Source organism: Rhipicephalus microplus, chromosome 3, assembly GCF_043290135.1.
Source record: "Rhipicephalus microplus isolate Deutch F79 chromosome 3, USDA_Rmic, whole genome shotgun sequence".
Classification (NCBI taxonomy): domain Eukaryota; kingdom Metazoa; phylum Arthropoda; class Arachnida; order Ixodida; family Ixodidae; genus Rhipicephalus; species Rhipicephalus microplus.
The window spans coordinates 124,108,636-124,180,724 of record NC_134702.1 but is presented as its reverse complement, the minus strand read 5'-3'; the positions used below and the strand labels follow the sequence as shown (position 1 = coordinate 124,180,724).

Genomic DNA, 72,089 nt, shown 5'->3' with positions numbered 1-72,089 from the left:
GCCGTGCGCATGGAGCGAGAAAGCAAATCTTCCTGACGTCATGAGAGCAAATGTGCCATATCAGTTGAAGCAATGACAAAAACAATTGACGAAAGTGATCGGTCAAAGGTGGGCCTGTTTCTACTGGCCCTGCAATATCAGTGCAGGTGCAGAAATCTAAAGCAAGGTGGACAGCCGGGCTTGTTGGTATGATTCCATATTATTCAAATTAACGCAAACTAGAGAAAAAAAAAGTAGACACTTATGTTGTTACTCGAAACTGACAAGTTTATTAGGAGACACATGAAAAAAACATACTAAATTGACTGAGATGACTAAGCGAGTGTCCGTTGTCAGTGACCGAAACGAGTTTGAGTTGCCAATAAGCGTTGTGTCTAGTTGTCGTCCTCTATCTTGCGCTTCTCTGAATAATGCAGAAAGCTACAGTTTAGAAGGCAAAGAACATTGAAACCGATGGAGGGAAGTATAGAAAATGTGCCAAAAAACCCAAAACAGAGAGAATTGATGAGAACCAGTTTGTCCTATACTTCATACTGAGCTTTTTAAATATAAAAAACTGCACATGAACTCGTCCAGCTGTCATTGCAAGTTCTTCTAACTTGCTTCTTACTTTCACTGCAGCACAATATAGTATAAAGAAAGTATCACTCCCGACTGTAGAAGCACATTAATAAGTGTACAAACCCTTTTTGCCTTCAAATGCTACGAAAAAGTGCTCCTACATTTTTTTGTCTCTATCGATATACACCTGGAAACCTGCATATGGCATGCCACCCCACCGCATCTTCCCCTCTTGTAATGCAACTAAAGTTAGTTTCTGAAACTTCCGTACATATTTTCTTGCGGCTTCGTGCTACAAATGGTTAGTTGTCTTCTTTCACTTTATTAACCTCTTCTTTTATTGTGACAGTCAATCAACGGACTTATTAGCTGGAATCTCGTCTTCCATGCTATTCCGCATAACTGATAAGACTGCCCTGCACGTCACCGGTTCTATACGCGAGTGAAAGCAACGGTCCAATTACTGTCGATGATCACTGCTAAACCAGAGGGGGAACGCACTGGCCATCGGTCGTAGTGCGAAAGCTACATGAAGTAAGGAGCCGAAGGGCGCCTGCCATCCTCCGTAAACAAATTCGTAAGATATGTGAAGGTGTGGAGCAAAATAATGAAGGAGTGAGTGATGTAGAACAATAAAATTGAGAAAAAAGAAATGAAGATGATGAGCAAAATACAGGAAAAGAAACAGGAAAAGGGGGAAAACTCTCAAAGTGAGACAAAGAAGGAAGAAATGAGAACGTTGTATACATGAAAAGGAGAACTGAAAGAAAGAAATACATAGAAACAGAGAAGCAAAAGAAAATGATGACAAAAAAACTTGTTCGGCCAGTAATAATAAAGATTAAAATGAAACTCTACCTCATCTACGTGGAAATACTGGCAAACAGACAAATATGTCGCGCAGTGGGTGGCGACGGGCCTGCGTTTCTTCGCCTCAAGTGGTACGCGAATTAATGAAAACTTGTCACATTTTCGTTGACTTTTTTTTTGTGGGTTAAAGCAGTATCAGCATTCCTTCAGTGCTTTTGCAATTGAAGTAGTGCCAAGAGTACCTATTTTTCTTATGATCTGGCATGTTCTTTTTTCTTCATATTGTTACGCACAAGGAGGACCAGGACGTATACGGCTGAAGGGGGCCGTTTATTTTGGTCGCGAAGAGAAGCGCCGGAGCAGCCAACAGGTTGATGATCGCAGTCTCGTCGTCTTCTTTCTTCCTCCAGCTTGGGGCAGTCAGCATGTTCACCCATCGCCCCGCCGCGGTGGTCTAGTGGCTAAGGTACTCGGCTGCTGACCCGCAGGTCGCGGGTTCGATTCCCGGCTGCGGCGGCTGCATTTCCGATGGAGGCGGAAATGTTGTAGGCCCGTGTACTCAGATTTGGGTGCACGTTAAAGAACCCCAGGTGGTCAAAATTTCCGGAGCCCTCCACTACGGCGTCTCTCATAATCAAATGGTGGTTTTGGGACGTTAAACCCCACAAATCAATCAATCAATCAATGTTCACCCATCTTCGTTTTCTTCCAAGGCATGCGTAACATTCCTTCCCTCGCAGACGAAGCCCGCCGGGCGAGGTAACCGATTCACCTTGGTGTGTACAACTTCAGTCGAGCGACATGGACTGCTTGGGTTTTAGCGGCTCTTCTACCACTTCTCGTGAGGCGAGCTATTGTGTATGTGACTTCCGTGATTTTGTCGAGAACGACAAACGGTCCGTCGTATGTGGCCAAGAACTTTTGGCATAACCCGCGTCTTCGTACCGGAGTCCACAGCCACACTAAGTCGCCTGGGTGGTAAGTTACAGGCCGGTGGCGGACGTCATAGCGTACTTTCGATTTTTCCTGTGATGCCAAAGTGCACAGACGAGCAACACGACGCGCTTCTTCTGCAAGGCAGAGGATTTCGGTGACTGAGAGGTTCTCGTGCGCCGAGAATGGCAAAACTGTGTCGAGTGTGTGCCGCGGCGGTCGTGCGTACATCAAGAAAAAGGGGCTATAGCCTGTTGTCTCGTGCTTAGCGGTATTGAACGCGTACGTTATAAATGGTAGCACGTCATCCCAGTTCTTGTGGTTGGATGCCACATACATAGAGAGCATGTTTACAATTGTTCGGTTGGTACGCTCCGTGAGCCCATTTGTTTGCGGATGGTATGGCGACGAGTGACGAAGGCGGGACTCACTCAATCGAAGCAGCTCTTCTACTATGTCTGCCGTAAATTGTCGCCCGCGATCACTGATGATCACCTGAGGTGGGCCATGTCGGAGGATAACGTGCTGCAGCAGGAACACAGAGACGTCGCTGGCAGTTGCGGTTGGTATGGCCGCCGTCTCGCAGTAGCGCGGGAGGTAATCGACACATACAATTATCCAGCGATTGCCCTTAGCCGACTTTGAAAAAGGGCCCATGAGGTCAATGCCCACCTGTTGGAAAGGTGTGCTTGGAGGTGGCAAGGGCTGTAGAAAACCAGCCGGAGCAGTAGACGGGCGTTTGTGGCGTTGACACTGTGTGCAGCTGGCCACATACGCCTCGACTGACTGTCGCATTCCTGGCCAATAAAAGCGTTCCTTAGCACGGTAAAGCGTCCGCGCAGAACCTAAATGTCCGGATGTAGGATCATCGTGCATCACACTAAAATCGCTGTCCGAAGGGTTTCTGGCACTACCAGGAGGAAACGTGCACCAGTGCTGGAAAAGTTCTTCTTATATAGGAGTCCGTTGCGTACACAGAAATGGCATGCCGTAGGAGCTGTGCAAAGCGATGATAGCCTGGTGTCCTTTCGCTGTTCATCTTTGAAAGTACTGAGGTCGGGAAACTTCGGTGACACAGAAGCTACGAGGAGATCGAGGTCATTGGCGTCACACTCTGTAGTGCTCAGTGGCATGCGCGAAAGGCAATCTGCGTCGGCGTGTCGTTGACCACTTTTGTACGAGACTATGAAGTTATACTCTTGGAGCCGAAGTGCCCAGCGCGCTAGACGGCCGCAAGGATCCCGAAGGTTGACGAGCCAACACAATGAGTGGTGGTCGGTGACAACTGTAAAAGGGCGTCCGTATAAGTAAGACCGAAACCGCTGAATCGCAAATACTACCGCGAGGCATTCTTGTTCTGTGACAGTGTAATTCTGTTCGGGCCTACTCAAGGAGCGACTTGCGTATGCAATCACGTGCTCGCGGTTACCATAGCGTTGAACTAGGACGGCACCAATTCCTATGCCGCTGGCATCTGTGTGCAGTTCGGTTGGAGCTGATGGGTTGAAGTGTTGAAGAACAGGCTGCGACGTCAGGAGGAACTTCAGTTGACGAAAAGAGGAGTCGCACTCCGGAGTCCACTCGAAGGGAGTATTCTTCCGTAGCAAACATGTCAGCGGATACGCGACATCGGCAAATTTGGGTATAAAGCGGCGAAAATAGGAGCAAAGCCCCAAGAAAACTGCGGAGCTCCTTCACAGAGCGCGGCACATTGAATGCTTCAACGGCTGCTGTCTTCTGGGGATCTGGACGGATGCCCTCCTGATCGACTAGGTGCCCGAGAATAAGGGTTTGTCGGTCTCCGAAGTGGCATTTCTTTGAGTTAAGAACAAGGCCAGCGTTTCTTATGCAAGTCAGTACAGTATCCAGACGTGAATTGTGTTCGCTGAAGGTGCGGCCAAAGATGACGACGTCGTCGAGATAGCACATGCAAATGCTCCACTTCAAGCCACGAAGAACAGTGTCCATAAATCGCTCGAACGTCGCCGGCGCGTTGCACAGTCCAAATGGCATCATCAATACGTGGAAGTGGGTACACGTCTTTTTTGTTACAGCATTCAATCGGCGATAATCGACGCAAAATTTCCAGGATCCGTCTTTTTTTTTAACGAGAATTACTGGAGCTGCCCATGGACTTACCGACTCTTGAATGATACCGTTTTCAATCATTTCGTTCACCTGCCAATTAATAATCCGCCGCTCGGATGGCAAAACACGGTATGGCTTTTGTCTAATCGGATTGGCCAAACCCGTGTTGATAGTGTGACATGTCCGAGAAGCAGGGATTAGGAGCACTTTGTCTTTCTGCGTTGAATTGCTCCCACAACGCGTGCGCCGATTTCTCTGGCGTTGCCTTCAAGAACCCTAACGGGAGAGAGCATGTAGTGCCGAGAGATGGGGAAAAAACGCGGCTGATCGCCCTATATAGAAATTGGTTGAACACGAAAGTGAAACGTGTATTTACAGAAGTAGTTGATCGTTTATCGCGCACTGTTTCAGCTACAGCAACAAATGACGAAGTCACAGTAGGAACGGCCATCAGCTAGAAACTTGCAGCGCACATCTCAAGCAGACAGCACGCACAAAATTAGACCACCGCGGCAGGGAGACACTCTAAATGAGCGCTCAAGTATGTACAGGGCAAGCGCGAGCAACTGTCAAAATTCTTCCTGCATCATGTGTCAGCAGCGGGCTGCTTTCGGGAACGTGGCCGCGGGATCATGCGAAGTGGTCTACGTCCTCTACCGAAATACCAGTCTGATAAGCATGCGCACAGGAGACACCAGCTTCGTGGAGGCGACGACCGCTAGAAGCCCACAACGCGAGTCTCTCGCGCCATCTTGACACTGATAATGAAAACGCGCTAAAGTTGCGGAGCCCTGAGGACTGCCAAACGGTGTATGGTGTGCAGAAATTGCTTGCCTTTAGCTTTCGAGACAACGTACTCTTTGTGAAGTAGAGGTTAGCACCGCGCGCTGAGAATAGAGAGGTCGCTGTTTCGCTTCCAAGCGACAAATGCTTGCTACCTGTTCTTTTTTTTGCAATCTGCAAGTTTATATTTTTGAATGTCACTTTCATGACGGAAGTGCGTTAGTGGAGTCGCGGTGGACCTCGGCATAAAATACTGTCACGTTAGAAGAAAGAGAGGATATATATATATATATATATATATATATATATATATATAGATAAAAAAATTGGCCCCGTATCTGCATATAATCTGCCAATGTCGTCGAAAGACGAAAGCCTTGCGTGTGGAGAGAGTGAACAAAACATTTTTTCGATGCACTGCGCAAGAAAATCGGTGAATAGGTATTGCGGAGGCCCTGCAATGGAGTGCCTCGAGCGTGCAGCGGAGGTGAACAAGCGCATCAAGTGACGTCACACGTGAGAAATGAGCGCGAACTGGCAGTTTCTTTTTGAAAACAAAGCACGTGTTTATGCGCGCCCGTCTCAGAGGTAATAAGGTGTAGAACACGAGGCGACGGGTAGGTGCCAGAACCATCTCGTCTTAGCAAAGCGTTGGAAACACTCCCCGTTCCGTGCAAGCGTTGGATGGTAAGCGCAGCATGATAAGTGCAACGGTCCTTAAAAAACTTATGTACGCGTTTTCTAGTAAGAGATGCATATGCAGAATATATGCGTGTTGCTATGACACCTCATACATGCGCAATAATTGCTTTTTAATTGAAGATTGCACAAGCACGAACGCTCAATCTTGAGCAACATTGGTGGTTGCTGCGGATGGGGTCGGCCGTTTCAAATACCCGATGCCGGTAAGAGTGGACAGACAGACAGACAGACAGACAGACAGACAGACAGACAGACAGACAGAGCAAACTTTTTGCATGGAAGGTCCCCAAGAAAGACTTCTGACTTTAAAAAGAGTAGACAGGAAATTGCTCTATCTACAGCTAAAGGAAACCATGTGCTTATTCGAAGCAGTAGGGGGATCGTGAAAAAAACCCACGGAAACTCGTCTGCATCTCCTTTAGCGGGTACACCAACGAAATCTTCCTCCTTCATTTCACAGAGTTTCTTCACCCGACATAAAGCTTGGAGGGCGCTCGATTTTCACGTTGAAGAGTAGAACGCCGTAGCGTAATCAGGTCCTGTTAACATCGCCCTCCCCACTACTAGCCTCGTTTGTCAGTAAAAATAAACTGTATTCGACCATTCTAGCGACTATAGGTGGCGCAACGGTAGGTCAAAATGGCGGACGCGATGGCGATGAGGCGATCTCGCAAGCGCGCGCCTGTGAACTAGAAAAGAACGCCATGCCAACGAATTACCAACCAGACCATACTTTTTCTCGCGAAAGAGACGCAGACATGTCTGAATGAAGGAAAAGAAACCGGTCACATCATTTGCCTCGCCACTGGATAAAAAAAAAACAGAAGGTGTGGCGTGTTGCGTGCCGCTGATGCGGTGTCTCGGGCCAATATTTCACCTCGGGTCCACTCTGTATCACACAAGCATGCTTACTCGGCAGGTATGAATGACAAATTACAACAGAATTTACAGGGTATTCAAGAGAACGCGAACGAACTAACCGCGCTACATATACAATCACAAGTATTACAGAGCGCACAGGCTGTAAAAACTGAACACACGCAGGTTCAGTTTTTTCAAGCTGCTAGTTATTTTTTTCGCCAGCATTTACTTTTTCACACCTACATTACTACTAATGATATCCGCTATACTTTCTTTTGACATGATTGTCTGTTAGTTCTTAATATATTAGGTAATGATATAGGCGCTGAGCTATTAACTCCAAATCGCCACATTTTGGTGGGGGTGATATGCAACAACACATGTGTAATCATATCTAGGTGCACTATAAAGAACACATCGAGGCCTCAAATACTCACCAAGTGTAAGTAGCCCACAATGCTGCTAGATTTGATTGATTGGTATGTGGGGCTTAGCGTCCCAAAACCACCATATGATTATGATTAAGATTAACCACCATATGATTAAGACGTCGTAGTGGAAGACGCCGGAAAATTCGGCCACCTGTGGTTCTTGAACGTGCACCCAAATCTGAGCGCACAGGCTACAGCATTTTCGCCTCCATCAAAAATGCAGCCAGCGCTTACGAGATTCAATCCCGTGACCTTCGGGTCAGCAGCCGAGTACCTTAGCCAGTAGACCAACGCGGAAGCAGCGCACAATTATCCGAACGTTTCTCAAGTGTTTCTGTTCCAGGATACGCTCAAACGAAAGCCAGCACTGATCGTCGTCCCGGCGACTTTCTTGAAAGCAGTGCATGGACGATGTCATCACTGGATTCTTCAAGATCGACTAACCACACTACACGGCGCATTCGAACCGCTCGACACATCAAAACTTCTTGGTCGAGATTACCCCTCGCTTTACCCTCCGTCACCTCCCATTTGAATTCTTCCCAGTATCACGATCATAATAAATTATTGTTCTGTGCTTAGTTCGTACCACAGCAACAGGTGTAAAGAGAAAAAAATTTTTCTTGGCGTTTTGTCGGGAAAAAAAGGTCGGCCCACCCAAGCATACGATGTCTCGAATTCTCCCGATCAGCGCGGGAGTTTGTCTGTTGTATGTGTAGAAGGCGTGGTGTAAGATATAAACTATTGTTTGTATCTTACACGGTGGTAAGTGTAAGGGCACGCCCTGGGCGCCTTTTCATACTTTTGTTTTTTGTCGTTGCGAGCGCCCATTCGGAGGAATGGTCACCGCGATGGCTTGATCCTACCGTCTGGATGCGGCGGAGCTCGCCTGTATTAGCGCTTGATTGTGAGGAGGGGAAAAGGCTTTAATATGAATTATACGATTCCCGATAATGTACGTCGCAGAAGAATACGTAGTCATGGGTCCGCCACAATGCGTCAGCGTCTCACTGCGAGAGCCAACCTCGAACCACACTGAACTGCGTTGCAGAGTGTTATCGCCGTGTGGGAGCTTCGGAGGCAGGCAGCGTGGCGCTGCCTTGGTCACTGGAATGACCGGATATTTATGCTATGCAATAAATGGAGCCTGCTTAATGCGTAACATGTTGCGCGGCAGTAGCGTAGAGTTGTGCTAGTCATGAAAACATGTAAATTGAGCAACGAGTGCGTGTTTTAAAGGTCATGCCATAACGAAGCACTGACATATTCAACCATCATTAGCAGCACAACGATCAACAAAGTTTACGGTTGAATAGGCTCACGTGTTGGACTACGGGCGTGTAGTGTACCCTTCACTGATTCGAAATGGGAAAAATAATGGTGTAGTGGCCCCTTAACAGTGCTTAATGTAAGCATACAATGATACGTTGAAACGGCCAGTGTTACGCCCATAGTTTTTAGGTTTGTTACAGCATGGCTGAGGCATGTACCGGGAACCGAAGGAGGAAATAAGTTCAGAAGGCGGGGGACAAGAGCCACGATTACGATATCGCGATCTGCACTCGAAGGCGGAGCTCAAGCGTCATTATATTTTCAAGAGCGCATCTTGGAAACGATTTGAGTAGCTGTGCATAAGATGACGTTTAGCAGAATAATGAAATTTCAATTTATTTGCAAAACTGACCCTTATTGTTTGTTATAGAGGGACGAAATTCAACAACTGCACCCGTTCGTTACAAAAAGCTTGGTTGTGTGACGGAAGTCCACCACAGGGCGATGAAAAAACTCATCGAGGGAACTAATGAAGCGAATAAAAAGAAGCTACACATTCAGAGCAACGATCACCTTAAGCACAATCGTCGTTCGCCGGTGATCTGATTCACTGCAAAGCGCGTCGGCATTCTTACACGGGGTGACTGAAGTTCCACCATTGTTGTCGGTGGCCTCTTTCTTCTAAAACAAACCTGTTTATTCACGCTGAGATGAATGATTTGAAACTATCTGGAAGGGTCTCGGATATTCGGCTTGGTTCCCGCAGTGCAGTGGTTACACGCACAACGACCCAGTTAGAGAAAAATAGATTAGGGTCCTGTGGAACTACCTCCAGAGAACGAGCTTCCTCCCCATGCTAAAATTACAATATGGAAGAGGAAAAAAAACATGCCTACACAAAGAAGGAAAAATGATGCAGAAATGTAAATAAAAGAACTAATACCACGAAATGGATTAAATGAAGGCAGCGCCATTGAAACTTTTTTATGCAAAACGAGAGTACTTTGTACATTAGAGCGCCAGGACATCGAAGCGCCTATCGTATGGCCTTAAGTGTCGCCGGAAAAGTTGTTCACTGATTTAAATTAAATAACTCGGGTGGGCAGCAACGGCACTATTTTCTTCAGCTGCAATATTTGGCAGCTTAACGACCACTGTCGTAGCCGGGTTTTATAAAAAATCCTGTCTTGATTGGTTTATGGCGTATTTTACTTGACGGCCACGTACAGAACAGCTTGACGTTGGTGGTTCAGTGAGGGTCTGGTGCAATTTCGTCTGGCTGCTTGACGAGATCGTATGTGTTGGTTTGGCAGTTAAAACCGAACCATTGATGTTGATAATGAAATATGTGGTGCCATCAAGCAAGACTATGTTCTAAACGAAAAACTCGACGACTTCAGCGACCCTGTCCTTGAGCAGGGCCCTTGTTTCGGTGGAGCAGGTGAGGTTGTCAGTAGCTTAGATGATCCACTAACTTCCGAAGGTCGATCTTTCAAACGGTCTGAGGAAATACCTCTCAATTTGCGGCAGCAGTAGGTTAGATGATTCACTAAAGTGGCACTGGTCCAGCTGGCGTCGCCAGTGATGCATCAAATGGCGACTTTTGCAGTCAGGCTGCGTTAGCAGTATTTTCCTCGTATATCCTCGCCAGTGTACCGGAAAATCTAACGTTTCCAATCATCTGTACTAAAGGAAACAATTCAGAATCCCTGGGCGTAGTGCGGAAGGTATTACAAAGAGTTAGTGGTTCAAAGTGAGATCTCTTTTGTAGGAGAACGTTGTTTCGCCAGAAAAAGGATGCGAGCGTTCGCTTGAATACCTTCGGAAGAACGGGGTCATTGCCTCGAGATATCTTCTAAAGACCCCTGAGTGCCCGGTCGGCTTGCTGTCATTCGTTCAACATATTGCGACTTGTGGTTTCCAAGAATCAGTCACTGACTTGTCGGGTAGCGCTTGTCGAGAAGGATACCAGGTAGGCATTCGGCGCAAAAGCGCTTTTTCCCGCAGTTCACTGGTTTAGTCAGGCGTGGTTTTCTCTTTTAAATGTGAAGCATTTCTCAGCGAACTTCGGCGACATTGAGCGTAACTATCTATCTATCTATCTATCTATCTATCTATCTATCTATCTATCTATCTATCTATCTATCTATCTATCTATCTATCTATCTATCTATCTATCTATCTATCTATCTATCTATCTATCTATCTATCTATCTATCTATCTATCTATCTATCTATCTATCTATCTATCTATCTATTACGACGTCTGGGTTGAGACGGCGTTTATTCAGCCCAAGGGCTCAGCAACGAACGGGCAGTCTGAGACCGAGCATGCACACCCGATGATGGTTGAGGTGACCCCCAAAGAAGATGAAGACAAGGACCCAGACGGATGATGATGATTGTAATAATGCATAAGTTAGAAGCGCATAATGAATGCCCACACTAATTCCCCCCACATCGAAGCGGCCAACCTGGCCTTAGCAAAGCAATGTGGCAAAGAACGTCCCCTGAAAGGCTTCAAGCGAGACACGTGCACGAACTCTGTGAAGCAGTGACGGCGGTCTGTTGGGACGACAAGTAGGGTCACACGATAATTAACGGGCGAAGTCTGTTCGATAACTATGAAAGTACCAATGAAGTGTGGCTGGAACTTGTCGCACAGACCAAGTGTACAAATAGGTGTGAACAGGAGCACCTCGTCACCAGGTCAGAAGGGTACAGGGCGATGGGATGTGTCATAAATGACTTTTCGTTCTTGCTGTCGCGCTTCCCTGTTGATGTGAGCACGATCGCGACACCGAGCTAGTCTTGAAATGTATTACTCGCTGGAAGACGGAGACGAGTTGACGTCACTGTTGAAAAAGGAAGCGTCGAGGAAGAAAGTTGGGGAACGTCCATAAACGAGGTAGAACGGCGAATAACCGGTTGTGCGCTGAACGGCCGTGTTGTGGGCAAAGGTGAGGAATGGTAGGAGAGTATCCCAGTTTTTGTGATCTGGACTGATGTAGACGGCTATCATATCAGCAAGAGTACGGTGAAACCTCTCAGTGAGACCATTGGACTGAGGGTGGTAGCTTGTAGCTGTCTTGTGTGTTATTCCAGTGGCGCCCAATACTTCCTTTAGTACTTCTAACAGGAACACCCTTCCACGGTCACTCAACAATACACGAGGGGCACCATGGCGCAGAATGATTGCGTGCAGAACGAAGTCAGCAACTTCCGAAGCAGAGGCAGTTGATACAGACATTGTCTCCGCGTAACGTGTGATGTGGTCTACGGCGGTCACTGTCCATCGTTTGCCAGTGGATGTGACGGAAAGAGGGCCGTAAAGGTCGATACCTACAACCTCAAATGGCGTTGTGGGGCACGGAATTGGCTTTAAAGGCCCAGCCGGTGCAGTTGTCTGGATTTTACGACGCTTGCACGGGACACAGGAACTGACGTAGCGCGTGATGCTAGTAGAAATACCAGGCCAGTAGAAGTGACTTCGAATGTGATCATGAGTTTTTTGGATACCAAAATGTCCGGCAGTCAAGTCATCATGGAAGGCTTTCAGCACGTCAAGTCGAAGAGAGTGTGGTAACACGGGGACCCAGCGTTGCCCATCAGGGTGGTAGATGTGACGGTACAAGACTCCATTCTCCAGCTTAAATCGCAAGAGTTGACGACGATGCCGCGCGTTAGGTGGATGGCAGCTCCTGAGAGCTTGTCCATAATACGTCTACAGTACGGATCAGACAACTGGCAGGAGTGAAGTGTGTGCTTCTCGTCCAATAATGGCTGGTCTATTGAGGCGAGCGCGGGCGCTACAGTAGAAGTGATGGCCGAACTTCGGCCGATGCTGAGCTGGGTATTTGGGAGTGGGCAGCGCGAAGGGGGTCGGCGTCTTGGTGTTTTCTACCTGACTTGTAAATGATATCGAAGTCATACTCTTGTAAACGTAGAATCCACCAACCCAAGCGTCCAGACAATTTCTTCAACGTGGAAAGCCAGCATAGGGCATGGTGGTCCGCAACGATCGTGAAATGACGGCCGTGGAGATAAGGACGGAACTTTTGCACTGCCCAGACTACAGCCAAGCACTCCTGCTCAGTTATGGTATAGTTCTTCTCGCTTGCGGTAAGTACTCTACCGGCATACGCGACTACTCTCTCTTGTGAAGAGGTGTCGCGTGGGAGCGGAACGGCACCTCTACCACGGCCGCTAGCGTCCGTATGTAGGATGGTCGGTGCGGCATCATCAAAGTGGCGGAGTGCAGGTTCGGACGTGAAGGCACACTTTAACAGGTCGAATGCCATTTGAAATTCTTCGAACCACAGAAAGGGCACGTCGGAAGCTAGAAGCTGGTGCAGTGGAGCCGCTATAGATGTGAAGTTTCGTATGAAACGGCGAAAATAGGAGGCGAGACCAAGAAAACTTCGCAACTCCTTCGACCTTTCGGGGCGCGGAAAGCGAAGTACTGCAGCAATTTTGTCCGGATCCGGCTGAATTCCGTCTTTGGTCACGACGCGGCCCAAAACCTTGATAGCTTTTGTGGCGAAACGGCATTTTTTGTGTTGAGTTGGAGACCAGCGGCGGCAAGGTACGTCTGGACGTCATTCAAACGTTGCAGGTGCTGAGGAAACGTTGACGAAAAAATGACGATGTCGTCCAAGTAGCAGAGTCAGGTCTCTCATTTCAGACCGCGTAGCACGGTATCGATCATGCGTTCAAATGTAGCGGGCGCGTTGCACAGCCCGAAAGGCATAACGTGGAATTGGTATAGCCCGTCGGGGGTTGCGAAAGCCGTTTTCGCTTTATCGTCTTCGTGCATAGGAATTTTCCAATATCCGGAACGCAGGTCGAGGCTGGAAAAGTATTTCGTGCCTTGTAGAGAATCAAGGGCGTCGTCAATGCGAGGCATCGGGTACAGATCCTTGCGAGTGATCTTGTTGAGCGCCCTATAATCGACGCAAAAGCGCACGGAGCCATTCTTCTTGCGAACCAGAACCACAGGCGACGACCAAGGGCTAGATGAAGCGGAAATTACCTCTCGTTTGAGAATGGCATCTACGTTTTCTTCGATTATTTTTCTCTCAGAAGAAGACACGCGGTAGGGTCGGTGGTCTACAACAGATGTTCAGACTGTGTGGATTCGATGCGTTATAGTAGTAGTGCGGCCCAACGTCGAGGAGTAAACATCGAAGGAACTTGCGTGTTTCTTTAACAAAGCAAGTAGCTGTTGCGTCTGTGAAGGTGTGAAGTCGTCGTTAATGGCTGCAGTAAAGGCAGAAGAAGATGCAGGCTCACCCCTAGGGCTGTCATTGGAGGAGACGGCTTGAAGTGTCACGACGCACGCTGGCTCGGGATCCGTCACGCAGGCCACCGTGGTGTTCTGGGGAAGTAGAATTTTTTCGGATGTCGTATTCACAGTGGTGATAAGTGCGGAACCGTTGAGAAACTGAACTACGCTGGAAGCGAGAATGATGCCTTTACCGACGCATCTAAATGATGGTGAGACCAAGACATCGCCATGGTCCATGTCCTTGGAGGTTATAGTTACAATTCGCTCTCGACCTGGTGGTAACTCGGTATCTTCCACAGCTGTCAAACGAAGTGGCCTCTGGGGGTCGTCACTGAGCGTGCAGTCCGTGTCGGTGAGGTGTACGACGTGTTACCCACAGCAAATAGCCGCGGATGCAGAAAAAAGAAATTCCATCCTAAAATTAGTCGGTGAAAGCAGCGGGGCAGGACAGCCAACTGAATATGATGGCGGATGCCGTCGATGAAAACACGCACAGTACAAAACGCGGAAGGGCGAATGACGTTTCCCTGGGCAGCGACTAACGTGGAACCATCGTAAGGCGTCGTTACTTTCTTTAAATGTTCAAAGAAATCAGCACGTATAACAGACAATGTCGCACCCGTGTACACCAAAGCATCGACTCGCACTCCTTCTACTTCCACAGAGGTTGCACGGGCCTGATGGAGGGAATTCAGTTCTAATTGCGAATGCAGTTTTTCCTCCACAAACTGCATTGTTTCGTTTTCCGAATGAATGTCAGAGGACATTGAGGCGGGCCGAAGTGGAGAAGTGGAATGGTGGAAGGGCGAAGGCGAGCGGCGTCTCGTGTTTCGGCTGTTCCGTGGTGCAGTCGATGCCGGAGGAAATGGAGACCGGTGCGGCGGCGACGAATAACGCCGACATTGATAAGAGGCCCCACTCTACAAATCCCGTTCACGCATGTTGTTCCGACGCTCATCTTGCTGGCACTTTCGGCAGAAACGCGATATGTGGTCGCGAGAGCCACCGTAGTATGAGACAGGGCGGGACGAGCGCCAGAAGGCGAGTAGAAGACGTTCGGGGCCACTGAAGATAGCGCAGTCAGGTGGGCCGAAGACCGGTCAGGGGGCATCAAACGGTAGTTCACAGGGGGAACGGCAGTGACTGACGCGTACTATTCTAGCGGCAACGTCGTGTTTACCTCGCTGGGAGGTATAGCAGCGACCTGCGCGTAGGTTCGTATGGGCGACTGGACGTGAGCCGGAGAGTTCAGAGATGTCAGTTCCTCCCAGATAATTTCGCGTAATGTCGCTCCCGTAGACTGTTGAGAACACGGTGGAGAAGGTGGGAAACCCATGTTCTGCAACTCTTCCCGTATTATGTCTCTTATGAGGTCACAGAGAGGTCTGTTAGATTGTTCGCCTATGTCTGGTTTTAGACGAACAAAGTCCATAGTATTGAGGCGCTGACATTTCGTGACGACGTCGGCTATGGTAGCCGGTTTCTGAGCAACCAGGGCATTAATGGCAACAGGGTCTATACCCTTCATAATGTGACGTACATTGTCGGACTCCGGCATAGATGAATTGGCCCGCCGGCAGAGCGCAAGAACTTCATCAATGTGCGACGTGTACGACTCACCGGAATGTTGTTGGCGAGTGTCGAGGGTTCTCTTCGCGACTGCGGATCGAATGGCCGGTGTGCCAAGAACGTGACGTAGCTGCTGCTCGAAGGTAGCCCAGTCGGCAATGTCGATTATGTGGTTAAAGTACCACGTCTCCGCCCTACCGGTCAAGTAGAGAGATACGTAACGGAGCTTGGCGCTATCGTCCCAGCGATTAGCAACACTCGCGCGGCTGTACTCATCGAGCCAGTCTTCCACGTCTTCCCCGCGACGTCCGGCGAAGAGAGGGGGATCACGCTGGTGGCTGTGTACGTACACAGGAGGCACGGCTGAAGATGGCGGGGAAGAGATGGCAGCAGTGATGGTAGCAGCGCAGGCAGGCTCATTCTGTGACATGCTGCCAGGCAGTGTGGGCAATCGGCGGCCTGAACGCAGTTCCAGGGAGTCGAGCGAAGTGGGAGAGGACCGAGGACCGGAAATCCACTTTCACCACGTATGCCGTCAGGGATGAGACAGCGTTTATTCAGCCCAAGGGCTCAGCAACGATCGGGCAGTCTGAGACCAAGCGTGCACACACCCGACGATGATGGTGGTGACCCCCAGTGAAGATGAGGACAGGGACACAGACGGATGATGATGATTATGATAATGCATATATGAAAAGCACATAATGAATGCCCACACTATCTATCTATCTATCTATCTATCTATCTATCTATCTATCTATCTATCTATCTATCTATCTATCTATCTATCTATCTATCTATCTATCTACCTATCTATCTATCTATCTATCTATCTATCTATCTATCTATCTATCTATCTATCTATCTATCTATCTATCTATCTATCTATCTATCTATCTATCTATCTTTTTGTCCAAGGCAGTGGCTACAAGAGTATCGGACCGAGTTTTTAAAACAGAAAAGAAGGACGTGTCGCAGTATCTGTACACAGTCGAAATATTGTAGTATTTTTGTCTGAATAAATAAATGTGGGTACAAATGCGTCGCATTGAGTCGAGCTTAAGACTCATTATCAACGCATGTTCACCGTGAAATTTGATTGTCTGTGTGAAAAACTTGTGATAGAGAAAAAACACCGACAATGGCAATATCGCACATCAAACGATTTACTACCAAAATTTGCACTTATTCTGTGGATTCATTGGTGTGCCTGCTGCGCAGCTGAAAACACGGGAAAACTCTGGCATGTTCATGAGCGGCACTATGCATCTTGACCGAAACGGGGCATAGAGTCTGAAGTTTGGGCTGCGCTGAGCACACAACTTCAAACAATGATTGATGAAGAACAGCTGCTCTGATGTTGCGTTAAAACCAACTAGTGTTTCACTCTTGTGATTCTCCGGCAAGGAAGAGTACGCAGCATAAGCTATCATGGTCCCCACAAGGTCAGCCAGGTTCTCCGAGTCCGTTGTATCGTCCAATTCATTTGCTTGGTTTATAGAGAGCTGAAAATGATGGTTGCGCAATTATTAACATTGTTTAACGAAGTGATCAGTTGAAACGAGACGATATGAGACTATACAAGTTGTTTCAAAGCTACCTTCGAAAACTGATGCCGTCGTTGCTCACTGACTCATTTTACTGCCTTCCTTTTGCTTGTCGTACAACGAAGATTAAAAACGATCACGTAACGACTCTTAAATTTCTTTTAGGAGTCGTTTTAGGAGACGTTTAAGAGCTGTAGAACTCAGTACTGCAGCAAACATTGAAGGGGCCTCCAAGACATGATTACTGTGGGCTCTTGGCACCGCTTCTTGTAATAAATTTTCTGCATATTAACTTGCGCACATCTACGAAGATATTTCTTGCCTCTCAAAGGTTGAATTTTACGCTACGAATGAGTGTTCAAGAACTAGTTTCGTAGAAATTGCTGATTGATATGCGGGGTTTAACGTCCCGAAAGCATCACAGTAGAAATTGCCGTGCTGCCGAATTTATATATGGCAATGATGAAGAAGGATGAAGCGAAGAGTGATGATGGATATATATATATATATATATATATATATATATATATTGCGTTTTAACACATTAATAATGAGATCTAAGAGACAGTAATGCCAAGGAATGTACAGGGAAGTTATTAGAACCAATGGAATGTAAATAAGAAGAAAGAAAAGTGGATGAAAAAGTAACCAGCCGTGAGCAGGAATATATATATATATATATATATATATATATGATTCAAAAAAGAAATTCTGTGGGTCCAGTGCAAATATAGTGAAGAATAAAGGAGCACACTTACGAAAATTTGATAATTGTTTACTCTACGTTTCGGCCGTGGCACGGCCTTTGTCAGGATACAACATCCTGACAAAGGCCGTGCCACGGCCGAAACCTAGAGTAAACAATTATCAAATTTTCGTAAGTGTGCTCCTTTATTCTTCACTATATATATATAATATATATATAAATATATATATATATATATATATATATATATATATATATATATATATGGTTTTGATGAAGAGAATGGTTACTCACAACGGATCTATGCGATCTCCGCAAGCAGAGTGCCCTCTTAGTGTATTCGTCTGTGAAGTTGTTCACCTTCCAGAAGTCGCGATTGGTACTTCGTACGTCAAATGCGTGCATAATTTCATGACCGATTACCTGCAAACAGAAATGAAATATAAGAGCTAAGCAAGAAAGTTTCACTTGGGCCACGGTGTTGAAACAGTTATTGCAATGTTAACAAATTTTAACGTTGTGCGGTGTAAGTGTATCAGCTACTCTCATGGTTCAGTGAAATCTTGTAAGCCCCTCTAACTGGAAAGATCAGAATGTGGTTTCTTTCTCGCCTTCCCTACCTTTCTTCAGGTCCTATCTTCTCCTTCTCACTCAATTCTTCATTAAACCAACTGAGAATATCAGCACTATTGAACGCTTGAGCCTATGAGAATTTCGGACTTATCAGTTACCCACAGTTATCTTCACTTACTCAATTGAATAACTGCAAAATGAAGTGAGAAAGCAGCTTGATTGCACGCAATAGTGCTGCTAGAAAAGACATAACGGGCGTGCGACGTCGTGGAAAGGCTAAAAAAAGAAGGCATCCGACAATCAATAGTCTTCCTAAACCGTAAAATTGGCCACCTAACTTCATCATAACATGGAAGCAGGCATCTGGCATTACGTATTACGACGAGAATAGCGCCCTAATTTGGTTTTGTATATTAGGAGAGATTTTAAGAGCCCTGTAGAAGTGGAACTCGGTAGCCTTATCGCATCCTGTACGCATTCCCTTCTAATGTACTTGCTATGGTTCACTTCTTGTTGAACAGCTCGACCTTGCTGTTATTCAGGGGGTGTACTTGTCGTTATTTTGCGTTTACTCCCCAACCGTTAGAAGTCCACTGCCATAACATTTCCACGAAGCAAGGCTGATTGTTATGATCCTAAAATTTTTCCCTCAGTCGAAGCCTACATCCTCATCCCAAGATATGACGGCACAGCAAGATGGATGACTTAAAAAGCCATATGTGAATAATCATTGTGTGATGACAGCTACCATCAAGATTGTGTAAGAGAGAGTGGTGTGAATTTCATTCGTGATGACACCTTGGGAACAGCGTGAAAAAAAAAGAAGTGTAAATTTAAGAGCTTGTTTTGTTGTAGACACAATATTCATGAGAACTAACAGACCATGACATCAGGGGAAGAATAAGGGGTGTTAATACATGTAAAGGTACTGAAAATGTGAAAAAAAAATAAAAGTGGATCTTGCCACCAGTGGGATCCGAATGCGCGAGCTTCGAATGACGGGCCCGATGCTCTACCACTGAGCCAGAGCTGCGCACATTCGTTCGTAGATTTAGGAGGGTGTACATGTAGGATAAGCTTGCTCTCCGTTGTATACAAGCAACAGAACTAAAACGACGTTAGAATACAACCAACCATAAGATCATGCATGTTGTTCTACAGACTACTCAACAATTGACCACAATAATACTAACAAAAAATAAGATGAAAAAATAAAAAATTGCCAATCATACATACACTGCGGAATCAGGGCGTTGACGAAGAATATATAAATATCCTGGAAGAGAGCGACAGCGGATGAACTGCCACCATAGTGCTCCTTAAAGAAAGCGACACAATACTAATAAAAAGGGTGGAAGGCAAGGGGATACGATCTTCCTAATGCAATTTACCATGTGCTTACATGAGGTTTTGAGATGACTAGAATGGAAAGAATTAGTGAAACGAGTTAATGGAGAGTAACCTGCTGTTCGCCGATGATATTGCATTGCTCAGTAACTAAGCGGACTAATTGCAATCGATCATTAATGCTTAAGACAAGGAGAGCACAAATGTAGGTTTTAAAATATTCTGCAAAAAACGAAAGTAATGTAAAGCAGCTATCGAAGAGAAGAGAGGTTCGAGCTGGGTAGCAGTGCACTTGAAGTTGTAAAAAAGTAGATCTGCGTAGGACAAGTAGCAACCGCTGAACCCCACCATGAGATTGAAGTAACTAGAAGAATAAGAATGAAATGGGGGAGGTGGAGCTTATTCGGCATGCATTCTCAAATCATGAATGGCAGGTTGCCACTATTCCTCGAGATAAAGGCACATAACAGCTCCATCTTACCGGTACTTACCTAAGGAGCAGAAACCTGGAGATTTTAACTTCAGTTGAGGACGATGCAACGAGCAACGGAAAGAAAAATGATAGGTGTGCCCTAAGGGTCGACAAGAAAGCAGAGTGTACCAAGGAACAAATGGACGTTAAGGACATCATTGTCGAAATCAACAAGTATTAGTTAAGGGCAGGGCACGTAGAATGAAGGCACGATAACTGCTGGTCAATAAGGATCACTGACTGAATTCCAAGAGAAGGCAAGCTGGTGAAGGGGAGATGAAATTTAGGTGGGCAGATCAGATTAGGAACTTTGCGGGTAAAAAGTGGCAGCAGCAAGCACAGGACCGAGCTGACAGTACGAACATAAAAGAGGCCTTTATGCCGCAGTGGGCTTAGTCAGGCTGATTATATGTACATTTATACTTGAGAACAGCCGTCAGTGCCGCCTGTTGGCGGTACAGTGAGCGTGGAGCACCTTTATTAAAACATTTGTGGTAGAACAGATACTAGCAAGGAAAATAGAAAGAGACTTTTTGCTTGTTGGTGTCACGTACTTCGTCATCTCATTACGAGATAACCAATATTTCCTGACGTACTACCTAAAATTATAGGTAGTTTGGTATGAAGTTTCCTCGAAATTTGAGACGTAGTGTATGCATATAGTATTTGAAACTGCGCAGAAAACTACGATTTGCCCATGGTTTCTTAATACGCCATCACATCCGCCATGGCACCTTCACTTGTCTCATTGACATGCACTGTGGTGACTGTTGACAAAGCATGGAGCTAACAAATCAAGGTCCTGTTGCTACAAGCAAGAGTTATCATGCGTGAAGCATCAAAAGGTGAAGAGTTAAGACACATGCTGAAGTATCAGCATGAGCAGTATTCGGGGCTCGATGGTTTGTATAAATTGAAAATGGCTGCCGCTGCGACGGTAATACAATCCCACGTCCTTGCGGTCGGGATTCGTCCACCACAACCACTACAGCTACATGATGCGCTAATGGGAAAACTGTAAAATCTGCAACTATAATTCACTTCTCATAATGCAACAATACATTATCATATCTTTGTACTATTTTATGTATTTCTGGGTGGTATAGTTAATAAAATTGATGCATCTTGTCTGAAAAATCTGTAGAAAGTGCAGCCAAAGCGTGCACAGTAGAGGTAGATACGTCAGTGCCTGCGATGTCGCTTGTGATATGTTACTTCATCCTGATTTTCGAAAGACAAGAATATAACATCCAGCCAAATTAACTAGTGTGTTGCGACTTTTCTGGCGCACAGTTAAAAGTTTGTACCACTGTTTATTAGATACACAATAAATATTCCATATCTGATACACAGTGTTGAGAATATTACGAACCCGGATAAAATACAACCTGTGGAAATCATAAAAAAGAAAAAGAGAAACTAATGCTCACAGTTCCAAGTCCACCATAATTCAGGCCGATTGGTCCATACAGGTACAAGAATGGACGATGCATTATTGCTGTGGTTATAAAAACGGCATCTTCAATCGGTGAGAAGAAGGCATTGACCATGGTTTCATCATACAGAATAGTTTTCTGGTCCCTCCAGGCAAGGTGAGTGGAGAGAGAAAGATACCTAATCCAGGTGGGGAACAGTCGGTCCAATGGCACATCCGGAAAAGACTCTGTCGCAGATGATAATCAAAATATTCTTAAGCAGATGCGATGTACCTAAAATAGGAGCCCATTTTATCAAAACACACGATAGGCTTGTGAGCAAATCAAGATAAAAAACAGATTTAAAATAACACGTACTGAAGCATAACAATGAATACTGACTTCCACATGGAAGCAATGGCATGCGGAAGCTGTAGAGACTTCATGAAACATTGATATACAGTAACACACAAGATGACGGAAAGCAACAATAAATACAGTGCCACGTGATTATCACCTCTCGAGCAGGTACATGCTTCGACATTGAAAACTCATTGCCTTTCTGTTAGCCTGTTTTTTCTTTTCAGAATGGAACTTACATTTAGGTGCCCGTTCACACGGCATTCTCGCTTGAGGATTTATCTGAGCCTTGAACATGGCATCCCATAAGGTAGGACGTAAACCGGAGGCTGTGGCTTGATGCTTATAGTTAAGAAGAAGCAGCTACAGCTAATTCACTTAGCGGGTTTCAAGTCACGAAACTTTTGAATAGGTTAATTCAAATTCTATTCAGAAAACCACTTAAGTGTATTCACAAATAAGCCATAAAAGGAAGTGATTTTTGCTTGATTTAATAATGTTATGATAAGGTATAGAGTGAGTAACCGAAGCAAATCTTAGTTACGAGGTTGTGGGCTGAAACACCATTATTTCGTGAACGCACCCCGTTCCCCGATCACACTGCTTTAATCAGAAAGAAACGAACAACGGAATGTGTATTGACACTGTCTCTGCAAAGCTTTACGTGCGTTCAGTCCTCAAAGCGGTAGTACTTTGAGAAGCAGTTCCCGATGTACCGGTGGAAGCGATGAATAGATTATGAGAATTTGTTGTGCTTTCAGTCACGCCTCCAGGCGTGCCGAAGTACGTTGCTGATTGACTTAGGCTCGAAAAAGTTTTTTGCGTTATAGCTTTGTTTTATGTGCTCGTGCTTCAAGGCGCGATTTAGTTGAATGTGGGTGTACTAAGGCAACAATTTGTGTTCACACTTATTGGCACAATATCCGTGAATACTGACTGTAAAGCTCTTCGACGTAGTCAGGGTCTAGTCGCCGGCCGGGACTCCCAGTGTAAACTGTTATGTTGATCAGCTTATTGATGGAAGTGGCTCTTATTTCTGGTGTGAGCCAACTCGATGACTGCAAGGCCTCCTCGAAGGAACTGCGAATTCTTGACGTCATTCGCTTCGTTTGGTAAAGCATGCGTGGTGGAACCACTGTCCAGAAAAAGAACATGCCAAGGCACTGTGTTACACAGACCATTGTCGAATACAGCATCATAAATTTGCAAAATGCACTTCACTTTACGCAAAATAACACATACCGCAATAACAAAGCTATTGCAGCTCAACACTATGCCTTGTTTCAGCATAGTCTGTATTTTTTGTACCGATATGAATGCAATTGAGGGGTACATTTGTTTCGGCAAATGCTATTATCAGTAAATTTCACAGTCAAGTCCGCTTTTGATTTACTTTAAGTTTTTGGTATAGGCTAATTCTTTTACGAAATGTCTCACAAACATATTTCGCATCATGTCATTAGCATTAATCTTGTCGTGACCACGCGTTATTTGTCAGGTAGATCTAAGGTGTTCAAATAGTACAGATACAGAACTATTGCGCACACGCTCAAAAGTCACTGGTATGCTTATTAGTGGCTTCACTCCCGGAATAAAAATGCATTCTTTTGTTCTTTTAAAGCAACATCATTCTAGTAGACGAAATGCGTTTTTACCGGGTGCCGCAGCAAGGCCTCCTATAAGGAAAATCACAACATTTCCATGGAGTGATTGATGACGAGAGGGCGAAGCTTCGGAGAGTTTTATCGGTAAACTATGATCCGTTCTTTCATCCTTCTATATAGTGAACATTCCAAGTACCCCCATCTAGTTGTATAAGATCTCGCATGTTTTCATCCTATACAAGTACCGCCGTCTTATGAACAGTTGAGGCATAAACTCTTAAGAAACGGTGTGACGTTCTCTCCATTCAAGGAGAAACGGCGATGTCCCCAATGTTCATTTTAAATAGAAAAACGTTACTCCCGCTGCCACGGAGAAACATGTTCCTCCCTATGAAAATCAAGATGGATGACCCCAGGTTAGCGAAAGGAGAAGGCTTAGCAAGTGCATCGATTCTCGTCTGATAAAGAGTACACGGCACTGAAAGTTACAAAAAACGGTTCAGCTGAGCTTGACATCGAACGAAATGATTATAAAAACAAGCAGACGAACTTGTGGTGATGAAAAAATCGCGAAGACAACGACGGAGGAAGTAGGTTTCGTTCGGCCAGCAAGGCGACATTCACTCTGAAAGACGCGAATACTACAGAGTCCTCACCCGAAGAGTACATGCTAGGCTTGCTGTATTTAATTCTCGCAGATTCACACAGTGTAGCGACGTTATTCGTGCGTTCACGGGGCCGCAGATCACGAGATGTGCCTCCAAACCGTAGACTCGATCGCAGCGAAACCATTCCGGCTCAGTATGCAGTTTTGATAGATGGATGTTTAACGTTATATAAGTAGCTGAAGGTTTTAGAGCGTCACAGCCGTGAAGTAGGTGGTAGCTGGCGCCTTCTGGTGGGGCTCAACGATACTAAAAAAACTCCAAAGCATTTTCCCGAGGGTGAACATGGTTAAGTGCGAATGCACGGGGTGATGCTATGAGGGGGATTAAAGTTAAAATCCGTTGGTATCCGCAAGTGAGTAAACGTTTTCTTGTGATAACACGAACTCTCCGTGTGATCGATTGATCACAATGCGATTCCCAGGAACCATTAGACGCTCTCGGGAAATCTTGGTGAGTTGGCGCGTATATGTGAGAGTAAATTCGCACTATAATGATGTTTATGTCCGCGGCCCACTTCGCCCACTTGCGCTCGGCATCACGGGCCCTTCACCGCGCTGCCTTGTCTTCAATGGGCGCGACATCTTCAACGACGCGTGCAATGATTGCATTCGATTGCGTTGCACTCGTTGTTGGACGTATCGCAGTCGAGGTTGATGCCTGCGATGGATCCATACCTATGACGACTTGCCCGCGCAGCCACGGAGTGGAGGGCGGAGCGCGCGCAATCACGTTGTGTGTGACGTCGCTGTGCCGGTGCTACAGACGCTCTTCTTCGCTCCTCGCGCCGTTGCGCGGGAGAGAAGGAGGCGCACCGCAGACGGCGAATTCAGGGTCACCTGTGGTGACGTACGTTGTCATACTCACCATTACGGCTCCCTTGCGGAAAGTAGGCCACTCAGCCCATTAAAAAATACTCACTGACACCGGCCGCCTAGTATAAGCTGATGCAATGCATATAGCTACACATGCACACAATGACACTGACTACTCATAGTGCGCATATAGAGTGGACTCAATGAACAATAGTACAATCAAGCATTCTCCTCAGCGGCACACTCTTCGGCATGTTTACACACGTCCTACGACGAAAGCACACGAGCTTATATAGCAATCAATTTCGCCTTACTATAGTAGCACAAGTTACAAGTAAATTTTCGTACACTTTTTTTTCGTTTTGTAGCCATACCACAACTTGCGCACACGCAAATAGGTTGTATCTGATGCTTAGACAAACGGAAGTTTATCAACGGTTGCACAATGATGAACGGAATAATTACTAGAGCTTATCGGGTTTTCGCGAAAACGATTACCCCAAGCCATGCATGGAATGCTAACGGCATTCCGAACGCTGCGCCATTTCTCGACCACTGCCAGAGTTATTTTTTTCTTGAAGCTTCCGCGAACGAAAACGCTTGCCGTGCGCTAGCCATTTCGGAGGTCACGTCTTTTTTAATTCTTCCACTTGTTACTCGGAGAGGGCGCAGCATGCAGACCAGACTTTGTCTCCGTCGTGGTAGGCGTTCTGTGGTCGCGCCGACCTCGTTAAGCTGTTTCGTGTGGAAGTTTGCTTATATTCTTTTTACGCGCTTACTACAAGTGTGAACCTTAGCCATGGATACAGTACACTGCTAGCCCTTAAATGACAATGTTTTTGATGCGGTAATGACAATCATAGCAGTGTATACGTAAGTTACAACGCGGGTCTTGCGAGAGAAATAAGCGATGACCTCGTATTCGACAGTAGTTTTTCGTGAGCGATGACAGTGGCTGCTGGCATCGCGGCAGCTCTATTATTTGAGTGGAGGAACTAGCGGTACAGTGCGCAAATTTACTATAGCGTTATAGCATTCTGTGCCTACATACTTTTCTGCTTGAGATGCCTCTCGCGATTCGCCTCGCGTGTTAACTTGCAGTCAAGGTGCGTGCCACAATTTCGTTGTTAGCGCTGTGGCTCCAGTGGTCACTATTACTCTGGATTTGCAATACTCTTTTCTCAAAGGTGGGTGAGTGTTAGTACTTACCTGCTGTGCACAGCTGTTACTAGAAGTGCATTTTGTGTTGAACTTCTCATGACAAAGGAAAATTTGGAACGAGAAAGGCATACTTCACGCGTGCATAATTCCGCCCTACCTTTCAGTGCAATTCAAAACGCATGCGATTGAGAATTTGGTTTAACTGACAGAAGCCATTGGTTTACTTTTCACAAAAGTGTAGTTATGATGATGTTTAAAACGTTTGTGTTGGTTGTAACCCAGTCTGGCCAATAAACACTCGATTAAACTTCGCAGCCTGTTTCCCTTTGTGCTTTCACCTGCCATGGTAGCATAGCCTTATTGGGTTTCGTGTGACTATGCTGGAGGGCGCAGGCTAGAATTCCGGCCACATCGGCCCTATTCGAATAGGAGTAAACTGCAAAGAACATCCATCTGGCTGTAGCGGAACGTATAACTCTATCAATTGTATATGATCATGCTTTCACGCATGAATCGTACAGGGATTTAAGGTTTCCTAGAATGTTGAAAAATTAGGTGTGATGCTTTTTTATGTGCCTCGTTGAATTCATGAGTGCTGTTGGTGCCGTGCGAAACTAAAACTGCGTGGGCTTACCAAGTATGTTGACACCGAAAAAATCCATTATGTGTGTACAGTCTAAAGTAGTCGATAAAGCAAGACTGCTTGAGAAGCAGGGCTCCTTGTTCTCGTGACAAATTGGTAGTGTAAAACAACAGGAGACACACACTGAAGCGTGTAGAGCATCTCGCGAGGGCCTGGCGATAAAATGAAGAGAGGATTTTACTCTACACCAATAAAACAAAAAACAAAATGTCACTCGTGCATTGCTTGCGTCAATCTTAGGTAAAAGTAATCCCTCGCAACTGGCCGCGGCTGGCTAGGCTCGGCATACGCATGCACGCGCGCGAGACCACCATGATTGAGATGAACACTGAAGAAGGAAAGTTACTCCTTTGGTCCTTGCCGCGACAGGGCGCAAGGTTTAAAGCGCCCGAAAGGGAGGAAGTCGCTGCGCCGAAGGAGAAACGGAGCCCGTTTTTCCATTCTCTCTCCTTTTTTTAGAGTGTACAACCACATACGTCTGGGATGTACAGACCGACGCTTCAAGGAGCTCCATCCCTCAAACTGTCAGGAACGTCGCCCTGGTTTCCACTGGCAGCGTGCTAACGTGGAGGTCATGCCTCGTTCCACGTGTTGTGACCAGCCACCGTGGGAGAACGTTCTCCTCCATACCGCATAGTCAAGTGAAATATTCTCAGCTCCTTGAAGGATGCTGTGAGAGCTTTGCATGTTTACAAGGGACAGTTAGAGGCGCTCACCTACGTACAAAAGGGGAACGATAAAAATAGAGGTAGGACAGTGCGTTGGCGACTTGCGTTTCAGGCACATTTTCATTTTATTATCCGACAGTTGCCAGGGCGTAAGTAAGATATGTGCTACGTGATGCTAAAGAGCACTCCCAAGCTTATGTGCACTGGAAGACCCCCAAAGGGTGGATGGTAGGATAAGCGCTACGGTAGCTCTACTGGTGGAGCATTGGATGAGCTATTCAAACAGTGCAGGTTCAGTCCCTCCAACTGAAAATTTATTATTTGTGGACTTCGATGACTTTCTTATTATGTCATATTTACAACAGTACAGCTAGACCAAAAAAATTGCATTATCTGACTTATTTTGTTTATTGCTGTTGAAAAAGTCCGTCAAAGAAAAAACAAAAGCGTCCTTGGTTTATTCCTATTCTTTTATCACACGGTGTGCTTGCTACAGTACATACAACGCTTCTCAACCTAATATGAACACTGACCCACCACATAGTACAATGGCGAAGGTATGGATGATAACGGGCAATTTCGTCACACTCATTATGTTGAAATAACGAAGTACCACTGCATTTCTATTTATTAGGTGTGTGTGACTAATGAATTTTTATCACGAATTCAATTCGAACCGAATTGTGCCAAATAGTGACTAAAACAAGGAATGATATAATAAATATACATATACTGATTTCAAACGTGTACTGCCAATTACAAATAGTCAAATGAAAAAAAATCAGGGAAACTAGGACGTGGTCACTTGTTACCGTGAACTTTTACGGTGAGTTGTGTTTATTTTGTGGGCGTGCAAGTATATTGATGGAAGAGCCGCCAATCCAGTTAGTAGCACCACTCCTAACCTTACTACGGTTAAAAGAGGGGGTATGATAGCTAGTGCACTCCATGGTTTCTGTTCCCTCCCCCTCCCCCCCAAAATAGAAAAAAAAACTATCTTTGGGTGTGCTTTCATACAGAGTTCGACTGCACGGACGAACTTTGGCAGTTTCTGATCTTGTGGTGTAGTAAGGCTGTGTCGAGTGCAAAGCGTGAACAAGTGTGTACATGCGAAGCCCATTACCGAGGTTGATCGGGTAAAATGCGGAACTTTTGGGGCTCTTCTTGAATACGCGTCAATAGTGGGCAAGAAATCGGTGGCTTCGTTTGAGAGGCAAAGTAGTAAAGTACTTAATTTTTTTGTCGTTTCTTTTTTACTTGTGGAGCTGAGATATCGGTGACTAAAGTAAAAATGCGCTCACCTTCAATCCAGGATATCAGTGAAAAGTTTTACAGAAGACCTCCTGTAACGACGCTAGGGTCTGTTTTAGAGACCCTAATCTAAACAAATAGCATCACTAAGCTTTATTGCGCTTTATTGATACGTCATGTTGAGTAGTTCGAAACATCGAATACTAGTTATTCAAAAATCATATAAAATTATTCATGTTTCACTTAATTTGAATTCCAAACTCGAATATTTGCACACGCCTACTATTCATCGGACCAAATTTTAATTACTTTGAACACTTATCAGCTGTGAAAATCCTTTATTTTTAGACAGTGTTTTCGTGATGGCAACGCAGATAACTCACGAAATGAAAGCTAGGAGCTCCGCTAAGGTCGAAAGCTTTTGTTAGAGCCTGCCTGTCAAAGGCACTAGCAGGACAATGGCGCCAGGAAAATTACATAACATTTGACCAATGATGTACACACATAGACATACCCGACTGGAAGTGATGGCTAGTGATGGCCAGCTTCAAAACCTTCTTGACGTGTTCGTAGCAAGCGTCGTTCGCACTCCTGCCTCTCAGAAACCAGGTTGGGTCTGTGAGCTCAAACAGCTGCCTGTAGAAGGTCCAGGCCACCAGGTATTGCAGCCCTTCCTTGCCAACGTGCGTGCTCTCGAAAAGTTTCACGATCATTGTGGCAAGATAAGGTCGATAGAAAATATTGTCGTCGACCGTGTAGGTGTTATTGGTGTACTTGTAAAGAAAGGTGTCCCAGTCATCTGTTAAACATAGAGAAAGAAGGATGGCGGGAAGTTAGCCTTGACGCTGTGGTGTTTCACAGGTATATTTCAAATGAGGGCTCGCCATCTAGCGGGCATGACTGGAAACACCTCGTGTAGGGTCAACGGTAAAGCATTTTACACCAGTGCTTAGAAATATGCTGCATCATTCGTCAATTGTCCACACCAGGACTCGTACAAGACTGAATAAGAAACAATGTATAGAAAATGTTGTCGCACACTAGAATGCTTGTATTCTCATTGTAAGACAGCAATCCTAAGCAAGTGACTGATGCTATTTTTTTTTCGCTATGAAACAGTTCGCTCTCGACTTCAATCCCGTCGTTCAGTATATCATTGAATTGTGTGTACGCCTTTCGTAATACGTTAGATTCCCCAAAAAGGCATGTAGTAATAAATTGTGTGAATAAATTTGGGACATACCTGATATGTGTTCATGTTTATTAAAGCGAATCGCTTTAGGTGCCGCACAGAAGTGGAAAACTGACAACTGGCATCGGCGTAGCACGCCAGCGCCTTGGGCACTATCGCGTGCGTTGCATAAACCAACACCTCGTAATAGCGCGACCATCTCACAGCATCCTGACATCAGAGATCACAAACATCACGGCGTCAAAGAGGATAAAAGCTTCAAAGTACATATAACGACTGTATCATGTGGCTTTGTTATTCAACGAAACCTGGGCCAATCACAGAGGCAGTGGTAAACCAGATGAGGTTGCTTGAAAATTGTGTTGCCTCCGATCCAGGAGGGCTTGCAGACCATGTCAGAGACGGAAAGCTTTCGATACGAGACGAACCAGGATTGATACAATGCCCGAGGCAAAAACAAAACAGAAAAATGGCTGTAACTTTTGAGTCGTTTTAAACGCTGGAGACCCTGCAATTTATTTCTTCTAGTTCTTATTCATAATCAAATTAGCGCTACTTATAAGTAAATGGCGCATTTTATTTCGCGTTTAACGTAATACAGCGAAGTCTCGGGTACCAACACGTAGCACACGTTTTTTAAGCTTATTACGATCAGCGCACAACAAGACGAAAAAAACACAAAATATTCACTACACAAGCGCTCTGTAAACTCTGAATGTTTAATTGAAGAAACATGTCTTATATATGCACGCATCAAGGCACAAAACACTTTGACTCCCCCACCAAGCACATAATCAAATATTCTGTAGATACGAAATCTCAGCATCTGTGACAGCGATTGAAAGTTGGCTCATGCATCCATCTCCTGCAACGCTTCAGCAATTTTATGCCTGTGCTAGTCTCTATGCCTAATCAACACAGTGGTTTTGTTCAAATGAGTTGCACAGCCGAATTGCCGGCGATGGAGGGAAAGTTGCGCTCATGGTGTACCTTTCGGAGAGCTAGCATGCTCCCTCAGACGGGCGTTGAGGCAACGTCCTGTCTGCCCAGTGTACCTGCACCCCCATGACAAAGGAGTGAAGTACAACACGCCACTAGCACACTCAGTGAAACGGGTGCATTATAGAGCGACTTGTCGCTCACGTTCGTTGAAATAAATACCGACACGTTATTCCGGTCACGAATAACTATTTATATAAAGAAACAAAATGGCGACACAGACACACAATGAGTAAAAGAGTTCTCGACACCAAGGGCGACTTGCGACTGACTCCATCACCACGTCGTCTTCCCCGCTCTCCCCCTCCTCCAGTGGCCAAGCGTTGTCCCGTGCTCTCCTTTCTCTTCACCCGCAGCTGCACCTCTGTGTCAGGTTACAACCAGCACAGCGCGTCCCGATCTCGCCCTCGAGGTTGTAAAACGGGCCGTTTCCCTGGGCTTGGGGACCACACACTAACTTTCTCCTGCTTCTGCTTCTTCCGAGAATTTTGTTCGCAACAGATTCCCCCCGAAATCACGCCGTCATTTGCCTTTAGCTATATTGTTCAACTGGGTGCACTAACTGAACGGGCCGTCGAAGCATCGTTCCCCCACACATTCGCACTCGACACCACCTAATCTTGCCGTCGCGGCCAGGAAATGTAGATTCGATAGCTTCCATCATCCACATCTTTCTTGGTAGCCTTGAATCCCTCAGAATTCGCCAGCGTAGAGCTGCCTTGGAGTCTTTCCTTTCATCTGATAATTCCAGAGTTTTTTTAAGTATTCACTTGTCCATCTTTTCCAGAACTGTTTGAGTGGTTTACTTTGATGGGACAATATCCGTTTAAGGTTGGAATAAAAAAGGGCTGCAATCCTCTGTTGTTGTAGGTTAGGCGGCGACGTCAGCCGTCTTCCTGTCAAAAATAATGCCGGACATGCAGAATGACTTGGGTTCGTTGGGTTCCGTATAAACGTGTGTTAGAGGGCACGAGTTCAACATGGCCTACACTTCACAGCGTTATGCCTAGCTCTTAGAATCTCAGGCTGCTTGTGCTCAGCGTTTTTCTCATAGCCTGTTTAGTTAGCCCACCCAAGCGCTCATAAACTCCGACCCACCACGGTGCTCGCTTCTCAATGAATTTTCATTGTATGCGTGAGTTTGCGACGAAATTTTTCACCTCTTCGTTTCTAATAACTGTCCACAGTGCGGCGAGATCTCTGCTCGTTTTCTTGAATGTGAGCGCCTTGTCACTATAAATACTGCTTAGTAGCCATCGTCAAGATGTGAATCAGCGGAATGCAAGCAAGAAAGACGCCGCTGACATGGCATTCACCAACTCGAGGTGTATTGCCCGGGGGACAACGCATGTGAAAAGTGCAATGCACAACTTCGTTGTCGTTGCCCCCTTGACGAGAAGAGGGCCAGCAAAGTCTACACCGGTCCCTTCAAAAAGAGAGGCCTGGGTAATGTAATCTGTTGGAGCAGGAGCAGTCACTTGGCCGGACGGCCTTGAATGAAAGCGTTGGCAGGTTACGCACGCCTTAAAGGCTCTCTTTATCATCCGTCTCGCCCCGATCACCCAGAATTGCTCTCTCAGCTGCGTCAGTATGTCCCGTTCGCCTCCGTGCAATACCTGTTGGTGACACTGTAAGGTAAAAAGTTCGGCGAAGTTGCTCTTCTTATGTAATACAGCAGGTTGCTTCTCATTGTAATCAACTTGGCTACGCTGCAGCCTTCCGTCAACTCTAAAAATTTCTTCACTGTCCATCATCAGCGAAACAGTCCTCAAAGGTGAGTAAGGTGGAATTCTTGTTTCGTTATCGACGCACGCAATTTTTCTTGGAAAAAACTCTTTATGTTAATGGCGTATTCAATACTTCTCTGCTTTATTCAGCTCCTCTGATGTGAGGGATCCGAGCTCTTTACTTCAGCATTGTGTTTTTTGATGAATCAATAAATCCACGCTATACTTTGATTACCGTTGATAGTTTACCGTATTGTTCAAGGTCACGTATGAATTATTTAGCGGATGGCAATGTTGTAGCCGGCACAGCACTTGTTTCTTTTCGTTGCTCGAACTCGGCTTCGTCGAATGTTGCCTCGGAAACCCCTCGAGGCCAATCCACCTCTGCTCGGCAAAACCATGGCACTCCGTTTCATCAGAGTCCATTCGTGGCCAACCGCGCAGTGGGTACCTCTCGTGTGAAAAGATCCGCTGGATTTTCTATTCCGCCGCTATGCTTCCACGATAACCCATCTGTGAGATTTTGAATTTCAGTGACGCGGTTGTGCATGAACAGCTGCCAGAGGTTGGCATTTCCGAGAATCCAATAGAGCGTGATTGTTAAACCCGTCCACAGGCAGACGTTCGGGGGCCTCTCTTCGAGGGTATCCAAAATGTAGTGGCATAATCGAGCTGCAAGCAAACATGCAATTAGCTCCAATCTCGCGAGGGTAATTTTTCGACCGGCGCAATTCTGGATTTACTCGTCAGAATTGTCAAATTTGTCCCGTTGTCGCCCTTCATAGTGAAGTAGGTGACCGCTCCGTGCCGGCAATTGGCTTCCATCAGCTAAAATGTTAAAGCAGGTTGTCATCCCTCCGTTCGTTTGTGACCCGTAATATCGGGACACTTGAACATCATGAAGATGTTGAAGTCCCTCTAACCACTCTGTCGAGGCTGTAGTGATGTTTCCAGGTAGAGCGTCGTCGCAGTCGATGTTTCTGTGCCACAACTCTTGAAAGAGGCTCTTGGCACATTCAGTAAAGGGAGACAGCCACCCCAGTGGCTCATATATCCGCGCCGTTGTTTCAACCTTGGACCCTTTTGCAGGGCGTTCAAGATCTTGAATGCTGTCCGTGCACGCAGAGAACGTTAACTTGTCAGCACATGGATCCCACGATAGTCACAAAACCTCCCCACCCCAACACTCCCGACCAATAACCAAGATGTGCGGCGCCACGGGAGTTCCTCTAGAATTGCTGACGGAGCGTTTCGCTGTTAGATGACCACTTGTGCAGTTTCATTTTTGCAGCTTCAAACATCTCGGTTGCTTCTTTGTAGAGCCTTAATGCTGCTTGTTCGCTTTCAGCTCTAGTTAGCAAGTCTTCCACGTAAAGACTGCTCTTAAGCCAACTTGCGGTTTGAGAGTATTGTTCTTCACATTTCTTCAAGTGGTGTTGGAGTGTTGCTGAGAGCATAAATGGGATAGCAGTCGTTCCAAAAGGAACCCGAATCATGCGCCAAGTTGCGATCAGCGGAAGTGGTTCGCCGGTTTTAGGCATTGTCTCGAACCCCAAGGAACGCAATGCATCTCTGCCCACAGGTCTTACACTGACCTCCAAGAACGCTTGTTCAATGTCAGCAGCTAGCGCCACCGTGTGACGGCGAAAGGTCAGAAGCAAACCGGCTAAATCAGCGGTCAAGTTCGGTCCGCTTTTCAAGTTATCGTTCAATGACTTGACTGAGTTACCTGCGCAGAGGCATCAAAAACCACTCGGAGCTTGTGAGAGTCGTGTATCACAGCCTGCATCATGCTTCTCTACATGCTGCAGCTTTTAGTGCGAAGCTCTTTATAGCGGCACCCGTTCGTTCTCGTAGCCGTTGTAGTGTGTAACAAGTATAGCATTTTGACCTCCAAGGTGGTGCCGATGAGAGATTTCTTCTGTGCGTTGTTGAACAATAAAAGATAGTGCTCAATGTACATGCCAATGGCTGGTAATGGGGAATTAGAGGCAGGAGCATTCGGCTTTTTGGTAACGCGCACGCTGCAATCCCCATTAGCAGCCATTGGCATGTACAATGAGCACTATCTGACAAGAAAGGGTTGCTACGTTATACTCGCTGGGTGTAACCTCCTTATTTTTGGAAATGTTTAGTGAGCGTTAAGCCGCAGTGTCATGAATACAATGAACTAGTATATACCATGAACTCGATATGGTTAAAGGTGAGAAGTAGACACGAAGCGCAAGCCGTAAGAAAGTAAAAGCCGAATTCTGTCTCTCATTTCCCATTAGCAGCCATTTGCATGTACATTGAGCACTATCTGACAGGAAAATGCTGCTACGTTATACTCGCTGGGCGTAACCTCGTTGGTTTTAGAAAGGTTTAGCGAGCGTTGGGCCGCAGTGCCATGAATACAGTGAACTAGTATTTACCATGAACTCGCCGTGGTTAAAGATGGGAAGTAGACCCGAAGCGCAAGACGCAATAAAGTGTGCGTGTGCCACCTCTTGTTCAGTCCTTGGAAGGTCCGCTGGATGGCGGTGCTTCCATATGGGAAATATATGATGAAAAGATGCGAGATGGTGGTAATTGGAGTGTTGAATAGATGGACGAACGGACACACAGACAGATGCATGGATGGATGCATAAACGGACGCAGGGGCAGATGCATGGACGAACCCAGGGACGAACGCACGAACAGACGCACGCATGGACGGGCGGATGGACGCATGGACGGACGGAAGCAAAAACGAATGGACGGATGAATGCTTCGCCCCACTTTCGATCATTCACTTCGTGCATATGCTGCCATTTTTTTAATACGTTGGGTCACACATCGTGCTGGCATGCCTTTTCTCGCCCTTCACATATCTTATGTTAGATTGGAATTTTCTCGCCGAATGGCCTTTTTTAATGCACCTGTTGCACTTCCCGTCACATTGTAAACGGGTTCTTATTTTCTGCTATCGTTTTCTTTTCGCCACAGTCTTCCGTGTTGTAGCTTGTAGCGTTACAAAAGAAGCACTCTTCCTGAGTAGTGCTTTGGTGCAGCATTGCAGCAGATTGAGCCTGTTTTCCTTTCTTTTCGAGCAGTGAGGGCGCTTCTCTGGCACTGTAACTCGACGTCTGCTTAACGTCCATGGTCTGTAGCGCAACCAGATTTTCACGGCTTTCGACCTAAACTCAGAGGAAAAATAGGAGCCTTGAGAAGGTGTTAACAGTAGTTCTGTCTCCCTCCTCCGTCGTTATCGATGAACCGACGGTGTTGGCCTGCTGATCATCGATGGGGCCACCAGTTTTTATTAGGCACTTATGGCTGAACTCAAGCTGAATTTCTTTCGGCATCGCTCGTTGCACGACGGGGAGTAGCATGGAGCTAAAACCGTCGAGCTTTTGGCCGAGCGTCTCGAGTCCCCTGATGTGCGCTGACACAATGTCTTAGAGACGTCGAAGTCCACGCACGCCGTTCGATGTGCACAGGTGTGATGCCGATGAGCTTCTTCATTTGCTCCTGAATTAGGAGCTCTTCGTTTTCGAAGAGTTTCTTTACCAGCTGCTTCGCGTCGATGTACACCAGGACGTTGGAGGTAGACCGGTAAGCGCAGCAGCGGCTTCACCAGTGAAAGATGCCCTCAGGTAATGAAAATTATCCTGAGTGCAAAGCTGATCGTTGTTGTCCAATAGTTGTTCGAACAACTCCCAGAGGGGCTGCCCTCTCATGCCGCCGCCCACTGAATTTTACAAGCTCAAGCCTTGGCACTTTAACGTTCATTTTTTGTGACATCGTTTCGGTTAGGTCACCTTTGATTGGTTGAGCTGGTCGAGCTGGAGACGCTTGCTTTGAGTCGCCGTTCAATCGGTGCTCCGGCCGTGCCAAACATTGCAGTATACAGTTGTTATACTCAATCACTTACGCATACTCTTCCTCCAGGTCATCTTCGAAAATCAGGTTCTCTATCTCATTGCAGACAGCGTCGGAATTTGTCCGTGTCGATGTCAAACGGGTATGCAGCATTCCTGCTTCGTTAGGTGTGGTGCTAATTTGTCTGCCCTGTTCACATTTGTTAATGGGACGTATGGCTTGTGCTCGGAGGATCATGCTTTTCTTGTGCCAGCGTTCCATGTTCACTGAATAGTTTAATGATAAGCTCGTCGGAAGGGCGGCATCAGACAATTACAGGGACGTTCTGGCGAGGAGTCGTTGAGGTGTAAAGTACACTGTATTGTCTGCGGCAGGAGGAGTCCCGGGTTTCCGCACCAGAAAGTTTGTCGTTCGTGTGGGTTAAAATAAATACCGACGCGTTGTTTCAGTAACGATCAACTACTTAATTATGAACAAACAAAATTGCTACGAAAACACACAATGAGTGAAAGAGTTCTTCTCAACACGGAGGGTGGTTTGCTACTGACTCCATCACCGCATCGTCTTCTCCACTCTTCGTCTCCTCCGGTGGCCAAGCGTTGTCCCGTGCTCTCCTTCGTGACACCCGTAGCTGCCCCTCAGTGTCAAGTTATACCCAGCTCAGCGCGTGCCGATCTCACCCTCGAGGCTGTAAACGGGCCGATTTCCTGGGCTTGGGGTCCACATAGAAACTTTCTCCTGCTTCTGCTTCTTCCGATAACTTCGTTCGCAACACAACCTTCAGCCCTGACAGTGGCCTGCGCCTTCTGCTTTCTTTTGTCAAGCCTCGCGCAGAAGCTGCCTAGCATCTTGCTAGCACAAAAGACAACATTTATGTTATAATTACTGGCCGTCCTTGTCATACGGTGGAACATGGCGCCCATGTATGGGACAACGACGAACGTTTTTCGCCGCTCTGAAGCCACACCTGAAGCGTCAAGAACCTCTTTTTGTTCCCTCTTCAGGTTATGCAAGAGCCATTGAAATGTGGAAGCAAGGACCAAGCACGGGAAGCAAGGCGCTTCCAATCTGAACACCTGCCGTAAAAATCTTTCACCTACATTGTGAGGATTGGACTTCTTTAAAGTCGAACTAACACAAGACGAGGCCAAATGATTCTTAACAATTTTCTAATGAAGAGAGTGATAGCGTAAAAATGGTCTTGCTGAACGGAGGGAAAAGACCAGCAAAAACATTGTCCCTCTAGATCTGTAATGAAGGATAAAAATATTGCAAGACATTGTGTCCTGGGACTTCACAAGTAAAGCACAAACATCCGACCCTTTGCTTAAGAATTCTTAGAGCCTGGAACATAGACTCCATAAAGTTGGCGGGTCGACGAACACCAATCGTCGACGTATCTGAAAACATGCATTACGATACCCTTAAAATATTGCTCAAATGTTCAATCTACTTTAGCAAAAAATATACTCCATCGTAGTGTGCTACCCTTGACTCGATAGAGATACTAGAGTTTTGTGCGGACAGATTCTGCCCAAACGAAACAACTGTGGAGTATTGTTTTATATTAGTATAAGATTATTTTTGAAACACCTTTTCATCATTGTCGGCGACAATGGTTTCTTTCACACAGTCTATGCGACACCATAGGCAAGAAAAAAAAACAGGCCTTCCATGTCTAGGCTGAACACCGTACAACTTGAAACGTTATGGTCAAGCAAAACTTCTACAGTTTTATCTTAACTGTGATTAGGCTTAGTTTTTTTTACGGGTTAAGATATTGTGTGCTGTCATTCAACGTGGCTCCCACGTAGTTATTTTGATAACAAGAAATTTATGAAGAACAAATAACACTTGTTCCAGCTTTTCGATTGTGCGACTTCTGAAGAACACAGGTATTTTGCTTTTCTGTATTGTGCGCGCCAATTATTGTGCCTGCAGTATCGCTGTGTTCAAGCGTCGCACCCATGCAAACTAATCTGCTGAACATATAAGTCACCACAGCACTGTAGCAAAAACTATATATATATATATATATATATATATATATATATATATATATATATATATATATATATATATATATATATATATATATATATATATGTGTGTGTGTGTGTGGGGGGGGGGGGGGCGTGTTTAAAGCTAGAGACGCCAGTTGAAAATGAAAGAAAAGTTTCGTACCTTTTGAAACGTATGGAGACGTGCGCTTGCTTAGCTCAAAAACGAATTCCGTTGTTTGTTCGCTGGTGTATGTCGCTCGTGATATGTCGTCGACTGCGTAAAGAAAGATGACTTCTGGGAACTGAGGTGCGAGTTGCGCTCTAATTTTGCAGCTTTCATGCTAGCGAAAGAAGGCACCGCAAACGAATAATGAAAAAAGCTACGACAACTCTAGTACATGTGATTTTTTATGAGGTTTGCTCCAAGCTGCGACAACCATTTGGTCAGGGTCAGTTACGTATCTCTGTCTGGTATAGCACTGCGCGCTCAGCAGGACCGACTCCATACCCACGCGAGGGCGTTCGACGATTTCACAAAACCTGCGGTGTACCTTGCACGAGAGCTACAAAGCAGAGTAATTATTGCTCTTTCACTATGAAGATTGTGGTAAATCGACATGCACACATTTTGAAATATGCTGTAATGCGATTAGCAGAAGTTCTTTGTGCTTTGTTATACTTCTTGACTGTTCTTGTGTCCAGGCAGCGCCTACTTCACGATCACGAGCAAATGGATATTTACAGGCCACTGTGGCACCAAGACTTCAATTTGCAGCTCATGCACAACAGCTGTTTGCCTTAATGTGTAGTGCACGTGGAGCCTGTAGTTTTCCACTGGCAAATGCGAATTGACCAGGCACAGCATGCCTGGAAACTGAACACTGTACAGTTTTATTTAGATTGAAGTTCTTAACATTTACCACTTTGTGTTGAAAAGATTTCAGGTGTACTTTTACAGTGACCGCTTGTGTTGTGCGAACTTTATCTAACAGTGCAAATGACGCTTTAAAAAGACTTGCTGCAGCGGCTTCATCCCCTATGCCTCATGCTGAAGTGTGTTTCAAGACACAGTTGCCGTCTCATAACAATATTCGGTGCTCTATGTATTGGTATGTGCTAGATTTCAAAACAATTAGTAAGCAGATGTTAGCGACAAAGTAAAACGTTTGTTTTGCCCCTTCTGGTAAAGCAAGTGAAAAAATCAGAAAATTATGCAATAGAAATAGCACGTGTTAAAGGAAGCCATGTTAACAACGATTCTGTATAAAATTCTGATTTCCGCTTTCTTTTCAGCTTCTTCCACTGTGTTTTTATTTGGTCGGTGTACTTCATTTCCTCCATCGAGTTTCCTTCATCAATAACAATGCGATCACATAGGAAGGGCCATGCAATATCTTTTTTGAAGGATTGTACACACGCTTCGCTCTAATTATCGCCCTTTGAAATAAAATAGAATATCTCACGTTGGTTTTCGTATCCACGTAGCTTCGAAGCGAGGTCATAGGCAGAATACGAAGTTGCACCAAACTCTGCCAAAAATAGTACGTAGTCATTCAAGCCGTGATTCTCGGATCGCCACATTGACTGTTGTTTGCTGTAGTCCATCTAATAATGCACAGGAAATAGTCAATGTTTTACGTAATATACTTTGATGCTAACGGCAACTATGTAAGCTCTGTAGGGCAAGCCACTAGCCGTGCCTTGCACTACACAAACTCACGGAGTCCCTATGAATAAAAATACTGGGCCGTTAAACTCTGTAGCTGTGGAGGACATATGAAGGTGTCCAGAAATTTGAGGCACACTTAGCAGACACGTAATTTGGATTGTAGCGGAACACTATGAAACTCATTTCCAAACATCTGTCTAGAAAATTCATTTTCAATTGATTGCACCACCCCTTAATTTGTTTAATTTTAAGCAGTGTTGCCCTACTTGTGCGTTTTCGCCAGAATCTCTCTCCGCAACATTATCCATTAGTTTCACGTATGTGCATGCTGCTTCGTGAAGACTCCCCTTCTTGTTGGCGGCTTCACATTAAGTGTATCAGTGTTTAATGGTGAGCCTTCCCACTTTATATTGACATGTGTTTTCGTTGACATACAGGAGGAGGACACGTTGCTGTATACCTCTGTACTGATTCGCTGTAGCGAATGATATACGTGCTTGGAGCCATAGTATAAATAAGGAATCATGCGTGGAATTCAAGAATATTGACAGAAAGTCACTCATATTCTTGAAATTGCTGCGTAATGAGGTCTTGTACAATAGCCATGCCGGTGAAAGAGTGATTCTAACCGTTGTATTAATGCATGACAGAAGCGTGAATACTCCACATGCGTGACGCCCCGTGATATCTATCGTGAGTGGCTTGCCGAGAACTGCCAGTCCACTTCAGAGGGTGCAGCGAGAGTTATAACTATCATCGTTATCTTCATTATTATTGTTAGCATTGTAGTGAAGTATATGCACCAATGTGTATGAGTTTTTGGAAAAAACCGAATGGCCCCGCGTTCTGCTTGCGCGAGAACTTGTGCCGCCTATGCCAGTCTTGCCGTACGGTTCTTTTCCGTTGTGACCTCGTCGCGGATTCTCCGGTTCAACAAAGCTAATCTTATTTGGTGGAGGCGCAGGGTAGGGAGGTGACTGGGACAGTCATCTTGTGCGATTTTCACTCAGCCAAATTACGAGGGCAGAGCTCCAGGATCGCAGTAATCTCAACAAAGTACATTGAGGTTCAATAAACCTCATCGCTACATAAACAAAGGCATTCGCATCTTTGGACATAATTCACTGGGTTGTCGTGGGCGAAGTACAATGCACGATTGTTTCAATATAGGGGCAAGTAAAATCTAAAGCCTTGAGTCTTCTTAAACCCAGAGGCAAGAGCCCTTGCAACTTTCCTGCCAAAGCATTGTACCCTTTCTGGTGTGAACCTAACGTCACTGTTGAGTGCATAGAATTTAGGGCTCTGGTTTCTAGCAGTGATACAAGAATAGTGTGCGTCTGTAGGCGAGTTGCAGTTCTCTAGAGTTGCCAAGTTCCAGTGCAACAAACTTGAGTTGTTAAAAAATGGTAACATTAAACACTTTCGTAATGACGGAGGGCTGCCGAGTAAGCTGGAGTTCTGAAATGATTGCTAGACTGAATATAACTCACTTGGAATGCCTCCGTCTGCACCTCACGAATAATTGATCTCTCACACCAGTCACCGAGCAATGGTTGCTATGTTCAAGAGTTTCAAGTTTATATAACTACCGTGACAAATTCGTCTTGCTCAGCATTCTCAGCTCACAGATAGCACGTGCATCGAACACACATCAACCATACATCTGGCAAACGCTTGACATAGAACGAGCAACATCATCGAGTACGTACGTCCACTTTTCAAGGTGAGATGTTCATTGCGGTTCATCAGGATGAACGGAGTGTAAAGAAGTTGCCGTGGTATTCAATGTAAGCCTACGATTGCCCCGCCGCAGTGGTCTAGTGGCTAAGGTACTCGGCTGCTGACCCGCAGGTCGCGGGTTCGATTCCCGGCTGCGGCGGCTGCATTTCCGATGGAGGCGGAAATGTTGTAGGCCCGTGTGCTCAGATTTGGGTGCACGTTAAAGAACCCCAGGTGGTCGAAATTTCCGGAGCCCTCCACTACGGCGTCTCTCATAATCATATGGTGGTTTTGGGACGTTAAACCCCACAAATCAATTAAGCCTACGATTGACAGCTGCTGAACATAGTATCTTATTTATTTATCCGGTCCATTGTTTGGACATCTCGGTATTAATCCTAGGTGCCTAAATTATCTACATCACCTACTCCCTTTAAGATTTTCTTTGCTTGGCTTTCGTTTTATTTTTAACTTATCGAAATCCCTACTCTCAGGTTACTTTGTAGTACACCGCCGGGAACAAATAACTTGGGTGTTTTGGCATAATAAAATATCGAACGGGCTGCTAAATGTCAAAAAGTGAAAGTTCAAAAGTACCTGAAAATGACGAAGAAGGCAACCACCTATTACTTAATCGCCATACTGCTTCAAAAGTTGCCAATTTCGAGCGTAATAGCCTCCATCAGACACCCCGGATGAAGCGGACATACGGTACGACGTTTTCGTTCGGAGGAACAGTTGACTTCTACATCAAGTGATTGACCTTCGTCACAATTTCTTATCTTATACATGCAATATATCACAGCGAATGGTCTAGACATCTGTGCAGCATGTTATGCAATAAAATTTGTTGCTCACCTCCATCAGTCTCTTTCCGAGCACAAAAGCCCTGCCGTAAAAGGTAAGTGAGATCACAGCCTCGACACCAAGGTCAAGAGAACCACGCACCATCATCTCAACTGGATTTACAGTAGCGAGTGTGTGCCTGTCAAGTAAGTCCAGCTTCAAGGATCTCATCCAGTTCACGAGATCCGACGTCTGTGATAAAAACAGTACAAATCGTTACCGAGTGAAACACTTTGTTAACATAATAATTCTCACACAATGGCGAGTGCTTTCACAGCAAAATAATATAGCTTGCAGAAACTCGGAAAGATTCGAAGAATGAGTAGCGTCGCTCTTCTATTGGAAGTGTTAGTTCAAGCAACAGAAAACGTGTGTTCGATATTTAACAAGATATATATTTTTTGGGAGATGCAATACCTCAGCCAGAAGAGATAACACACAGGAGCCTAGGGGGGTGAAACACCAAATTGAAACACTCAATATCATCCGTAATTCTTTCTTCAGGAAATGCCCCTTGCATGGTGAAGCATATGATTAGTCAACATTATAGACATTGCATATATAGATAGCCCCAATATACATACACCAAAGTATGGTTAGCAAAGTCAGAAAAAACTTGTTCCTCCACCTGTTTCATATGAATACGCTATAACGGCAAAGATAAGCGCGACTTTATAGATCTATGCACCGTTCCATGCATCATGTTCATGTGCACATATTACACGTGCCGCACTGTAAAGGTTAGAGATGCATCTGAGAAGCAGTTTTGTGCTTAACTGCTTCACTTTTCAAACTAATACATGAAGGTGCACTGTGTTTTACAAATAAGCAAGCTCTATTTTACGGCACCAGACACGATGGTCCACATCACTTGGTGGAGGATCGTTTTTGGTTTCTGTTGTTTAGTTTGCAGCTGGTCGTGACGAGAGATAGGTGGTGACAAAGAGGCAAGAACAGCCATGTGTTAATCAGCACGCGTCTTAAAGCGAAAATCAGTTCTTTAAGTTTTTTTCAAACGCGTCGCTGACGTACACCGTGACTGCGAGTGAGAGCGTGGACCCGTGGTGGCATTCATGGCGGCCGCAGTAATACCTCTGTCACACGTGGCAACTTAAGTACTTTTTGAGCGAGTGTACTTCCGCTCGCGAAGTGTCATTTTGATGGTTCGCTGCTACACGAGAAAGCGAAGTGTACTTAGGCAATGACGGCAGTGGTGATTGAGGAATTTGTAGCACAACGTATATTTGTTATTTTTGTGCCTGTGTCACATCTTCGGACGACGTTGTCTTTGTGAAATAGCACCTGGGGCACATGCCAGCCTAAATGAATAGAGAACAGCTCACCTGCATATGTGCAGGTGTACCTGGACGTAAACAACGTGACGGACGCAACCATTACTGTGTGCTGCCGCATTCTCCTAGCGGACGTGGCCGCAAACACCCGATAGTGAAAGTAGCGAGGTTACTGTGTTATTTTGTGACTTGTTTTACACATAACAATAAGTCTCATAACAAAAACAATGATTTAAATATATTATGAGCACCGCTTTAGGCAACAGAGTCTTTTTGTACAAGCCACTGGTACCGAAGCTTCACACTTCATCGCAGCAGTCGCAGTGAAGTGATGTTGGGTAACGCACTTGCCGGCAAGTGTACTTTGCAGCGAGTGACACTAAACTTGCTCGTGTGACAGCGTGCAAGTGACAATCGCGGCTAGGTGTACTCCTTCAAAGTGCACTTAAGATGCTACGTGGGATCGCGCTTCTAGTGTGGAGCCAAGAATAGACCAAGTGCCGCACTGCAAATACACACTACCAAGCTCTATGTCGACGGCCATTGGCGCTTTACTCGGTGGTTATGTCAAGGTTAACTGTGTTTGTAACTGCGGAGGGAACAAGGAGCATTTTTAGCTGAGTTTGAGAGTTATTTGTGAATTCGGGGCCCCTTTATATTTCGTTTCGACGTTCTTAGGAGCCTCTCACGCCAATCAGCAGCGTTTACTGATGGTTCTGAAAAAGCGTTTCTGGGCCCCTTTAACAATACTAAAACAAACAACAAAACGCTTCGGCAGTGCGTATCATGGCGTTTTGTGAATATGTTGGTCCCATTACTCTATTATGGACACCTGAAAGGCTTTTCAAATATGTAATCCCGAAACTAAGTCACCGAGGGCACCCAGCCTAGCTCATAGAGTCCCTATTATTACTACAGGAAACGTTTTCTTGTTCACAACGAAAAGATGTGGTGCTGTCGAAACAGGCTATTTGGAAGAACTTGCAGCTATAGCTTTAATGCCAACCATAGCAGACCGTAGGTATAGTGCTCGGCAGCTGGTCGAAAGGTGGTGACCTTGATCCCGGCCGCACCGCTCGCATTTAGGCGGAGGCGAAAGGGCCCGCGTAAAGTATGATGTCGGAGCATGTTAGAGACCACCAGATGGTTGAAATTTTCAGAGCCTTCCAACATCGCATCACTGATTGCCATGTCCTTGTTTTGGGACGTGAATGAGACCTTAATATCATTAGTGTTGAAGAAGCCTACTGCCTCATATAATGGAGCTATTTTATCTTTCTTTTTCTACGACAACAGGTATCATAACAGATGTCATCCTAAATTAACTAGAACAATCAACCAAGTTCCGGTAGTGCTCGTTATCTTTACGTTACTTTCGCTTGATTTTCCTAGTGCTGCATTCACGAGATCTTATTCCCAGGCATACAGTGGAACTTAAGTAATATGATCGTGGCTTGCACAATTTTTTAGGTTATACAAATTTTTATGTGGTCCTGGCCAAGACCAATTAACCCGCGATGTAAAAGAGAACGATTCTTTATTGCTTCTCATCAATCGCTTCTCATCCCACCACGTTTGATTCGAAATAACGCTACCGCGCAGGTTCGAACCTATACTGTTCACATGCGGCGCTAAGCACGCTCGCACCCCCGTCTCAAGATCGTCCCGTGCACAAGTTTCTTGGTAGCCCTTCGCGTGCCTCCTTGCTAAGATTACAATTGCCGTTGGAGTTGCCGTTTCTTAAGACTGAAGCTCTTTAGCCCGTGGGTCGTTTCCTTTTCTGTAGTAGTAGTTGTGGCGTAGTAGTAGTAGTAGCAGTAGTGAAATTAGTAGTTGTGGTTGTATAGTATCAGTATGTAGCCACCTATGGCTTACGAATCACTAAATAGACCACGTTGTTTGCATATCTACTAGTAAATATTTTCTCTAGATTGCGTTAGGGGTTTTCGTATAGTTCACGGACAAACAGATGAACGGACGGACGGACGGACATACAGACAGACATACAGACAGACATACAGACAGACATACAGACAGACAAACAGACAGACAGACTCTTCGCCCACTCATCATCATTCACTTCGTAGTTATGCTGCGATTTTTTTATTTCTGATGCGTTGATGCATGCATAAAATTTTAATAAATAACTGTAGTGCTGTGATCTAGCTCTGGCTCTGGTGCTGTGATAGTTCACCGGCCTTGGAATAATGAGTAGGTATGATCTTTTGTGAGCGCTTAAAGTGTGCGCCATAGGAGTTGCCGAACAATAACAACGACTTCAAAGAAGTGATTTGTTGATTGATAAACGATTGATAAGTGAAGTTCAATGTTCCAAAACCACCATATGATTAAGACAGATGCCGTAGTGGACCACTCCGGAAATTTCAAGCACCTGAGGCTCTTAAAGTGCACCCAAATATGAGCAGATGGACAATATTTCCGCCTCTATCGGAAATGTAGCCGCCGCCGCCGGGATTTGATCGCGCGACCTGTGGGTCAGCAGTCAAGTACCTTAGCCACTAGACCACCGTGGCGGGGCGACTTCAAAAAATGTCGAGCACGAGAAGTGCGGCGCAAGGTATTGACGTGCAAGTGGCCCAATAGGAATTCACCACAGTGATTCCAGGTACCAACATGTGAACAACACTATACTTCAATATCCCTGATCAATCGCTGACGCGGTATCCCACCAGGCCCAAATGAGAAGCCGTTGAGTAGACCCACGGAGTTCCAAGCAGTCGGCAAGCAGCTCTTGGTCCGTTCGGGGAAAAGCAGGGGGGAGGAAGCCCGTCAGCGTCACGGTCGTGGTTTGCCCCGAGTGCCTGGCAGAGGTCTAGGGTCGGAGCAGCCAGCTTCGCTTGACATCCATCTTCCACTGTCTACAGAGTCAGCGGGTTCACTGTCGGGCATTAGCCAGAGCGCTTCGCTGTGGCCCCTGATCTACGCGTCTGAGATGAAGACTGCCCGACTTCGTCAGCCCTGTCTTCGGTATCTACCCGCTCCGTCGTGCACCCATATAAGCATGGCCCTGTTCTTCGCCAGATTCCTCTAACGAAGGCACTCTCCGTGCACGTATCTTCTGGCGGTAGACGTCTGCCACACTTCAGTACACTCGCACTCGCCGGTGCAATTTTCGTTGCGGTTGGACTAAACTTGCTTTTTCGACTTGGAGTTCTGTACCAACGCGTTAGGATGTTTTGTTATTACAAGCGTGTGTTGCGTGTGTTATGTTCATGTGTTGTTTTAGGGAAGCCAGCCAGAACAGAAAACAGCTTCAATGTCTTTGTTAAGTACGTTTTGATCAAATGACGCAACTGGATTCCTCGTAATTCACATATTCCAAATAAATCCATCACAATGGTGCCCAACGTGCGGGGAGGCTAATTTCTGCCTTCTCATGTGGAACATAACAAGCACCACATGGATTCGAGAGAGTCAAGTAGCGTCACTGACAAGTTAGCCCTAACTGTAGATCGACTGTGGCAGTGGATGTGCGAGAAAGAAGTTCGTGCGAGAGAGGAGCGTGTCACCGAGAAAGAGCGAAGTGCGTGCACGTCGCTAGCAGGAAAAGTGCGATTCACGTGCACGTCAATAGCAGGAAGAACGTGATGCATGTGCATGAAAACAGGAGGCGGAGTTGGCTCGCGAGAAGGCGGTATAGCAGGAGAAAAGTTTTTCGCTTCGCTTTTGTCTTGCGGAAGCTGAGGAGCGTTGTGGTAGTCAAAGAGACTTGGTGGTCGCGAATGAGTATTCCCCACCAATGCAAACAAGTTTGCGAACCACAAAGGATGCGCTTCAAGAGAAACAATTTTATCTCGATGTTTACCTGGACTATTCACTGTGACAGCAACAGAGGATCTCTTTCCTAAGCGTAAACTGGCCAATAAACCATGCATAGTTGTCGAGGCGCGCAAGGCTAGAAAGAGTTTTGTGCAGTTCGATGAGGAAGAGGATCACTTTAAAAGCGAAGAACAGGGAAGTTTCCTTCAAGATATGTTGTGGAATTTCGCAGAAGATGGGCATCTGTACTGAAGTACGATTGCCTCAGAATTGCCCTAACGAAGGAGATTCTAATGGTGACCAGGATGATGGCAGCAAATGCCTCAAAGAAGGTTCTGAAATGGTGGTCGTATATTGGATGGGATATCTAGCGGTATAAGATTTGTGGGGACCATGTGAAGGACTGGCTCTTAGAGCATAAATGCTCCATTTCGAGTGTCAGGACAGATATGGTATGTTCGAGACAGATATGGAAAAAGGTACGAGCACACCTGCAATCCAACAAAATGCGGTCACATGTGTGGGAGACCATGTATGATGACGCGTTGGGGCAATATGATCCCAATAAAAGTCAGATTCTGCTGAACACTACACCAAATCAACAGCTAAGATTGAAAAAGGTGGACAACTGGCGTGGCCTAATTTAATTAGTAGAGAGTGAACTAGTGCTTTTAACAAAACATTCATATGCTTTCAGAGAACACGTGCTCTAAAAGGTCAAGTCCACCAAACGATTTCAAATCAAAGCAAGATGTTTCCAAACTTCCCATGCCGGCAAGCATCGTTCAGCCACTCATGTCTCTATACGTCTCGCAAGACCTAGGTTTCGGGTGATTTTCTTGTTGCGCTGTAGTAGAGCACATTATATCTGTGGCTAGTAGATATTCCACTGAGCGCACAAGTGTTCTCATACAGCGGTACACAGACGCGTTTCGGTGAACACCGTTCAAGGCGTCTTTCTCCCGGGTCCTTCCTAATCGTCTCAACAGTGTCGTTAGACTGGTCTGAGACGCATTAACTTGAGCGTTGAGTTTTAAACAGGTAGCTCTTCCTGGACTTCGACTTTTAGGTACGGATGCATGTAGCTCTGTACATAGTCGAGTATTTGTTCAATTTTCATAAAATGTGGCATTATTTACACCAAATCTGGAGCGTAGCTGTTACGGGATGTAAAGATATTTTGAGCATGTGTTTGGGCGTGCAACGGCAGCTTGTTTGAGATAATCTGGTGCGGTAATGTCTTCGTTGGTCCCAGAGAATGTGTGCTGTCATGTAACGACATGTTCACTCTACTTAACGGGACTTGTGAGGGCTATGATCCATAAGCTCACTGAGTGTACTTAAGTTTGTCGGTAGACATTGTTGTGGTGGACAGTCTAACGATGATAGGGTACGCGCACCAAGTGGCAGTAGTTAAATGCGAAGCATTTAAAAACTGCCCCTATGCCGTGTGCAGACGCTGCCCTGATTCGATGTGCAGCCTAATGCCGATGTCGGTCAGTTGTTGCCAGCTTTAGGGTATGGGTCCCCGTCTCGGGGGTCGATATAAGAGAAGTTCGGACTTTTCCAGCTAGAGGTTGAGGCCTATTTCCTTTATATTGACTTCAACACAGTCGACGTCCTCTTGAGGAGAACTCTCCACAGAGCCCTTCAAGCGACCGACACTCCATATGGTAATGTAGTCTACATAAATGGTGAACTTGATGCCTTCTTGGTTTGAGAGCTGTGCAGCAAGGCCGCAAATTGCAATGTTAAACATCAGTGGGGAGACGACTTAGCCCTGCGGGATGCCGAAGGAACCGAGATCGTAGGGCTCAGACTTGAGATCCCCAGCTGTACAGTGGCGTTTCTATTCCTGAGGAACGAGCTGGTGAACTTGTGAAAGTTAGCTTCTAAGTTGAGAGAAGAGATGAAGCAAGCATGTGGGAGTGCGTGACATTGTCAAAGGCCTTTTTAAGATCGAGTCCGAGAATACCTCTGACATAATTCGTCTCTTGATCTATGATGTGATGCTTCAGCATTTTGATGAGATTTTGTGTAAATAGATGCATTTTAAAACCTACCATGTTGTACGGAAACAGGTTAGTCTTCTCTATCTGCTTTGATATCAGATCGTTGATGACATGCTCGGCGACTTTGCCTATACAGGACGGCAGTGAAATTGGTTGAAAGTTGCTAATACTGGAACTCCAGCCATGTTCAGGTGTAAGAATAACCGACGCAATTTCAATGGTCTGGGAAAGTCCTCGTCTCCCAAATATTATTGATTTGTTTGGTAAGGTAGGCAATAGAGTCATCGTCTAAATTGCGTAATGTCTTGTTTGTAATGCCATCCGCGCCCTGGCTGGAGTTCCCATGAAGATTGTTTAAGGTGGTCCGGCCTCTACTTCCTGGAAAAGCTTCTCCAATTCGAAGGCTGGTCATCCCGTGTATTGCGCGTAGTCAGAAAGAGGCCGGGTCGTGTCCAAAGGGAGGTATCCCTGTGCCAGACACCCCGTTATTTCCGTGGTCGATTTAACCTTCCTTTCTCAGTGGAGTGTTTGGTCTACCAAGCGCCTCTGGTTGGATTTAGATTTGGCCTCCTGCAGGAGGTGTTTGAGGAGTTTCGATTTTCCCCCAACTTTTATCTGGCTATCCACCGTGTTCCAAATCTCGTAACAATGCTGTTTTTCCAGAGTCTGACAGTGAGCGGTTATTTCCTGGTTAAGACTTGGGATGCGTCTTCACAGTCTACGATTCATACGGTGTGCTCTCCACCTGGCAAGGAGGGTGCTTTTAGCCTCAAGAAGTTGAGCAAGCCTGATATCCATTTTATTGACCAGAAGATCAGTCTCTATCGTTTCGGTGGCCGACTAGACGTCTTCGACCAGCTGAGACAGCCGATTGTCGAAATTCCGTGGGTCATTAATCTCCTCTGCACTCTCCGCTCTTATCTTACGGGAGAATTCTCGATATGTCAATTTGAAAGCTTTTGGGGGCTTTGCCTGAGTTTGTAATGTCGTACTAAATCTACAATGGTCACTCCCACAGTCCTTTCTCAAGTTTAATTATGATACCTCCCCCGTGTTTGCGACAAAGGTAAGGTCTGGGGTATTATCTTTAGAGCAAGAATTTCCATTGCAGGTAGTAAACATGGGGTCAGTGACCAAAGTCAAATTCGGATCTGATTCCACTTGCCAGAGCTTGGCTCCCTTGGCAGTGGTGCCAGGGTAGCCCCAAGTATGATGGGGTGCGTCGAATTATCCCGCTATAACTATGGGTGCGTCCACCTTTCTAACAATCGTAATAGATTTTGATTACAATGAGGTGAAGCGTTGGGACCTGCCTCTTGGAGAGCTTTATATGTAAAGTATGAAAGTGCTATTTTTAAGGTTGTTGCCTGGTATAATTTCTAAAAGAGAGTGTTCAATCTCGCTATTTGCCTTACGCATTATGTGCTCAATGTGAGTGTACTTCTTGGACACAAACGTGCAGACACCGCGGCCATCTGGAGGTTACGTGATGTGATGGGCGTAGCCTGACAGGCTCATTGTTTCCGTAAGCGTCTCCTGTAGCACAAAACATGTGGTCGAATTGGCTGGGATTTATTACACTGCTGTAGAGCTGCCTTCTTTGATAGAAAGCCCCAGCAGTTCCACTGCCAAATTACTAATACGTTAAGGTGTCCCACCATTGTTGAGCCCCTCAAAAGCTCTCTCTGGAGAGACGCTACGGGTTGCCTACTTTTGCACGATCCTTGCATTAGGTATTACTTGAGCCGGAGTAGCCTCGGCAGATTGTAAAGCTTTAACTTGGTCAGCCCCGATCTTTGTGACTCTGCTGTCCAATACCACAATTAACTTGACCACAGCCCTGAGAGCATTCTTTATCTCATTCAAGGTATCCTTGACTTGTGTTTTGAAATCTGTGTCCTCATTATTGGCCGGTTGTTCTAGTGCTCTCCTTTTTGTTGGTTTTGCCCCTGGCTGGACGTCCATGGGTACCTCATCGTGCCTCGCCTCCGATGCGGCCTTTGTACAGGGAACTGTGTTTGAAAGAGACAGAAATGAAACCTGCCGAGATTTCCTTAAGTCTGCTATTTCCACTCTGAGTTGCTCGACAATGGCCCTGAGATAAGCATTTTCCCTTTGCATCTGCGCGTATATGTCTGAGTGTTGCTCTGGATAACCTCCTCCCTTTACCTGTGGTTGGGAGCTCTTGATCTTGGATGCCCAGGTCGGGTGCTGACTTCCTTGCTCCACATTGTTGCAGACGGTAGGCACCCGTGAGTTAAAACAGCCCTTGGATCTATAATGTCCTCTGGATCTCGGACGACCCCTTGCTCTCCCTCAGGAACGGGATCGCCCTCGCACTGGATGTAGCTGTTGGCTGACGTCAGGCGTACGCCAGCTGCTGCTCGGGCGCTCAGTCATAGCGCGGCCATCTGCAGTGGCTGGTAGCGACGGGAAGTCTCCTCTACTATCTGTGAAGTTCATGTCGCCAGCGTCTTGTTCCGTAAATTCCATCGTATATCACATACGTCACTCTCTTCTTCGTTGACAGACTAGGTAGGCCACTTGAAAACAATGCTTACACGTCTTGTCTGCCGTGGGACGTGGACCCCCACACAACTTGCATTCTGGGGTGCACACGTGATCTTTCGAAGGAGATGACATACCAGAACCTCTACAAACCTCCTCTTCTGGCTGGAGACAAACATAGGCTCGATGACCTAGCTTTTCACAGACATAACAAACATCCGTCTGTCGACAATACAGGTTGCACCGAACCAAACTATTTCCACATATGACGTAATTTGGGACTTTTAGTCCGTCAAAAAGGATGATCACCATGGAATTCTTGATTCTTTTCACTTGAAGTGTGGTCGGGTTCTTTGGGTGTACGATAGGTGAATAAAGTTGTTCTTGAGCGACGTCCGCGTCAATACCCCTGATGATACCTTTGCAGGTGTCATCGGGGACAGCTCGGTAGGCACTAACATAAAAACTGGCGGTACCAACAGTAATGGCGGTGATCTTGGAATACGCTCTGGCGTTCCTGTCCGCTGGCGTACTTATAACTGAGATGTTCTGCATAGAGTTCGGGCATACCACGCCTTCCGCGACTTCTTTTTCACTGAACGCTTCAGCCACTGTGAGTGACTTCGCGAACTTAATTGAACTCACCGTTCTCATGTCCAGGCTATTTTTAGGTCTAATGATGACTCGATGGTGATCTCTTGGAAAGTGAGGAAGTCTAAAAGCAGCGATAAGACGCTTTTTCACCAAATCTTAGGAGCACTGAGACGACATCGCGTCGCCCTGCATAGAGACGCTTGCTTGCGTCTCGATCCTGTGCGTATGCGTCCAACGAAGTTTAAGTTTAGTGGTAGCCACAGACCATCCAGAATCTTAAAAATCATCGGAAGCGATACCCTCTCCATCGACAGAGACTTGCATAGATATTGCCACGTTCCATTTCCCAAGTTTTTGTTATCGTCCCAAAACACCACACGATTCTCAGCGCGAACAGCGCCTGCAGTTTTCGAGAAGGTTCCGGACTGTAGTAGATCATTTCGATAAGATCATGCCCACTGTGCGAACGGTACAGATTGTTCTGGAACCTACGCCACCGCCAGCGATAACGCTAGAACATTCGACGGTAAGAGTATAAATGCCGACGCGCTTCGCCGCTTGTCAGTTGTTGATCGAAGGCCGACGCTCCGTTCGTCGCTATCAGTCCGAGACTGCTGTCTGTGCAAGACTGCTGCTGTAATTGGACTTTCCGTTTACCGGGCACAGGTTCGCCCAAATAAACAGTTAAATCCCAACACGAAGTCTCCTGTCTTTGGCCACGTCACGACCCCGTGACATTCGGTGGAGGTGCTGTTTCTTCCATGTACCGGACGCCTCCGTCTAGCCGTGAACCCAGCCCACGCCATGAAGACACCGACGCCAGCAACGAGCAGCGAGTTAGGCGCAGGCAACAAGGTCTGCCACCGGAGTAGGGGCTTTTACTGGACAAGGCTCGGAAAACCAAGACGTTGACGTCGACCACGGCGACCATGTCAACGCCGGTTCTACCTGCACCACTCCTGCTCCGTCAACCCAAAGAGCCGCCAACTTTCCGCGGTTCGCCAGTGGAAGACGCGGAAAGCTGGATCGAAAGATTCGACCGCGTCGCCGCCTTCAATGACTGGACAGACGTAGACAAGCTACGGCATGTGTATTTCGCCTTGGAAGATGCTGCTCGAACCTGATTCGAGAATCAAGAGCGAAGCCTACAACGTGGGACGCCTTTCGCGCCAGGTACCTCACCACTTTAGCAAGTTTGGCGCGCAAGAAGAAGGCCGCAGCTCTCCTCGAAACCCGCATGCAGATGCCAAATGAAAACGTGGCGATATTCACGGAAGATATGATTAAACTCTTCCGCCACGCTTACTCCGGCATGTCCGAGGAGAAGAAGGTGCGTCTGCTTATGCGAGGAGTAAAGCAGGAACTCTTCACCGGGCTGATCAGAAACCCGCCTAAGACGGTCGCCGAATTCATTTCAGTAGCATCTACGATAGAGAAGACGCTCGAGATGCGCACGCGATAATATAACCGTAGCTTCTCGTCTACAAGCTACGCCGACATTCAAGCACTCGGAACCACTGACTTGCGTGAGACGATCCGAGCGATCATGCAAGAGGAGCTGCGAAAATTACTTCCTTCAGCGCAGCCTCACGTGGAATCCATCGCGGACGTCGTACGCCAGGAGATCCAGCAGTCGCTGGGCGTTCCTCAGCCTCAAGAGCCGCAGCTGCAAGTCATGAGCTATGCTGCTGCAGCACGCCGCCACGCCCCTCCTCCACGCGCACGCCAAAACGCCGCCCCATCGCACTTCCGTCGCCAGACACCACCGCCGCCACCACCCCCACCGCCGACCTACCGTTCGCCAGCGGGCCAGTGCAGTGCGCCGAGGAAAACCGACGTTTGGCGCACCCCTGACCACCGCCCACTGTGCTACCACTGTGGCGAGGCCGGGCACACTTACCGCCGTTGCCAGTACCGACAGATGGGACTGCGTGGCTTCGCCGTCGATGCACCACGTCAGCAGCCAGGGGAACGGCCACGTGACATCGCCGAGTACCTGACAGGAACTCAATGGACGCCCCGAAGTCTTTCCCGTTCGCCGTCACCCAGCCGCCGCATGTCACCGCACCCCCGGCAGTACTCCGGCCCAACGCGGGGCCGGTCTCCTAGCCCGTATCCGGGAAACTAAGGGCAGCAAACGGTGGAGGTGCGGTTGCTGTGTGACGAACTACCGAAGATCCTCCGACAACGACGACGCCGCGACGGAGCTTTCCGAACACAACGCCAAACAGGCAAAGCCCTGACGGCGAAAGCTCACTTATCGAAGGTGGCCTGACGACGCAACATGGAAGCAGCGGAACAAGCCGACGCAGCTGTGACCTGACGCCACGCCCTAACTGTAATGCGAGACGGCGAACTAGCGACCTCAACGTTCTTATCGACGGCCACAGTGTGACCGCTCTCGACGATACTGGAGCCGGCTATTCTGTCATCAGAGGGTCGTTCGCCGCGAAGTTAAAGAAAGTTAGCACAGCTTGGAAAGGCCCTGAAATCCGCACAGCCGGAGGTCATCTCGTAACGCCTGCAGGAATCTGCACAGCGAGAGTCACCATTAACCGCCGTATTTATCCGATAGACTTCGTAGTCCTACAGCGTTGCTCCAGGGATGTCATCCTTGGCATGGACTTCTCATGCCTCCATGGTGCTGTCATCAACCTAAAAACAAAGTCGATAACGTTAATGACAGAAGAAGCACTACCGCCGTGCACGCCGTCAGGACACCATGCCTTGAATGTGCTGGAAGAACAAGTCACCATTCCACCTCGCTCAGGCGTCATTATTTCAGTTGGCGCTCCTAAATCACCTGACTTGGAAGGCGTCATTGAAGGCGGTCAGCATCTGTTGGTCACCCGAAATATTTGCGTCGCAAGAGGAATTTGAGAGCTGCGGGGAGGCAAAGCAACGGTTATGCTCACGAATTTCAGCAATGAGTACAAACATGTGAACAAAGGAACAGCGATCGCATACATCGAAGAAATTGTCGAAGCCACCAGTGCTTTCGCCCTCGCCGATTCTGCGGAACCTGCTCAGAGGAACCAAACTCCTCCCATAGCTTTCGACGTCAATCCCAGACTTCCAAACGGCCCTGCTCCTGCAATACGAAGATTGCTTTTCGTCGTCATCGACAATTCGGCAGACCCCAATCACGAAACATCGCATCATAACCGAAGAAAATGCCAGACCACTCCATCAGAGTCCGTACAGGGTTTCGACGCGAGAACGTGAGGCCATGAAGAGACAAGTTGATGAAATGCTGCGGGATGAGATTATCCAGCCGTCCAAGAGTCCATGGGCATCCCTCGTGGTGTTAGTGTAGAAAAAGGATGGGAACCTACGTTTCTGCGTCGATTATCGCCACCTGAACAAAATCACAAGAAAGGACGTGTATCCTCTCCCACGAATAGGCGACGCACTTGATCGGCTCCATAACGCTGAGTACTTTTCGTCAATGGACCTCAAGACTGGCTATGGGCATATGGAAGTCGACAAAAGAGACCGAGAGAAGACGGCGTTTATAACACCGGATGGCCTCTTCGAGTTTAAGGTGATGCCCTTCGGCCTTTGCTCAGCGCCTCCAACTTTTCAACGCGTTAAGCATACAGTACTGGCAGGATTGAAGTGGCAGACTTGCCTTGTGTACTTGGACGACGTCGTCGTGCTTTCCTCGAGTTTCGACGAGCATCTTCGGCGCCTTGAAGCTGTACTTCAAGCCATCAAGACGTCCGGACTCGCACTGAAGCCAGAAAAGTGCAGATTTGCGTATGAGGAGCTCTTGCTTCTGGGGCACGTTATGAGCAAGTCTGGAGTTCGTCCCAATCCACAGAAAACAGCCGCCATCGCCGACTTCCCGCCACCCACTGACAAGGCCGTGCGCCGATTTCTGGGCCTGAGCGCCTATTATAGGCGGTTTGTGAAAAACTTCGCCCGCACCACCGATTCTCTCACTAACCTTACCAAGGCCGACGTGGAATTCAAGTGGGAAACGCAACAGGAACACGCTTGCCAGGAGCTTAAACATCGCCTCCAGACGCCTTCGTTACTTGCCCATTTCGACGAATTCGCCGAGACAGAAATACATACTGTAGCAAGCAGCGTAGGTCATGGCGCCGTCCTTGTGCAGAGGGCTGACGGACTTGAAAGGGTTATTAGTTACGCCAGCCGATCGCTATCCAAAGCAGAAGCAAATTATTCCACAACAGAAAAGGAGTGCCTCGCCATCATCTGGGCTACGTCGAAATTTCGCCCCTACCTCTACGGCAGGCCCTTCAAAGTTGTGAGCGACCGCCACGCCTTGTGTTGGCTAGCCACCTTGAAGGACCCTTCAGGTCGCCTCGCACGATGGAGCCTGAGACTTCAAGAATATGATATTTTTGTCATTTACAAGTCCGGCAAAAAACACTCCGACGCCGACTGTCTCTCTCGTGCGCCTGTCGACCATCCGCTACCCGATGACTCGGATGACGACTACTTCTTGGGAACGATAACTACCGACAACTTCGCTGAACGACATCGGGCCGACCTGGAACTTAAGGCCCTAATAGAATACCCCGAAGGCAGGACCGCCGAAGTCCCGAAGGTATTCAAGCGCGCACCTGCGTCGTTCTTTCTACGAAACGGTCTTCTACAAAAGAAAACTTTTCATCGCTTCGAGCTAAGTACCTCATTGTGGTGCCTTCAGCTCTGCGACCAGAACTCGTGCAGGCCCTGCACGACAATCCAACGACAGGGCACCTCGGTGTTTCTCGCACGCTCGCGAGGGTACAAGAAAGGTGCTACTGGCCACGTCTTACCACCGACGTCACTCGTTATGTGAGGACATGCCGGGATTGTCAGCGACGCAAGACACCGCCGACAAGGCCAGTGGGACTTCTGCAGCCAATTGATCCACCTTGCCGACCTTTCCAGCAGATTGGGATGGACCTACTAGGGCCGTTCCCGACGTCGGCTTTCGGAAACAAGTGGATCGTGGTAGCTACCGACTATCTCACCCCGCTACGCCGAGACAAAAACCCTGCCAAAAGGCAGTGCATCCGAGGTAGCTAAGTTCTTCGTCGAAAATATCGTCCTAGGTCACGGCGCCCCGGAGGTCCTTATTACCGACAGAGGAACGGCATTCACTGCTGACTTAACTCAAGCGCTCTTGGCATACAGCCAAACAAACCACCGCCGGACGACAGCGTACCATTCACAGACCAACGGCCTCACCAAGCGGCCTGACAAGACGATCGCCGACATGCTGTCAATATACGTCGATGTCGAACACAAGACATGGGACGCCATTCTTCCGTATGTGACCTTCGTATACAACACGGCAGTGCAGGAGACGACACGGATATCTCCATACATATTAGTCTACGGAAGGAGCCCGGCAACGACGCTCGATGCCATGTTACCCAACGTCACCGACAAAGAACACCTCGATGTGAGCGAGTGCCTTCAACGCGCCGAAGAAGCCCGACAACTTGCACGTCTCCGTATCAAGAATCAACAGACGACCGACAGCCACCGTTACAACCTTTGACGACGCTTCGTGGAATACCAGCCCGGTGAACGTGTTTGGGTGTGGACGCCGATACGCCGACGTGGACTAAGTGAAAAGCTTCTGCGACGCTACTTCGGACCGTACAGGGTTGTTCGACGTCTCGGCCCACTTGATTACGAGGTTAGCCCCGACGGCATCATGAACTCTCAACGAAGCCGATCGCGACCTGAAGTTGTGCATGTCGCGCGCCTCAAGCCGTTTCATGCGCGTTAACAAACTGAAACAGTGTTTTATTGTATTATTGTTGCATCGTAATTTATTCATTGTACTTTCTTGCATTATTATTGTACTTTCATCTTTAGTTAAAGCATCGGGTTGATGCCTTTTTTCAGACGGGGGCAATGCCACGTTCCATTTCCCCAGTTTTTGTTATCGTCCCAAAACACCACACGATTCTCAGCGCGAACCGCGCCTGCAGTTTTCGAGAAGGTTCCGGGCTGGAGTAGATAATTTCGATAAGACCACGCCCACTGTGCGAACGGTACAGATTGTTCTGGAACCTACGCCACCGCAAGCGATAACGCTAGAACATTCGACGGCAAGAGTATAAATGCCGACGCGCTTCGCCGCTTGTCAGTTGTTGATCGAAGGCCGACGCTCCGTTCGCCGTTATCAGTCCGAGACTGCTATCTGTGCAAGACTGCTGCTGTAATTGGACTTTCTGTTTACCGGGCACAGGTTCGCCCAAATAAACAGTTAAATCCCAACACGAAGTCTCCTGTCTTCGGCCACGTCACGACCCCGTGACAATATTCCGCGCGTAAAGCGCTGGAAATCCCTTCCGAAAAGAGCCAGCGGCCGCTCCTCCGTAGCCTCAGCCTAGCGCGCCCAGCTGAGCAGGGGAGCAGCCAGAAGAGTCTCAAAAAAGGGTAAAAAAGCTCACGCACAAAGAAATACTCATTATCGATGTAATCTGTGTGCTTTTGTGCGTCTACTGACACTAAAAGACGCTCAAAAATGCGCGAAAAATGGTCCAAGAACATTTTCGAACTCGGAGCCGATGTTTCCACATCCACACGAGACGGCGTCCCCCTGGTGGTGTAGGTTGCCGGCGTTCCCCCGGCGGTAAGCTGCTCGAACAGTTCGCTCATCGTTACGTGAACCTCGCCAAGCCGAACACGCCGCCGGAGCGCTTTTTTCCGTAGAGCGGCAAACCAATCCCCCCACTGGACGGAGATATTATGGAGGCGCAAATCTACGCCACAATGCTCAAACTTCGCACAACGTCAGCGCCTGGTGACTGCACTCACGCAGTAAGCTACTGAGCGCTGGCGCTCGTGCCACATACCACAAGAGTGGATACAGGCGAGGCTCGTATTTATTCACAAACCAGGTAAGAAGATTGACATCGGCAACCTACACCCCATATCGCTCACATCTTGCATTGGCAAGCTAATAGAACACGTTGTCCTTGCCCGATTACAGACCTACGCTGAAGAAAGTTCTCCCTCCTACGATGCTCAGCTTTCGCGCCCACCTATCGACGCAAGACGCGCTACTGCAAATACACCATGATCTCCTTCGTACCCTGCCGAAGGCCGGCACTCGCACCATGCTCGGTCTAGATTAAGGCATTCGACTCGGAGCGACACGACGCCCTCGCCTAAAACCTTGCCACCATTGCCCTGGGTGAACGTATGTATAACTACCTATGTGACTTCCTTCCGAACCGTACCGTTGAAACATCATTATTCGGTGGCTCCGTCCCTAAACACCTCACACTCGGAGGCAGAGGCACCCCTCAAGGAGCGTTTTTGTCTCCATTCTTATTTAACGTTGCCATGCGCACGCTGCCTTCTTCACTCATTGGCATCCCGGGCCTTCGTCATACCATCTATGCAGATGATGTCACGCTGTGAACGACTACGGGTTCACACGGTGAGATAGAGGGTAGCCTCCAACGTGCGGCCGACGCCATCGTTAGCCACGCGACGCAGGCTGGCCTCGCGTGCTCGGCGAGCAAGTCGGAGCTCTGGCTGCTTCGTCCTCCTGACCAACGTCGGAACAAGTACCCTCCCCAACCGGCCATCCGAATCTATGTCAAAGGTGTAGCTGTACCACACGTTGACCACGTGCGCATTTTAGGCATATTGATTGAATCAAATCAACGGAACACCTTCGCACTGGAACGCCTCACCCTTGCCGTCACTCAAACAACCCGCCTAATTGGTCGCGTGTCGCAGAAAAGCAAGGCATGGAAGGAAAAAAAGCTACTCCAGCTTAGCCACGCCTTCATCATATCTCGCCTCACGTACGCGCTACCATACCTGCGCCTACTGGGACGCGATAGGGACAAACTGGACCAACTTATTCGCAAAATATACAAGATGGCTCTTGGACTCATTGGGATGACCTCTACGTCGCATCTCCTCAGCCTCGGCATCCACAACACTGTCGACGAACTCATCGAAGCGGATCGCACAAAACAGATTCAGAGACTTCGTGGTAGCAAAACCGGCCGCTGGATACTCGCTCGCATAGGACTCACCGCCTCGCTATCGGGCGCAGACACAGTCTCTATACCTCCGACTTTATGTCGACGTTTTCTCATCAAACCACTGCCGAAAAACATGCTTGCGGGACACCACGACCGTAGATGGCGAGCGCGAGCCCAAGCCTTACACGACGATTACGCCTCGCGGCCCGATGCGGCCTACGCGGACGCGGCTCGCCACCCCTCTCAACCAAGTGTGTACGTACTTAAATAACTACTCGCACCCCCCTCAACACCGACGCAATCTTGCGAGTAGCGGGATCTATCCGTGCCCTCCACCCCGTTGAAGCGAAGGAAGCGATCATAGCTCTCGCAGTGTCCGCCGGGTTCACTACGATCCTCAGCGACTCAAAAACCGGTATTTCCCATTTCGCTCGCGGGACCGTGCTCCCGGTACCTTACGGCTCCTTCAGTCCCTTGCCTACCTCGAAGACGAGGATCTGCCTCCATGATCTCATATCTGGGTCCCGGCGCACGCAGGAAACCGGGGGAACGAGGCCGCCCACCGACGAGCTCCAGAATTTGTCAACCGAGCGGTGGGCCTTACCACGAACCCAGAGAGCACCGGCGAGCCTCTCATATCCTATGACGAAATTGCTCAGCACTATCGTCTCGCTCGTCGAACAAAACCACCACCGCATTCCAAAATCACGAAACCACAAGAAATCACATGGCACCACCTCCAAATGAACTCGTTCCCACGCCTGCGGCTATACGGACACATTTACTCCGATCTTTTCAGCCCGTATTGCTCAAAATGTGGCTCCATCGCCTCTCTTTCTCATATACTATGGGACTGCAGTGAAAATCAACGCGCGCCTGATCTCCTAACCACTCCATCGTGCGAGGCATGGGAAAGAGTACTCCGAGATACGAGCCTAGAAATACAGCTCCGGGCCATGCTTCGAGCTGAGGAGGTGGCGGCCAGGCCCGGCCTGCTTGCCATTCCTCTATGAATTTTTTGCGCCTAAATAAAATGGTTTCTCTCTTTCCTCACGGTAGACGCTCAGAACACTATAGCATTCGCAGGTGAGACTTTTGTTTACGGTTAGACTGGACATGTTTTTGCGACTTAGATCTCTGTACATAGGCGCTAAGGTGTTTTGTTATCAGTGCATGTTGCGTGTTTTTTGTTCGTGTGTTGTTTTCGTAAAATGAGACAGAAGAGAAAACAGCTTCACCGTTTTTTTACGGACGTTGTGATCAAATGACGCAACGGGGTTCGTGTATTTCACATATTCCAAAGAAGGCCACCACAGTAGTACACGCATTTGCCAAGTATTGGTACTTGCGGGCCTCGAACGTGCTTGTGGCTTTGTTTGTTACTTTGTTTTGGTTTTAATCTTAGGAAAAAGCGAGCGGTTGCGAACTCTGTGACCAGACTTGATTAGTTGAGCATATATATGATAGGATACTGAAACGCAACTGCTCAACAATTGTTGATTTTTGTTGCGTGACAAAGCAGCTACATGCCACGTGAAAACATATGGAGCCGAAGTTTCGAAGATTAGGCAAATTCGTGTACTACCCAGCATTTTATACTCGCTCAAGTGCCGTGCGTTGCAGCTTCTATAGACACTAGCACCACAGTGCGATCTAGTGCATTTATAGGAAACTCTATGGACGCGTGCTGCTGTACTCGAAGCAGTGTTAATGTACTGTATATACACGCGTGCAACGCTGATGAAAGCCATGTGCACCCAATCAGACGTCTTATGAAACGTGGAAAAGACGAAAAGAGGAAGGGAACGGTCTTGGCTAAGCATCAAGACCCCGCAACTTCAATCAACATGCACAATGGTGTGGACGCTCACTTGTGTCAAATCTCATGTTAGTGCTGCAAAGACACATGTTTTCACAAAACCTTCCACGAGCAAACGTCCCACGTAAAAAAATAGGAACAAAAGACACGGCTGTAAACCTATCTTGCCTTCATCCGACGTGTGCACAGTATTCTGCTTGGGTTATTTTGGCCACCGTACTTTGCGGTCATACGAAAAAGCATGCTAACAGTAGGAAGCAGCTACTACTGATTAGGATTCGTAGCGCATCAAGTTTAATGCACGGATAGTATATTGGTGACCACAACTACGATCGTTGACCTCCAGAATCTTCACTGCCAGTCATTCAGAGCACGTCATGACGTTGACTTGGTATTGATCAACGGTAAATGAAGACGTACGTCGCCTTTGCCTTTTCCCATACTTATAATGCATTTTCTCTTGTAATATCAATTTCAGAGGAGACGCATTTTGTTTACCTCGTGGAATTTTTTCACCGATGTTTCACTGTAGCGATCACGGACCACAGTTGGACCACTTCTGCTTAGCCGGACCAGAACAGAACTGGCGCGATACGCCATGATGTCAAACAGCATACAACAGACTTCCGCATCAAATTGTCTGTGTAGATCTGGCCCAAGCCGTGATGTGATAATTTGTAGAAAGAATGGTGTCGCTTAACACTTCCAGCATTACTCCTGCTTTACTCCGTTTGTATCACCTAATACTTACATCAAAACCCGCCGCAAGTTGTTTGCATTTATAACGTTCAAAGAGCTGACATACTTAACGAAGGTGAACTGGTAAGACGGTTGTCACGCTTACCTCTGTCCGGTATGACGAGGCGAAAGACATACAGGATTGGTAAAGCGCAGCTGCTTTCTGCCAGGAGAGTTGGTTGGAAGCCGGGAATTCAGCTATTAAGAGGTCTGTTAGGGCGGAGACCTCAATAGAATTTTGAAGCTGCAAAGAAATGGGGGGAAACACAATGCTGTGTGCAATAAGAGCACTGTTTCGGCAGTGAGCAAAAATGATCCGTAGAAAACGCACAGCGTTGGCATTGAGACTGATTTGTACGAATATTGAGTTATATCAAAGACAAACCGCATACGTTGGCCAGCTTTAACGAAGCTCCGTCTCGTGAGCACAAACTTTAAATATGGTATTTGCCACAACTAACAAAACCAACAATGAAACAAAGTAAAACAAAGCTTAAAAGACATTTTTTTTCGTTTTTCCTTAACTGCAGTTAAAGGTTATGACATAAATTTAAATGAAAGAAAGTGACGGGTTAGCGTCCCACATCATAGGACGAGTGGCAAGACACCGTATTAATTCGGAGGTTGAAGGGTCGTACCCTCCGAACGAAAGACAATTTTTTTCTCCACTTTACTATTTTCAATTTAGGTTGGCATGAACAATGTACCATAAGGTTTTGTTTGTTTGGCTTTACTTTGTGTTGGTTTCAGTAATCGTGCATAAAACAGAAAACGAGTCCGTCGCTCAATTTCCCTTCATTCAAATGTTAAACTGAAAGTACACAAGCGAACACCCGCTGTGAACTACCATGAAGAGAACAAAAAATAGAGTGGCACATTTAGTTTGAGCGATCAGATAAAGAACTTGGCGAAGTACCCAGTGACTGGTGTTTATCGTAGAGGGGTTCGTGGAATCACCTAAATAAGCTACATGTACATACTGCACTTCTGACAAACCCACACTCACAGGCGTATCAAATTTAGAAAACTTTACTGCTGTTTGGTCATGATAAATGCTCACTTTAATAAAATGAATGTTGACATCTGTTTGAGTTTCATCAGATTGCGAATGGTGCTGTTCATGCGCTCACTTAGCTACTACGAGTTGTACTGAAGTTTTCTAGCAATACGTTTCAAAAAGCCCAACAAACAATTCGCATAGCTAAGATTGTGTTATATAACGGTGTGATGCAGCCTGTATATGCACAAAAACTTTTGATGAGGCCCTGCAAAACATTTTCAAGTAACCATGGAATGGCTTCATTAAAGGAGCTTATAGCCTGACCAATCGACCACCGCGATAAGGTTTAGAATAAATGCAGTACTAGCAGGGTTACAAGAATTTGTCGCATGTTGCAACCACATTCTCTCTTCTCTCATTCATATGAAATTGCTGGAAGCTAAAGAGGGACGGATGGCACAGGGAACAAGGTACGTCACGTGCGCCTTGCGAGAATTGGCACTTCCTTTTATTTTTTTTTCCTGCGAGCTTGTGGTGTTTCAGTGCGAACGCGTGTGGACACATCGCAGCCCCCCCCCCCATGCCATCTGAAGGAATGTTCGAGCATGCTATGCTCATATGAGCCTGCGGCTTGGAACTTCAGTATTGGACGCAACAATGTTGGAGTATATAGCATCATTTCTGGAAACAAGAGCAAGCGATGTTCAGCTGAATTTCTGACTTGATTGGAAATTACAGGCCGCGTTATCAGCAGTGTCGACTACCAATCGGCAGTGTTTTTTGGCAATTTTTGTAAAGTGTTGCACGGTTCGCTCTAATACACCACTGATGGAGACACGAATGTTTGAGTAATTTGGTGCTAATCAGCTGCGAAGTAATTGACGCCTCTGCACTGTCATGATGACGCTTGCTCAAAGGTGACTACACACGAACTGTAACAATTTTTGTTGCAATAATTACGCTTTAGACGCATAAAGCTCGCCTACAAGGGTAGAATATATGGTGAAGTAGAGACGATATGTAAGTAGCTCTTCTTACATGTTCGAGCGTATCCGTGCCTTTGAAGCTCGCGCAAACATACTTGTAGAAATCTTTGCAGGGGTCAACGCTGTAGTCGATGCTGTGCCGTAACCACTCTGCCAGGAATCGGCAAAGTGGCCCTGTGCACGCGTTTTCGCCTAAACCAGGGGTCGGAACGAGATGTCCCCGATCCGAAAAAGTCACTGATGTGTTTCTGAAGCGCGATGAAGTCGTTCTCGGTGGTGACGTTATACTAGGCGCCGGTGTCCTCGGAACATGTAAAAATGCTAAAGTGTGAACCTGGGGGCGAGGGCAAAAAATCAGAATAATAGAATTAGAAGACAGTGCTTTATTTGCTAATTGAATGTCTCCACTAGGATAAAATGCCCAATATCTATCGATTAAAGGGAACGAGACCAAATACCAAATAATTATATGAAAATTAATTATTCCAGCACTTCGTGCTCTGTACATTGTAAATTTTTCAAATGTGTATAGTCTTACGCGAAAGAGCACAGTACACAAACACAATTTCGCAAAATCGCAAAATAGATTTATTAGAGTTTTTCCTCCTGAACAAAAAAAAAACGAGAAACAGATACGGTAAAACGAATCACAGCATATATACGGAGTGAAGGATGATGAGTAGGGCGAAGTGTCCAGGTTACGCCTGAAGCGGGACAAGGTTCTACAAAGAGGAGCTTCGCCTCTAAAATATGATTGATCTTTTTTTTTTTAGCAAACGGTACAACACGTAAGGGGGACGTGTCCTCGCACAAGTTCATTGTATATTGTTTCGCCACAAAGGTGTAGTAATGATTTCTACATCAGCAAATCATAATGTTGCGCGAAGAACGGCAAATAGATCGAAAGTTGCTGATCACACCTTAAGCAGAAAGCACGGATGAAATGAGCATACACAGGACAAGCGCGAACCTGTAACAACAGAAATGAGCATGAAATTAACGCGCATGCATCACAGGGCGAGCGCAAACAATCGTCACAATTCTTACTTCTTCGTAAGAATAGCGTGCTCTTAATTCTTCGTAAGAGTAGCGTGCTCCTTCCGTAGACGTGGCTGTGGCAGCACGGGAAGAGAGGGAACTTGGTGCTCTACCAAATAACGAGTCTGATAATTTCACGCGCAGAAGAGAGGATGCTTCGTGAAGGCAGCACTTATCAAAACGCGAGAGGTGACGGCTTTCAAGCGCACCCAACGCAATCTGTGAGATATCTCGCTGCTGATGAGTAAAACGTGCTGAAGTTACAAAGCTCAGAGGACTGTCAAATGGTGTATGGTGTATATAAATGGCTTGCTGTTAACACCTTATAGAAAGTTCAAGCTGTGGCGTAATGGTTAGCGTCGCGAGCTGAAGAACACGAGGTCTCTGTTTCGAAACCTTCGATTACCCCTTGCAGAGCTGTCCCTCCGTATGAGTGCCGCAACCAGAGCTGTGCGCGCTGACGTCAATCTCTCCCATACTGGCTCCACGCTTGGTCCGCTGCCGCGAACACTGCTCCATACACCAGTGATTCGAAGGTTGACGCGCCATAAACGTGGCGTGCGCCTGGTGTCCCCGACGGAACAAGTCTGTATATATCACCGGCCTCACAGTAAAAGTGACCCTGGAACGGTATTGGCTATTTTGTACCACACATCGGGCCGGTAGACTAAACCCCGGGGGTTGTTTAGAGAATGGTATGACCTCTCTGCGTTAACTGCGCTATTTATTACAATGCTTAAGCATTGTAATAATGTGTAAAGCGTGTGGGACCTTGTAAAGCGTGTGGGACCTTCAAATTTGAAGGTCCCACACGCTTCAGATGAATGCAGATCATTGCAACTCAGTCTAAAACCGTTTAAACCGCCCCTTCACCGAGCGGCATGCTATGGCGAACTAACTGCGACATGTTATGGCCAGAGCACGTTAACAGTGTAGAAAGCGCGAACTGATTGGTGGTCATCAAGCTGTATGTAGAATGCGCGAAAATAAGATCGATTGTCTAGATCATGCACTCACCTCTCGTCATAAATTATGATGTCACTCTTTTTCTCCCCCTCACACAAATCTGAACAGAGCACAAGCAATTATTTATAGACAGCTGAAGACTCGTACATACATCACACCTACAACAATAACACGTATCAATCCTGACGTCTACACTGTATGTCCACACTGTGGCAGCGAATATAACAATTTTGACCACATGCTCTGGCTGTGCCTTGCCAACGTAAGTACAGAATTTACTGGCCAGACCTCTTGGGACTCCGTCTTTCGAAGCACAGAGCTCATCGCTCAGCTACACGCTGTTCAGAGGGCCCGGGCTGTCACCAAAATACTCTGAACGAATGGACGGACAGATGCAGAGATGAACGCAAGGACGGACACATGGATGGATGCACGGACGGACGGATGAACGCATGGATCAGCTCATCATTCAGTCCGTGGATATGATGTGATTTCTTCTTTCATTTTCTTTTCTTTCCAGCCTTAGTATATATTTTGAAACATTTCAGCTCGTCGCTATGGCCTTCATTGCTTCACCCTTGAAAAAAACTGCGACATTTCAAGAATTGCTATACAACCCCAGGTGGTCGAAATTTCTGGAGTCCTCCACTACAACGTCTGTAACAATCATAAGGTGGTTTTAGGACGTTAAACGCCACATATCAAATGAAATCATCTTTTAAATGCGAAGCGTTTCTTAGCGAAATTCGGCAACTTAAAGCGTATCTATCTATCTATCTATCTATCTATCTATCTATCTATCTATCTATCTATCTATCTATCTATCTATCTATCTATCTATCTATCTATCTATCTATCTATCTAGCCGCCTACGACTTTTAGCTCTCCTGGTCGTTTCGATAATGGTATCGATACCAAACTTGGTATGGCATATTATGACTGAATGAAGAATATGTTTGGCTAGTCGCAACATGAAAATTATGAAATATATGTCATGAATGTCATGTTTTACATTTCTTGGTCCTGCAGCTCTAGCGGTGGGTTCATTCACATGGCATGTTGCAAAACTGGTGTGATATGACTGCATTGCATGGCGAACGCAAGCGACCTACCCTAACATGAAAATCATAACACGCGACACATGTAACAACATGACTACATGCCATGCTCATGATGCGCTCGCGGGCCACTTCGCTAGCGTCACATATACCGAATATTATGACTGAATGAAGAATATGTTTGGCTAGTCGCAACATGAAAATTATGAAATGTATGTCATGAATGTCATGTTTTACATTTCTTGGCCCGGCAGCTCTAGCGGTGGGTTCATTCACATGGCATGTTGCAAAACTGGTGTGATATGACTGCATTGCATGGCGAACGCAAGCGACCTACCCTAACATGAAAATCATGACACGCGACACATGTAACAACATGACTACATGCCATGCTCATGATGCGCTCGCGGGCCACTTCGCTAGCGTCACATATACCGAATTTGGTATAACAGTAGGTGAATAGATGACGAAGGTACGTCACTGATGCAAACATTGTAATCATGAGATACGGGTCATGTAACAACATGGCTACATGCCACGTTCATGATGCGCTAGCAGCCGTATAGCTAGCTTCCCTTATACCAAATTTGGTATTACGGGACGTGAATGGATGGCGAAGGTATGATACTGGTGCAAACATGATGAACATGAGATACGTGTCATGGAACATGGCACATTCTACGCTCATGATGCGCTCGCGGCCGTTTTGCTATAGCTTCACATGAACCAAACACGGTATTACGTGACGCGAATAGACGACATAGGTAAATGACACATCCAAACATGATAATCGCGATACACGTGTCATGTAACAACAGGGCTACATTCCACACTCATGATGCGCTCACGGCCGTTTCGCTAGCTTCACATATGCCAAATTTGGTATTACGTGATGTCAATTGATGACGAAGATATATGACTGGTGCAAACAAAATATTCTTGAGATGCGTGTCATGCGAGAACATGACTGCATGCCACAGTCAAGGCGCCCATACTTTTCGACGTGACGCGGTGCGCGTGCTCGTTGGCGTTCTTTCGTTGCGTCACGCCGGCGTTGCCACGCCAGGCGCCGGCCATGCCATATATTCACAGGCGCGCGCCGCGCTGCGTTGCTTTCACGCATGCGCGTTTCAGCGCGTGGCATCCCTCCATCACGAAAAGAGGGAGACGCAGTGTTGTCTAAGTAACGCATTGGCACAAAATGCAGCATGTCGCATTTTGCGCCGGTTGCCGTCGGGCCACGTCGAAGGACGCTGGTCGTGCCTGGCGTTAGACTATAAAGTGCTCGCGTTTTGCTAACGTAGCGTCGCTGTGCTCAGCGTGCGCATATGTTAACGCTACATTGTAGTATATTGGGCCCTTCATGTGACGCCCGCGGCCGTTTCGCTAGCTCCACATATACGAAGTTTGGTGTTACGTGACGTGAATGGATCACGGTATATATGACTGGTGCAAACATGATAATCCTGACGCGCACGTTATGTAAGAACAAGACAACATATCACGCTCATAGCGTGCTCGCGGACGTTTCGCTAGCTCCACATATACTAAATTTGGTATTACGTTACGTGAATAGAGGATAAAGGTCAATGACACATCTAAACATAATAATCATGACATCGAAGTCATGTACGGCATCGTTTACCTGCAGCTCGTAACGTTGTGCTGATTTCAAAGTGACATATCAACCTTTCTCATTCATGCTTCGCATATCATCGATTCCCACTGTACGTGGGATCTGCCATTTTCTTTAGAAACTACGTCTTCGTTTATGAAACGGCTTTGACCGTGAAGTACCCGCTGCCGTCACACACGATCTTGACGCCAAGTCAGAATTACGTTGTTGCACCTTAAAAGTAAAAACAGAATAATCATTGTAGCGAACACTGCCTTAGTAAGTTTGGACAGCTGAGATGCTAAAGCCAGCCTTTATGCTATGCATAGCGAAAGAAAAAAATCACAGCATATTCATGGAGTGAATCACGATGGGTGAGGCGAAGCGTCCTGCCACCCGTCTGTCCATTTGGCTGTGTGTCTGTCGGTCCGTCTGGCCATCTGTCTGTCTCTGCCTGTCCGTCTGTCTGCCTTTCTGTCTATCTGTTCGTCCGTGCGTGCATACGTCCATCCATCCGTGTGCCCGTCCACCCATGCATTGTCCATGCGTCCGTCCGTGCGTCACTCCGTTCGTCAGTCCGTCCGTCCGTCCGACCGATCGACCGACCGACTGACCGACCGACTGACCGACCGACTGACCGACCGACCGACTGACTGACTGACTGACTGACTGACTGACTGTATTTTATTATGCCGGGGTGAGCACGAGCTCCCGAGGCCCTCCACTCTGCTTCGTCCTTGCCCCGTGAACAATCTACCGCGTACGGCGACGATCCAGAAGACTGAAAGAGGAAGTCCTTCCTCGTGCTCCCAGGCACACCCGTGCAACAGGCAATACCAGAGTGGCGATACAGTGCCATAGCCTGTCAAATATCCTCACTCAACTGCACTTTGTAAGTACTTCTGTGACACAGCGCCGTCTATTATACTGTTCGATGGATACTGCCTTCTTTTTTTTTGTCGTCTCTTCTGCTCTCGGTTACGCTTGACACAGGACAAGATTAGACTAGGAGGAGCTTCGCCCCTAAAACATTTATCATTGCCTTCAAACCCTTCATCTGTTGCGTCGCTACTGAAACATGCGTGCCGATTCAACTGGCGTTGGATGCAGTAGCTGTGAGGGGTGAGAGAATAAGGGCAGAGTGAGGGAGAGAATAAAATAGCAAGAGAAAAATGCTATGTTAACATTGCCAGTACGGTGCTGCAGACCAGTGGAGACATTCTTTATTTGTACACTAAAACGCCGTAAATTCACCCGATGATGTGGGCCAAAAACTACTTGTATTTATGAATATTGCGTGCTCTCAGAGTGCTCACCATAGCGGAGTAGGTCTCTGCTGATTGTCTGGAAATGATTACAAAGAGCATGGTGCTGAAACACAGGCCCAGACCCACAGAAATCAAGACGATGAAGGATAGCTTGATTTGATCAGGCTCATGGCTTTTCTTGGCGCCATCTTCTGAAAATTGGAGTTTATAGAAGACTTCTTCCTGCGACCGCTGCATTATAACTGCAGTGACAACAACAGCTGATTAGTATGCTGTGAACAATGTTACTGAGCCTGTGAATTCAAGAAACGTGTATTAAAGTTTGAAAGTTTACATCGTGAAAACAAAAACAAGATGATAGATTGCTTTCAATAAAAAGCAGGCGAGCAACGCGGACATGGAAGTAAGCACATAAATAGTTGCCTCTGCTTTATACCTGATGCGCTGACGTTTTGTTCTCTTGAGAGTAAGGCAGGATTATATGTTTAAATTATTATTTCTAATAAGACGCTTCCATGCAAAAAATAGGTACAATATAACTTAGTAAAATTGAAAAAAGTACATGCCTTGTCTGTCAGCACTTTAAAATTTTTACCTTGTGGGATGGTTGACCGTTTGCTAGCGTTACATAAATGTAACGTACTACCAATATACTCGCCATATCAATGGCAGACTGAAAGACAACCTAATATCTAGCGAATGACGAGTATGACATGTACAACCTGAAGTAAATAACATTTTGGTAAGCAAAGAATTGTGGCTATTCATTCATTGAACAATGTATTGTTTTAGAATCACCCACTAACATTGGTGATTTTTGACAAGTGAAATTTATTTCTACAAGAAGTGGAAAACTATTGAGAAATATTAGAAATATTGTTTCAACGGGAATGGATTATTTAGGTACCCTACC

General features: G+C 46.7%; 1 protein-coding gene across 1 annotated transcript; it reads right to left on the bottom strand.

Moving 5' to 3' along the window:
* Positions 1–16,466: 16,466 nt before the first annotated feature.
* LOC142802941 (endothelin-converting enzyme 1-like) lies at positions 16,467–42,628 on the bottom strand. Its single transcript, XM_075888025.1, has 8 exons — positions 42,536–42,628; positions 39,753–39,894; positions 38,471–38,563; positions 29,039–29,323; positions 22,655–22,852; positions 21,373–21,605; positions 17,845–17,973; positions 16,467–16,802 (listed from the first exon to the last, which is right to left on the bottom strand). Exons 1-8 carry the CDS (start codon positions 42,626–42,628, stop codon positions 16,467–16,469), a joined length of 1,509 nt encoding a protein of 502 aa, XP_075744140.1.
* Between the last annotated feature and the right edge of the window lie 29,461 nt (positions 42,629–72,089).

Bases quoted from the DNA above. Each gene is read 5' to 3' on its own strand.
- LOC142802941 (XM_075888025.1), bottom strand. From the start codon at position 42,628: ATGGTGCGTGGTTCTCTTGACCTTGGTGTCGAGGCTGTGATCTCACTT. The intron at 29,324-38,470 runs GTACGAAACTTT...TATGTTTAACAG, and splicing joins GTCTCCATACGTTTCAAAAG to ATGACTGGGACACCTTTCTT. The intron at 22,853-29,038 runs GTATGTCTATGT...TTTTCTGGACAG, and splicing joins TAGCCATCACTTCCAGTCGG to TGGTTCCACCACGCATGCTT.